The 57,893-nt window shown below is 41.4% G+C and overlaps 6 protein-coding genes across 7 annotated transcripts in view; 5 read left to right on the forward strand and 1 right to left on the reverse strand.

Annotated features, from left to right (window-relative positions):
* On the forward strand, positions 3,415 to 7,408 carry LOC8055273 (proteasome subunit alpha type-3). Its single transcript, XM_002456467.2, has 11 exons — positions 3,415 to 3,677; positions 3,937 to 4,088; positions 4,188 to 4,227; positions 4,324 to 4,407; positions 4,753 to 4,826; positions 4,898 to 4,984; positions 5,084 to 5,168; positions 5,369 to 5,415; positions 6,276 to 6,341; positions 6,898 to 6,988; positions 7,078 to 7,408. The coding sequence occupies exons 2-11, from the start codon at positions 3,985 to 3,987 to the stop codon at positions 7,147 to 7,149; spliced, it is 750 nt and encodes a 249-aa protein (XP_002456512.1). The 5' UTR covers positions 3,415 to 3,677; positions 3,937 to 3,984; the 3' UTR covers positions 7,150 to 7,408.
* LOC8055274 lies at positions 8,822 to 11,272 on the forward strand. Its single transcript, XM_021456321.1, has 5 exons — positions 8,822 to 9,030; positions 9,129 to 9,244; positions 9,550 to 9,843; positions 11,042 to 11,115; positions 11,186 to 11,272. The coding sequence occupies exons 1-4, from the start codon at positions 8,822 to 8,824 to the stop codon at positions 11,104 to 11,106; spliced, it is 684 nt and encodes a 227-aa protein (XP_021311996.1). The 3' UTR covers positions 11,107 to 11,115; positions 11,186 to 11,272.
* Positions 15,139 to 16,087, forward strand: LOC8055275. The gene has a single exon (XM_002456469.2). The coding sequence runs from the start codon at positions 15,341 to 15,343 to the stop codon at positions 15,734 to 15,736; it is 396 nt and encodes a 131-aa protein (XP_002456514.1). The 5' UTR covers positions 15,139 to 15,340; the 3' UTR covers positions 15,737 to 16,087.
* On the forward strand, positions 28,069 to 32,528 carry LOC8055276 (histone-lysine N-methyltransferase, H3 lysine-9 specific SUVH1). Its single transcript, XM_002456470.2, has 3 exons — positions 28,069 to 28,343; positions 29,353 to 31,654; positions 32,148 to 32,528. The coding sequence occupies exon 2, from the start codon at positions 29,377 to 29,379 to the stop codon at positions 31,603 to 31,605; it is 2,229 nt and encodes a 742-aa protein (XP_002456515.1). The 5' UTR covers positions 28,069 to 28,343; positions 29,353 to 29,376; the 3' UTR covers positions 31,606 to 31,654; positions 32,148 to 32,528.
* On the reverse strand, positions 32,967 to 37,947 carry LOC8055277 (probable arabinosyltransferase ARAD1). 2 transcript variants are annotated; one of them, XM_002458616.2, is made up of 8 exons: positions 37,414 to 37,947; positions 36,295 to 36,468; positions 35,799 to 35,956; positions 35,572 to 35,719; positions 34,988 to 35,242; positions 33,684 to 33,794; positions 33,526 to 33,594; positions 32,967 to 33,308 (listed from the first exon to the last, which is right to left on the reverse strand). In XM_002458616.2, exons 1-8 carry the CDS (start codon positions 37,876 to 37,878, stop codon positions 33,189 to 33,191), a joined length of 1,500 nt encoding a protein of 499 aa, XP_002458661.1. In that variant the 5' UTR covers positions 37,879 to 37,947; the 3' UTR covers positions 32,967 to 33,188. The 2 variants fall into 2 exon arrangements, with proteins under 2 accessions (XP_002458661.1, XP_021312407.1); XM_021456732.1 differs by lacking the exon at positions 36,295 to 36,468.
* LOC8082420 (transcription factor GAMYB) overlaps positions 54,783 to 57,893 on the forward strand; it is a 3,854-nt gene continuing 743 nt past the window's right edge. Inside the window, exons 1-3 of the mRNA XM_021457731.1 lie at positions 54,783 to 55,108; positions 55,614 to 56,003; positions 56,861 to 57,881. Of these exons, the coding sequence (XP_021313406.1) occupies positions 55,620 to 56,003; positions 56,861 to 57,881 (1,405 nt within the window). The 5' untranslated portion in view covers positions 54,783 to 55,108; positions 55,614 to 55,619. The remainder of the gene's footprint in view (positions 55,109 to 55,613; positions 56,004 to 56,860; positions 57,882 to 57,893) is intronic.

A 57,893-nucleotide genomic window follows, 5' to 3' on the forward strand; every position in this document is an offset into this window, starting at 1 on the left:
CGTCCCGGCCACCCCGGGGGTTCCTCCTTAGCCTAGTCGAGTCGGAGGTCTTCGGCCTGGCCGCGTTCTCGCCATCCTCGGACCCGGGAAGGTCGGAGGTTTCCCCCTTTCCTTGCTTGTGGGCCTCCGCCGGTGTCTCAGTCCCTGCACACACTTAGCACGACCAGACGAGTCGTCAACATCAGTATTTTCCAGTGAAGGATATCCTTCGACGCTTCAGGCGTCGGAGGTTCCTTGGGTGAAGGATAACCTTCGACGCTAGCAGGGGGAAGGATGCAGCTGTTCCCCAACAATTTCATTTGAGTAAAAATCAAATAATTTTTAGCGCCTCCAATTACCTCACGGCTTCAGCTTTAATTCTAGTTATCCCATCATCAATAATAGTATAATACTAGCTATTTTGTCATCTATCTCCACTCCCTCTTTTTCTAATTTTGCCAACAACCTGATATAGATGACATGGTTATTTTTTATAATTAATATAGAATGACATGGATTTAGTGGGAAATGTGAAAGGTCCTTGTTTGGTTTTGGTAATTGAGTGACAACTTAGGTGGACTAATAGTGTTTATATGAGATACACAGGAGATTAGTCCACAGGTGATGATGTGATGATGGAGGAGCTCATTGCATATGAGACATGACATGGAGTCATGTGACCAAGGTGGAGAAGATCAAGATGAGGCTTGGCTTGATGGACCGGTTGCAAGAGTGAAGGGCAAGTCGGAGGCTTTGAAGCGAGGGACCGCGTGTGACGGTGAAGCTTGAGCAAGACTTGGCGCCGATGGACCGAGGCAACGGTGAAGAGCAAGTGAGGTCAAGATCAATGAACCAATACGGTCGCGTGATGATATGAAGTGGATCATATCATTTGGTGATTGGTTGGTGCATGTGTTGCATCAATATTGGAGGAGATGGAATGGAAAGCGCAAGGCAAAGGTATAACCTAGGGCTTTTCCATTTCACCGGTCATAGGTGTGTAGAGAAGTTTATGACCGGATTTAGGATAGATGGCCGTACTATCAAGAGGGGCAAACTTGTTTGCATATCGGTCATCTAGTGCCACTTGAGCGATCTAACTTTGCATACGTGTTAGGATCGAGTGGCGTGGCAAGTTGAGAGGCTAACTCCTTTGGTGAAAATGTTTGTGAAAATGCTAACACACTTGCACATGATGGTGTACACTTGGTGGTGTTGGCACATTTGCAAAGGAGAAGGTGTTGAAGTTGATTTTGTTCAACTTGGAGAAGAGAGAGAAGTCTTTCGGTGTTCTCCGGACATTAGGATGGCATTTAGATTGAATACTGCTTTGATCCATTTTGATTTGGATTGAGTATTCATTTTTATTGGATAGTACTCTAAGTAAGCTTTCCAAAATGTCCAAGATCATCGAATTTGGAGTTCGGAGCTAGAAGTTAGCAACCTAACAAGTTGAACTGCAGGCACAGGACGCACTGTTCCAGCGTCCGGTGGCACAGGACGCTGAGCGTCCGGTGGCACAGGACGCACTGTTCCAGCGTCCGGTGGCACAGGACGCTGAGAGTCCGGTGCTGCTGCAAGTTTGCGTTGCTCTCTGCGTGTGAGTCCGGTGAGCACCGGACCGTCCGGTGTGAAGCAGCAGAGCGTCCGGTGCTACTGTTCCAGACGCGCGTGCGTGTGCTAGCCGTTGGCGGCAACGGTCAAGTTCAAACGGCTAGTGACACGTGGCTGTTTTGGAGCACAGGACGCACTGTTCCAGCGTCCGGTGGCTCCTGCAGTGAGTCCGGTGCCCCCAGTTTTTGCCCAGTGAAGGGGCAACGGCTAGTTTAGCCCTTGGGGCTATAAATAGAAGTGGTGGCCGGCCTTGGCCGGTGCTGAGCACCCTTGGGACTTAGTGTCCATGCTTGGGGAGTGCTAGGAAAGCCTCTAACTCACTTGTGCTTGCAAGAGTGCGAATCAATAGCGAGTGAGCGATTCTAGTGCGTTGCATTGAGAGATTGCATCGAGTGGCACTAGGTGTTCGTGTTGCAAGCCGGTGGTGCTTGTTACTCTTGGAGGTTGCCACCTCCTAGACGGCTTGGTGGCTTGTGACTCCGTCGAAGCACGCAAGGAGATTGTGCGGTGCTCCGGAGAAGAGATTGTGAGGGGTACGGTGCTCACCCCGCGGGGATCGCGAAGAGCAACTCTAGTGGATTGCTTGTGGCTTGGAGGATCCCCATCTTGAGAGTGGATGTGCGGCACCCGCTGAGGGTTTGGCTTTGGAATGCCAATTAGCTCGTGATCCATCAAGTGGGTGTATCGCCACAACGAGGACGTAGCTTGGTGGCAACCAAGTGAACCTCGGTAAAAATCACCGTGTCAACATTGTCTACTCTTCTCGGTGGTTTGCATTCGCTATACACAAGCTTGTATTTACATTCTTTATATACTTGTGCTTGTGTAGTTGCTTTTGTAATTAGTTAAGCTTGTGTAGCTTGCTAGTTACCTTCTTGCTTGTGTAGCTAGAAGTAGTTCCCTTGCGTGGCTAATTCGGTTTGTGTAACCTTGTTAGTCACATTGCTTAGTTTGTGTAGCTAAGTAAGTTGCGCTCTCTAATTTGGCATTAGTTGCCTTGTTATTGAGCTTGCTAGTGAGCTTAGGCTTTGTGCGCTTTGCCTCACTAGTTTGTGTAGGAGCTCCCCCGGTTTGCAAAGTACTAGTGGCATAGGTTTGTGTGACCTTGCTCCTAGAATTGGTTAGGTGAGCTCTTGCTAAGGTAGCACCTTGCTTGCTTGTTTAGGATCTTTTCAAGGTGCTAGAGAACTTAGATAGAGGGGTGTAGTCTTGGCTAGACCGATAGTTTTAATTCCGCATTTGTTTCGGTTAGCCGGCGCGATAAGTTTTAGAAAGGACTATTCACCTCCCCTCTCGACCCTTCAAAATGATGTGGACATCTTGCACGAAGAGATAAAATATTTAGTGGGTCATTTAGCGGAGAATGATGTGGACACCTTGCATGAAGAGAGAATTCATCTAGTAGGGTTTAGCTTTATAAGAGTTATAGATTCCAAGAATCTTAAAGAGTTTGACCAAAATTATATGATAAGATAATAACATTTGTTATACCAATTAAGTATCATTAGATTCTTTATTAATTATATTTTTATAGTATATCTATTTGATGTCATAAATTTTTATATTTTTCTCTATAACTTTAATCAAACTTAAGATGTTTTGACTCTCTAAAATTCTTAGAACGGATGAAGTACCTTTGTATCAGTAGGATACTTTATTATGGAAAGTTAGAGTGAGTCGGCTCGGATATAGCAATGGGCCTGGCGAAGGGCGCCTCCCTTCTTAGTTGCATTTGTAGGCCGGGAGGCCTCTTTAGCTTAGGGGCCCAGGTCGACCTTTCTTTTTCACTAGCCCAACAGAGAACCTTTCACGGCCCTGCTAGAGTAGTTTAACAATCGAAATAGAAACAGAAACAGAGTGTAGAGTTCATCTTCTTCTCCAAGCTGATTTCTGCTTGTTAGCTGGTATAGATCTACATAGGTACTCACGTCAACGGAAAATCTCGCGTTCACCTCCTCTCCAGTCGCTCCGCCTCCCGCAGTCCCGCCTACCTCTGTCCCTCTCCCTCTCTTGTTTCTTTCCTGTCGGCGGCGGCCGGGGGTGCTGCGCCGCTCTCACCTTCGCCGGCGACGAGCATCCACAAGGTACGCCATCTTCCGTTACCTCTCCCCCTCCCACTGTGCCAAACCGAGCACCCCAAACCCTAATTTGGGCTATTTTAATCCGGATCTGCCCGATTACATGCATATGTGTTATAACCCTACCTTCGATCTTAGCCGTGTCCTACACTCGATCCGCCCCTGGTGGGTTTATGTCCTGTGGTGTTGTGTAATGGTGTATTTATTTATTTACTGATGAATTTTGTGTGGATTATTTCACTGAGGTTTGGTATTTCGTTTGCAGTAGCGATCTCTTTACTAGCGGCGTAGAGGTAACGAAGAAGCCCTGACAATGAGCAGCATCGGCACAGGTTATGATTTGTCTGTCACCACCTTCTCTCCGGATGGCCGCGTCTTCCAGGTCGAGTATGCCACGAAGGCTGTCGATAACAGCGGGTTAGGTTTCACTGCCTCCGACTTCCAATTTTGTTTTGCTTCACTTGTTCTTTTTTTAAGAATCTTATTGATGAAGCCATGGTATTTGTTAATTAATAGGACTATTGTTGGGATCAAGTGCAAAGATGGCATTGTCCTGGTAAGATAGGATTGGGCATTCTCATTTTTCCCCTTCAGTTCAGTTGTAAAGTTGTTTGTTGCTGACTGGATTGCAATTTGGTGGGTGGTCCTTTAGGGTGTTGAGAAGCTAGTAACCTCAAAGATGATTCTGGAGGGGTCAAACCGGAGGATCCATTCAGTGCACCACCACTCGGGCTTGGTAATGCCTTTACAAGTAACTCAAGATTGATAATGGTTTTGATGTAAAATCATGCTGTTGATGAAAAAATATAGGACCCTATTGGAGTTCTGCTTTGGCCTTCTAATCTGTACTATTAAAGATTGAATGTAGGAGCAAGACAGAAAAGCATGCTCTATTATCTGTTTTCCTATATAATCAACCGTGGATGAAAAGTAGTAAAGACGTTTATCTATTGAGATTTTATTTTTCTTTTAAATTTTCTTGCAGTGACGCCTTTTCTTTTCTTGCAAAACTCCATGTTCCATTAACCACTTTTTATGAATTGTGTGTGTTTTCACAAATTACTGTTATGCTCAATTACAGGCTGTTGCTGGTTTGGCAGCAGATGGCAGGCAAATTGTTTCAAGGACCAAATCAGAAGCTGCCAGTTATGAAAAGTAAGCACCTAGTCTTTACACCCTGCGAGACCTTTTATATGATTATATGTTCTAAAACTTTAATGCACCAGGGTCTATGGAGAACCCATTCCTGTGAAGGAATTGGCAGACCGTGTGGCAAGTTATGTTCATCTTTGCACGCTGTACTGGTGGCTCAGGTAATATTTCAACAGTAGTGGTCCATAAATATTGGAGGCATGACTTTTATTCGTCAAACTTTATTGTTGGCTACCCTAACTTGGTTTCTGTTGTATCAGACCTTTTGGTTGCGGTGTTATTCTTGGAGGTTATGATAGGGATGGGCCACAGCTCTACATGATAGAGCCCTCAGGGGTTTCCTATGTAAGTTGTTACTGTATTACATAGTTGTATCAATGTGAGTGCGTAGGCTTATGACTTTAGCTTTTACATGAATTACCAGTTTACCACCAATCATGTGTTCATGTTCAGTATGGATGGCTTTGTTTTTAAGTTGCATTATGCATTAGGAGTCTTGTTAATTAGAAATACATAGTGTTTATTGACTTTACAAACTGTAACAGAAATACTTCGGTGCTGCATTGGGGAAGGGAAGGCAGGCTGCAAAGACGTAAGCTTATCATTTTTTATTTTGTTTGTAATGCTATCTTTGTTTCTTGTTCTGTTGCCAATGCATAAAACATAACCAAATAAACATTTATTGCCTTTTATTGTAAAAGTGGTTATAATTACAACCTATTCCCTCCAGTCACAAATAATTAGTATTGGGCTGTTGGTGCAGTCCTCAGAAGCCAAAACACACCTGTAACTAGTACTTTTTGTTACAAAACAATTGCAGAACATAGGAAAAGTATTACTTTTAGGAAACTACATTATAAGACAAATCTACTCATCATTTTCAAATACCCAAACTCAACATAAAAAGTAATATGCAGCCAAAGTTTTGACTGACTTAGGACATCTACAAATGTCATATATTTGTGACTTGGGGGAGTAGCTCGCTGACAAGGAAATCAAAAGAGAAACTAGTACCCTTATCAAACCTGAAGATTTTCAGGCCAATGTTAGCATGCTGATATAGAATAGTGACTATACCATTACATTGTGAAATGATCTTTGTGCATAAGCTACCTCAGTATGTTCATTGATTAGAGTTAACCATTAAACATATAGGCAGGATCCATTAATACAATTGCAGATTACATTTTACAAACTATCTCAGATTTTATGTATATCCTTTCCTTTATTTTCCAATGAAATATTGGCTTTTAAAATAATCTGATGGTAGTAATGATTGAATTTAGCTTTTTGTTTCATAATATTTTTAACAAGAATACTTATGCAACTGCTCTTAAATTTACCTCTGGAATTTTTTCTTGTTTCTGTTTGAAACTTCTTTCTGTCTTCCTACTATCGATGGATGGACCTGAGAATGATTCTGAACCCAACTCTTTGATTCTTATCTTGCAGTGAGATAGAAAAGTTGAAACTTTCAGAGCTTACCTGCCGAGAAGGCATTGTTGAAGTTGCAAAGATGTATGTCTAAGTCTATTTTCTCATAATAGAACAATTTTTCCACTTCATGGATTTTTTGTTTTCATTTTACGTATTCCCTGAATGCATGCTGTTGGCTATAGCTTTGCTGGCTTTCATTTTGCTGTGGATTAATTGGCTTCAGTTATTGTTCTACACTGTTCAATTTCATTCTGGAAATCTGCTGTTCATATTTATACAAAGCTTGGCAAAGGGTGTACCCAGTTATTATTGTTGAGTAATTAAGGTTTTCTGTGAGTACTTTTTTTTGTACTAAACATTTTTATATCAAAAGTTTGCTGGTAGGAGTGATATCCCTAGAAAGCTGCTTAGAAATATCATCATTGCACTGTAGCTTTGATAATCCTGCAAACAATTGTCATAGAAAATCCTAAAAACTACTCTTGTTAGTTGCTACAGTAGAAGCACATGCTAGTTTACATCTTATTTAAGATATTGCCAAGTTGCTTTTATATTTTCCTTCTTATATGACGCCAATGTACCTGAAAAGGCTACTGCTCTTCAAAATTTACGTTCTGACAAAATGTTCCCAATGCAGAATTTATGGAGTGCATGACGAAGCCAAGGACAAAGCTTTTGAGTTGGAGTTGAGCTGGATCTGTGATGAATCGAAGCGCCAGCATGAGAAGGTACTGTGGGATATTCACATGAAGAATGGTCTCTGTATGTTTCTCCATTTGAATTTAAAGCTAAATTTCTTTGCTCATCTGTCATACAGGTTCCAAATGACCTGTTGGAGCAGGCCAAAGCTGCTGCTCAGGCAGCTCTTGAGGAGATGGATGCTGACTAAGAAACAAGATGATATGCCCAAACTTAATTGTTTGGTGCTGTTGAAATCTTTGATCCCTTTGCGGGTGACAGTCTGGACATGGCCAATTTGTCTGATTTTATTTTGATGTCATGTAAAACTCGGGTCATGTAAGTTTGAATCTGGATTGATTGATATCATAGCTGTGGTGTTTTAACATTCTGGTTTAGTCATGGCACTTGCGTTCTTTAGGAAGCTTGTTCACTTGAACTTATCTATCGAATCTGTCAGTTATTTAGCAGTGTTTTTCTCATATAACAAATCAGCAAACAATGCTTTCAGTCATGATTTTTCAGCCAAGTGAATAGCAGAATAGGACCCACATGTAGACTGAACTGCGTCTTTGTTCGCACCAGGAGCACGGCAGCTACATCCGAGTTGTAGCTGTTTCTTGATGCGCTAGGTACTCTTCTGTGTTTGCCAAATGGTAAGCAGATTTGCAACTGTGCTATCTTTTTGATATGTGTGTGATCGCATAGTTCTCACCAGGGCTTAATATTGGAATTATCAAAAGTATACCCCTAAATGGGCATTAAAGTAAGGAATAATGTGTAGGTGCATGTTAAAAACAATCGCTCTTACAGAGGAGGCAATCTTCATCAGTTGATATTCACGCTAGGATAAGAAACACACAAAAATTTCTTTACCTAAAATTCACGTTATATTTTTTTTTTGCAATAAAATCAAAATATATCTCGTTGCTGTTTTAGTTGTTATAAGTCAAGCCTTTCTAATTTTGATCAAGTTCATAGAAAAATGCATGAGTATCAAGCTAATGTTGTTATAAACCCAACTTGACTTGAAATAGTACATTTATTTGGTATTATGAGAGAATAAGTTAGAACAAAATTTTAAAAACAAAAAAATATATATTACATATAGAATAAGAAGAATTGTATGCACTGAAAAATCATGATAAATTATTGCCGTAATAGATTAGTGTGGAATCGAGATAAATTATAAAATGGGTCAGAGCGAACATTTAAAAGTTAAGTAAAACCAAGAACAAATGATGTAATAAAAAACTAAGGAAAGAAGGCGATCTTCAGATTTAGGCCTTATTTAGTTCTGAATTTTTTTTGTTTTAGGTAGCACTTTTGTGATTTACAGATAAACTGTACAATTAATTTTTATTTTTATCTATATTTAGTGTTTTATGTATATGCCGCAAGATTCGATGTGATGGAGAATCTTGAATTTTTTTTTTAGTTTTTTGGATGAACTAAACAAGGCCTTAAGTCGAAATCGGCCCAGATTAGTTTCCGACTCGATTTCTTGGGCCGGGCGCTTGAGGCCAAGCTTGTCGATCTGGAATTCTGGTCGCAAGGGCATGTACAGCGCGTCTATATGAGTTGTCTGTATCATGTGATTTTTTCAAAAAACACCCCGCGACACTGTCTTGAATGAGGAGAGAGGAGAGTGGTTGTCGGCGAGACGACGAGTGAGGCTCGTGCTCCAGAGACTTTTATCTATATGCCATTACGAAAGATTGACCAAACCAGTAAGCCACTAAAAAGTTGATTCGCAACTTCGTCTTCGGCTATACCGTGTGTCATTCCGTCTCTATTCCGTTCGTTTTCTTTTGTTTTTCTTCCGTTTAAGAGGTCTGTCATGTAGGCCACAGGAAGCACAATGTCCTTGTTACCGTTAGACCATGAGTCTTGAGTCGGCCGCACCACGGCACCACCCAGGCGCAGCACTTCGTCGAGCAGCTGACGCGTGCGCTTACTCTCCTGCGGCTGCGGGCACCGGGCCACCAGGGCACCATGGCGTCCACCGCGCGTGCTCTTGTGGCGCTCCTCCACAGGGCCTCGTCCCTGTCCTCCTCCGCTTCCGCTCTCCGGGGAGCGTCGCTCCTCCGCGGTAACCCGCTCGTGCTCGCGCGCTCTCCTCTCCGCCGATCTGGTCCTATTGGACTGTTGAAATGTCTAGTGTTTTGATTGATCTTATGGTGCTGTCAGGGGATCGACTTATTGGCAGCACCGGCCTGTTCCGGAGGCATGCGGCGAGGCGGCGGATTTCGTCATTCCAGCCGCTCAGCATGGGACGACGCTCCTGCAAAATCGCTGGAAGGAAGGTGATGTGCTATTGCCATGATCTTCTGGACTACTGGCTGTGCATATTTTGGCTCGGGAAGCCTCTGATTGGAATAGAGTAAATGGATGCAGCAACAAATATCAGTGTGTTCCGAATTTTCGTTTGACTCTAAGGATCCGAGCTAGCTTTTGCTGCTAAGTAGTCTAGTTTTAATTTACTTTCCATTAGGATAATTGTGTAGGAAAAAAAAAACTAAAAACAGGAAGCAGCTTTCTTTTCTTGTTTAATGTAGTTAGCTTTAACGTCTCAATATGTATCCTCACGCCAGTTGTTTCTTTGATTCAGGATGCCCAGAATTTGAAGAAGATGAAGCGCAACAGCAAAATTGGAAAAGAAATTGTTGCAGCGTAGGTGTTGCTGGACGCTGTCGCCCGTGCCGACCTCGTCCTCTGAGCCTGAGTCGTTCCCGGCGTCGGAGAAGGACAGGGGGCCGAAGCCCTGGGCGAGCACCTCGGCGGCCGCCCGCTCCGCCTTGCGCCGCTGCGCCGTCACCGTCCGGAGCTGCTCCTCCAGCTCCACCACCTGCAGCGACGGGCTCGGTCATTAAGCCGCCGAGAATGCGAAGAGGAAGGAAGGAAGGTAGCCAGTGGCATTGTGGACAAAATTTTTTTGTTGTCGAGACCAAATAGTTCAGGGGTATTCAAGTCTATTGTCAGGCTATTTAACTGCTGCTAGGCTTAAAAATGGACGGAATGACACACGGGTATAACCGAAGATGAAGTTGGGTACAACGGTGCGAATCAACTTTTTAGTGGCTTTATGGTTTGGTCAATCTTTCATAATGGCATACAGGTAAGATTGACCATTACCAAAGATTGACCAAACCAGTACCGTGCTCCAAGGCTCCGTCGCCGGCCAAGAGACGCGTTGTACAGGCACATCGTCTTCGCTTCGTCGGTGCAGGATCCAGTTGTGGCCCGATTTCGTGCCTCCGCGCCAATCCCCTCCACCTCCGTCTTGTATTCGCCTCATCCCGTCGGACACTCGGACCCCGTCCTTCTCTTCCGCGTTGTCCTCGCCGGTGGCCGGACCTCCCTCCGCGGCAGCAGTTCGGTCGCGGCCACGGCCTGGCGGTAGCGGCGGCTTCCTCCACGGCTGCATCTGCCGCCAGAGAACCTCCACTTGATGATGATATGAAGGTTGCTTCCAATGGTAACAGCACGAGCAGGGTTAGTTTGTTTTTGTTTTTTGTTTTGTTTTTTTTTTTTGCGACCAAAGATGATGAAAGTTTTGTTTTTTTTTTGGACATTTCTGGAACAAACAAACAGCAAGCTCCACTTCCTATTGTGCTGAAACTATGTCATCTCCACTTCCTTCCATCCAGTAACTATTGTATGCTCTGAAACTGTGAACTACTTGTTTTTTCTGAGATTCATGTATGCTCTGAACATTGTCGTCCTTTGCCTTCTTCAGTTTTCAGTTTCAGTTGCATCTGTGTGTGTCATGGCAAAAAAAAAAAAAAGATTTCCTGCCTTTTCATGTGTGCTTTTGATGAACGAACTAATATATGTGCAAGATTGCATCACTGCTTTGGTATTCTAACATGTCCTAATAACGATTGGCTATAGCAGCAAGATTGTAAAAGCATGCTCTATTATCTGTTTTCCTAAACAATCAATTGCTGATGTAAACTAGCACAGATGTTGTATCTATTGAGATTTTTCTTAATTTTTGTTGGAATTGATGCTTTTCCTATTGTTGCTAAGGTACATATCCCATTAGTGGTGTTTATGTATTGTGTGTTGTAATGACAAATTGCTTTATTTTCGTTTGCAAGGCTATTGCAGGCTTAGCAGTAGATGGAAGGCAAATTGTTTCAAGGGCCAAATCAGAAGCTGCTAGTTATGAAAAGTAAGCACCTAGTCTTTTACACCCTGCAAGATCTTTTATATGATTATCATCTAAAACTTTAATGCACCAGGGTCTATGGAGAACCCATTCCTGTGAAGGAATTGGCAGATCGTGTGGCAAGTTATGTTCATCTTTGCACGCTGTACTGGTGGCTCAGGTAATATATATTCAACAGAGTGGTCCATAATTACTGGAGACATGACTTGTATTCATCAAACATTATTTTTGGCTACTGGACTACTGGAGTAAACCTTAACTTGGTCTCTGTTGTATCAGGCCTTTTGGTTGCGGTGTTATTCTTGGAGGCTATGATAGGGATGGGCCACAACTCTATATGATTGAGCCCTCAGGAGTCTCCTATGTAAGCTGTTATTGTATAGCTAGAGTTGTATCAATGCGAGTGCATATACTCATTGTTTTAGTTTTTACATGAGTTATATCCCTCTTCAGCAATGCATTCATGTTCAGTATGAATGATGCTTTCTTTATTGGCATTACATATTAGAAGCCTTGTGAAGTTGAAATACAATGTTTATTGACTTTCAAACTTGACCAGAAATACTTTGGTGCTGCATTGGGGAAGGGAAGACAGGCTGCAAAGACGTAAGCTTGCCAGTTCTTTTTGTTTATAATGCTCTCTTTGCTTGTTCTTCTGTTGCAAATCACTTTCCAATGTATATAAAACATAATCTGATAAACTTTTATTGCCTTTTATCGTAAAAACTCATTTTATTATAGCGTGTTCCCTCGAGTCATGAATAAGTGATGCTTTGGACACTGACAGTCTTCAAAACACAGCTTTAACTAGTATCTTTTTTTGTTATAAAATAGTTCTAAAACATAGGGAAAAAATACTTTTATGAAACTAAATTTCAAGATAAATCTTCTCGTTTCACATTCAATTACCGAAAACCAACACTAAATTATTATACAACCAAAATTTAGACTGATTGACTTAGGACAACCTCAAAATGTCACATATTTGTGACTGGAGAGAGTTGCTTACCGAGAAATAAAACAAGAGAAAGGAGTATCCTCCAACTATCATCTTAGCATTCAATAATATGAACTATTTGACAGATACAATGTTTTTTTACTCTTTTGTGCTGCTTTGTGAACAGAAGTTAAAAATCTAGTTGCCAACATTAGCATATTGATATAGAATATACTGTTACATCGCTCAATGGTCTCCTGCATATGCTTCCTTTTTATGTTCATTGATTAGAGTTAACATTAAATCATAGGCAGGATTCATGTGTATAATTGGAGCTCAAATTTTATTTCACCTTAGCTTTTATATATATCTGATTAAAGTACAGTACTGGCTTTAGCCTTTGTGTTCCATAATCTTGTTAACAAGAATATTTTGTCAATAGCTATTATATTAAGTTTACCGTTGGGATTGTTCTTGTTTCTGTGCATACTTGTTTTATCTTATGGATGGACCTCAGAATGATTCTGAACTCTACTGTTTGCATGTACTCTTGCAGTGAGATAGAGAAGTTGAAGCTTTCTGAGCTTACATGCTGAGAAGGCATCGTTGAAGTTGCAAAGATGTATGTTGTCTCTTTTCCCATAATTGTACAATTTGTCACAACGAGTTTCAAAGTTTTACTTTTTTTCCTTAATGCCTGTTATTGTCAGCCACTCAGCCTTACTGACATTATTTTTCTTTTGATTTATTGGATTCATTCATTGTTCCATGTCATTCTAGAAAGCTATTGCTCATATTTGTGCATTATCTGGCAAAGGGTTTACCTAGTTATTATTGTTTAGTCATTATAAGAACGTCTGTCATTCTGTGAGTACATTCCTTTTATACTAAAATTTTTTCTATTGAAAGTTTGCTGGTAGGAGCGTTATTAGTAAAAAAACTGCTTAGTGCTTGGAAATATAATGATTGCACTGTATTACTGCAAATTATTGGCATAAACAATCTAAAACAACTCTTGTTGCAGCAGAGGTACATGATAGTTTACATCTTATCTCAAGTGATCCTAAGTTGTCGTTGTTTAAACTTTGATACCTAAACATATTGCCGATTTTCTTTTTATATTCCTGCTTATAATTAATAAAATGAACCTGAAAAGGCCGCTGTTCAAAATTTGCATTCTGACAAAACCTGGCCAATGCAGAATTTACGGAGTGCATGACGAAGCAAAGGACAAAGCTTTTGAGTTGGAGTTGAGCTGGATCTGTGATGAATCGAAGCGCCAGCATCAGAAGGTACTGTGGGATTCATATGAAGAATGGTCTCTGAATATTTGTGGACGTGAATTTTATTGTACCTTTTTTTTGCTCACTTGTCATACAGGTTCCAAATGAACTGTTGGAGCACGCCAAGGCCGCTGCTCAGGCAGCTTTTGAGGAGATGCATGCTGACTAAGAAACACCATTGATAGACCTGAACTTGTTTCATCTTTCGGTGATTTTGAAATCTTTGATCCCTTTGGGCTAATGGACTGGACGTGGCAAAAAATTGCCAGATTTTACTTTGAGTGCGATGTAAAATTTCATAGATGTACCTAATGAAACTTTCGGTTCACCGGTCCATGGAAATTTGAATCTAGACAGATATCAGGGCCGTGTTGTTTGCATTCTGGTGAAATAACGGTGCTTGAGTTCTCCACCTGGACGAATTGCTTGCCTCTGTACCAGTTACGCAAGACTGCAGTCCTGGACTGCGTTTCTGCTCGAACCAGGAGCTGGGGACAGGATTTCAGCTATTTTTGCTCACTATTTTCCGTATGGCTTGCAGTCTTGTGTAAACGTGTCCCTTTGCTTTATTTGTGTATAGCATAGCTGGCACCAGGGCATAGATTGGAATCAGCAAAATCAAATTTAGCCAACCCATCGAAGAAAGCGAAAGCGAACAAACCACGAATGATACAGGGTTAAGGAAGGTATATCGCATGCAGGCCACCAGGTGAATGGTAAAGTATCCCTTCGCTTTCACTTACTGAGGCGGCAATCTTTAACAGCCTTTTTCAGTTAACATTCTCTGGCATAATAATGTAACGAATCGAAATTATCGTTTGAGCATCTTCAAAAGCTCCTTGGAAGTTATTCGGTAGCCAATGATTGTACTGAGTGAACAATATCAATACATAATTCTATTTTTATCCTTTTCTAATACTTTCCAATAATTATATAGCTTCCTAAAAATTGAAAAGGGGCGAAGAGGACGTTCGGACAGATATCAAGCGCATATTTAGGAGTCCAGGGGATTTACTCGCTTATATCTTTAAGGAGTTTAGATATAGTACTTTCCATTAATTAGCTTCCTAAAAAAATGAACTAGAGTAACGTCAAATGTTTTCTGTAATTAACTTGCTATAAATCAATAGGTTTAGCAAGTTAGCAAAATAAGTAGCAACTTCAATTTATTTTACCTCCAATTGTTTCCTATGTCAGCATTCTATAAACGATTTTGTGTTGGAAACTTAGAATTATCTCCCACCAACCAAACTTTTTTTAAATATAAATTCCTCTGTCACTTACCATTTTCTCATCTAGAACCTTTTATTTTTTTTCTTAATTTACTCGTGCATCCAATTTACTCCATCTTCTGAGAAAAACTTTGAATAGGGAGTGAATATGGAGTTTGTTTTAACTCTAGAAACTTACAATTTAGAGAGGATAATTAACAAAATTTTATTTTAAAGAGACTTTTTCCCTTTCTGCTAAAAAAAATAAAAAATAGAGAATTTTCTAAACTCCTGGAGATGCTCATATGGTGTCATTTTGAGAAGCCCTGTCTTGAAGAAAGAAAGAAATAATGAGAGAAATCGCGCAAATTCTCTTCTTAATATTAGCGTTGTTTTTTTCTAAATAAACAAACAAAATCTATTACCAATATGGAGTAGTTTGGCGGATCCCTCGTTGCAGGTTGCGCGTGCCTTAATTAACTCAGCCGATCAGCCAAAAATCGGCAATTGCTATTCTGGGGCAAGGCGAAAAGAAACAAGAGCAGGCGGCCAACCCAACGCCAACGCGGTCCAGCCAAGTCCAACCCACCCCACCCCACCCCACCCACCAACCGAGTCGGTCGCCGACGCGTCGCCAACGGAAACTTCTCAAAGCGCCGACGGGTTCCACCGCGCCCGTAATTTCAAGGGAAGCCGTCCCCACCGCCGCAGCGGCCGCCTCCTCACGGACCCCGAAGGCCGCGGTGCCTCCCGCCCCGCCCCTCGCCGGCGACCATCGGCCGCCGGCGACGCCCGGCATGCCGCCCTCCCGCCTCGTCCACCTCATCCTCCTCGCCACGCTCTCGCTCCTCCTCGCGCAAACCCTAGCCACCTCTTCCCCCACGCCCGCCGCCGCGTCGGCGGCGGCGGAGGCGGAGTCCGGCGACCCCTGCGCGGCCGCCGTCGCGGACGGGGACGGAGACGTCCCGCTGTGCCCGGTGCGGTGCTTCCGCCCGGACCCGGTCTGCGGCGCCGACGGGGTCACGTACTGGTGCGGCTGCCCCGAGGCGACCTGCGCGGGGGCCCGCGTGGCGCGCCGCGGCTACTGCGAGGTCGGCGCCGGCTCCGCGCCCGTCTCGGGCCAGGCGCTGCTGCTCGTCCACATCGTCTGGCTCTTCGTGCTCGGCGCCGCCGTCCTCCTCGGCTTCCTCTGATGCGCACGCCATCTTCCCTCCCGCTCCCGCAGGTGTATTCCCCCTCCCCGTAACCATTGTCCCGATCTTCTGTTGGCTCTTGCCTTCTTGGTGTGCTGTTGAGGCTGAGGAATGGTGATGTGACGATTTCGTTGTAATTTTGAGAGGATTCGTCTAGAGATGTAACTCAGTTCTTTCTCAGATCTGTTGGGTTCAGCTTTGCTTTACATTTCGGAGCAGAGTTGTGATGATTGGTTGCCAAATGTTGTAGGTTGAGATCATGTAAACAGTTGTAAATTCTTTGCTAACAAATCGCATTGATCAGATTGTTGCTGTCCAGAAATTTGGGATTGATGATGGCAAATTGAATTTGAACTGTGATTGTCATCTCAGAGCTGCCTAAACTAAATGAGGCCTTGTTTAGTTTCGAAAAAAAAATTCGGATTTCGCTACTGTAGCATTTTCGTTTTTATTTGATAAATATTATCCAATCATGAACTAACTAGGATTAAAAGATTTGTTTCGTGATTTACAGACAAACTGTGTAATTAGTTTTTGTTTTTATCTATATTTAATGCTTCATGCATGTGTCGCAAGATTCGATGTGACGGGAATCTTAAAAACTTTTTGGATTTCGGGATGAACTAAACAAGGCCTGAATTTGAAATTAGCAGGTACCATTGCGTTGTTCTTGTGGCAATCCTTTTTTAAGGGAGGCTGTTTCAAATCAAAAAGAAAAAAAATGCTATAATGTTTTGTAGTCAGTGATTTGCACATGAACATAATTCTGCATATCCCGCGGTCTTGTAGGGCAGAAAAACCGTCATATGTTCGCTTGAGTTATATTTTTCCTTTTATCATAAATTAGCAAATAATATTTTTAGCCATAGCTTTTCAGCTAAGTGAACAGATTGATTTGTAAGGTGGTGGTGCCTAGAAATGGTACCTCAGATGAAGCTGAGGATAAATAAGACTTGGGTTAAACAGTGGAAATATAAATTATGAATAATTTTTAAATTATTGAGTTTGGTAATGTGAAAGTTATATGAATATATTTGTCTTTGAAAAATAATTTTATAAAAATATGTGTATATTATTTTTGATAAATATTTTGAAGATCATGTCACTATCTAAAATGACTTTATTTTTAAGTATGAAGGCAGTAATTTTTTGTGTGTGCATTTGTGTTCACTGTTCAGCATATGTTTGTAGTACTCCCTCCATCTCAAATTGTAAGTCATTCTAAAAATCTTGGAGAGTCAAACTTTTCTAAGTTTGACCAAATTTATATTATAAAATAATAATTATTATGGTACTAACTAAGTATCATTAGATCCTTTTAATTATATTTTCATAGTATACTCACTTTACGTTACAAATCTTATAAATCTTAGTATTTTTCTCTATAATTTTGGTCAAACGTGAAAATGTTTTGACTCTTCAAGATTGTTGGAATGACTTGCAATTTGGGATGGAGGGAGTATTATTCTTGCTTTTGACGGGGTTCTCGTGCCAGAATAATTTCTTCGCTCCTCGTACCCTATAAGCGGGCCAAGATGATCACCGTTCAACCCCTCCTGCACGCAGCCTTATCACCGTTCAACCCCTCTTAGACGTTGCTGTCAAAAAAAAAGAAAGAAAAAATAAGTCTACTTTTCCTCCTTCAACTTTCACGAAAGTTCGTTTTTTCTCCCTCAACTTTAAAATCAGGCAAACCACCTTTCTTAACTTTTCAAACAGTATATTTTAACTTTTTGGAACGGTTTTGAAGACGGTTTTACTACAGAAGATGAAGGATAGTTTTGCTAGGACAATAGTTTTGTCTTTCTTTTTAATTGTTTCGGCAGAATTTTTGAAAAATTATAGTAAATCACAAAAAACATAAAATAAAAAATCTAATGTTTTTGAACTTCACATAAGTAGATCTACTAAGTAAACATATAATATGGTATGCTTTAGTGCACAATTTTTGCTATAAAGATTTTATCTTTTACCTTTTTTATTTATTTGGCTGAATCTTTAAATAATTATAGTAAGCTATAGAAAATCATAAAATAGAAAATTTAATTTTGTTGGACTCCACCTTAGTATATATACACCATGAACATATAATATGGGTATGCTTTAGTTCGACAAAATAATTACAGAAGCTGCAACTATGAATTATTTTAATTAATTATAGAAAAATAAAAGATAAAATTTTCACATCTAAACAAAGGCCTAAATCGAGAGTCGAGAGGACAAACTACTGCTAGTACTAGTACATCTAGAGAAACAACACAGCCTCAGCCCTCAAGAGGGTAAGAAGCAGCAAAGCCTAGTTAGACCGACAAGGATGATGTTTCCCACTCGACTGCAATGGCTTGGCTGGCCAGAGATCCATGCATCACTCGTCATCCTGCAAACCAGCTTTGTATTAGCTTCAATATTACCATTTGCTTTGGACTGCATGAACTACTTGTGTCACTGCCCACCCTGTAGTAAAACAACTCCATACATGATTCTATTTGGGCCACTAAGCGAGAAGTATTCGAACCATATGTCAATTAGATTAGTATTTTTTATTTGTGAAATTTATAGTGCTTGACAAGAATAGAGCCATCCATTTGAATATAGATGACTATAGAATAAGAAGAACCAATGTTGCGAAACTTAAGTTGCTGACAGAAACCTAAAATATATAAGCCATAAATTATTTCTAAGATAAATTAAAAGGGTAGAATAGTACTTTTAATGCCCCTTATCTCTTTATTCCAGCTTTGTCTTCTTTCGTGTCTCCGCCCTCTCCAACGTGGGTGGTGTGGCTCGGCCTCAGGCGACCTGCCAAAGCACCTCCCCACCTAGTGCCCTCCAGCCACGTGTATGCTATCCTCGCCGTCTCTAGTCATGCCATTTGTTGGTCCCTCGACGACGCTGATGGTGGGGAGGATGGCATAGAGCTCGCTGCCGTCCACAGTCCATCAAAAAGTTCCCTTGGCTCGTGGACCTCCCACTCATCGGCATCGGCATGTCCACGGGCGAGTACTTTCTCTCCGCACTCAAGGCCAGGATTAAGTTCAGCAGTGCCACCGTCATGATCGCAGAGGGCTTGTGTGGGGCCATGGCTGAGATCCCCACTAGGTATCCACCGTCGTTGTTCGTGCACATGCCCAAGAGCACGAGGTGGCGCGGTTGGTCGTGGACAATATGGGCAAGCTTAGAGAGAAGCATGTTGGTGTTCGAGAGATCCAGCGGTGACTTCATCATGAGCTGTTGGGTTGCCTCAGGGAGTTATTATGCATAGTAAAAAGTATTTAACTTTTCTGACTTACCTTTTTTTAATCTACAAAGGCTGCAAATAATTTTTAAGAGAGGAATCAGTAGTTCCTCCTTTAGCAGCCTAGAAAACCCACGTTCCTATTCCTACGTTCCACGTTCCTGGAACATCTACGTGATGAAAACATGAACGTTCCTATTTTCACGTAATTTTCAATCTAGCAACGGTGACGGGAACATGACTATTATGTTTCTCCCAAGCACTGTAACAAAACACTTTTTATTTATGATAGTAAGATGCCGGTACAGAAGACATTAATTTAAAACCTAGCAGGCACATACTATTCAATTATTTCACGACTTCCTCTTGACTTGCATCTAGGAGCTCTCATTTCCCTTTCCCTTGGCTTGTGGGTGCGGTGGCGGCGGTGACGGAACAGTATAACCTGAAACCAAAGTCCATTTCATGTCATATTCACCCATTCTACTGCATATAGGAAGGTTGTGCATTAAAAAGGTTTATCCGCTTGTTAATTGACATGGGCACAACACAATGATATAAGACACTTTAAACTAAATACTCTACTTACTTCCGCATTTGCTTCCCGTTTGCAACGTCTTTCCCAACTGGCGTGCGAGTGTAACAAGCTTCTCGGCGCTTATTTTCTTCTCGTCATCTTGATCGAGGATATGACACACGCAAGGGATATCGGATTTTTGGATAGCCTCGATGCAGTCGACGGTCGGGAAGTGGTACGCTCCGTTATGTTTTATGGTTCGTCTACAGTGAATCATGACCAACAGTTTCTCGGTGTGACAATCAGGCTCACCGCACGCTTGATGCGCTAAAAAGATGGCGCCAATTGAAACAAGCATCAGAAGCTCAACGATCACCTTGGTAGCCATTCAGAGTACTCGCAGGACAAAAAAAATTGTGGGATGGTATATGAACCTTGATCGCAATGTGCACAACAAAACCTGCACGTCGTAATTTATACACGGCAAAAAGTTCCGATGGATATCGTTGCACTGAAGTTTGAATTAAAAAATAGTAAAAATAAATGTCGAGGAATCTTTGGCACCGTCCAGCCAGAGGTGTACTTATAATCGTATATATTTATTAGTCTGCCACTTAAGACTTCGCTGAATTGATAGTAATTTAATAAGGATAGAAAAAGAGTTAAGGTACCCCTGTCTCAAAATAAATTAAATTCTAAAGTTGTTCTAAATCAGATATTTAGGTTTCAGCAAACTTAGCAATATTATTTATGACACTAAATTAGTACCATTAGATACATCATGAAATATACTTCATTCTAAATTATTTTTTTGATGAAATAGGAGGGGTCACTCCATTCTAAATTATAAGTCATTTCTACTTTCTTGAGTTAAAACATCTCAAGTTTGATCAAAATTATAGAGAAAAATATAAAGATTTATGAGATCAAATAGGTATACTATAAAAATATAATTAATAAAGAATCTAATAATATTTATTTGGTATTATAAATGATATCATTTTAATATATAAATTTGGTCAAGATACTTTGACTCTTTAAAAAAAATAAAATGGCTTATAATTTAGGATGAAAGGAGTATTTTTGTGGTATATTTATTTGGTGCCATACATGGTGTATTACCTTTCTTAAGATAGTTCAATTTAGGTTATTCTAGAAATTTATTTATTTTTCTATAGTGGCTGTCATATCATAGTTATATTTATTAAATAACATGAGACCTCTGCAAAGATGATAACATTGGGACTAGCTTTCGAACTTAAGACTTACCAAACAAAATAATCGAGCTGATAGATGCAGATTTTAGATATGATAAATTTAGTTTTGATCTCATAGCCAACTCATCAATCTATATCTCTTATAAAGATAAACTTCAGTAACTATTTCTCTTATCATGCAAAGTGTTTATATCAGCATTCACTAGAACATCCTAGTAACATAGTGGCGGAGGGAGGGGGCTGAGGGGGGCCTGGCACCCCCCAACCTTCGCATAACTCCTTTAATACACCTCATAGCTTAGATGCTTAATTATCTAATTAGCTAGTTCATAATGATATATCTGTAATAAAGTTTCTATTCTTATTTCATATTAATCTCTACTAGTTTCTTATACAGATAAAATCTAGATCTTTCTAATATTTTCTTCATATCTTTTATTTTTATTATTGCCTATCAAACACTAGTTTGTCCTCTACCACACACTCTAATTATCTAGTTAATTAAAATCAGCGTTTTCCTTATTTAATCCTTCTGAATTGATCTCCAACAATAGCATTAGTCTTCCTATTATCTTTCTTATCTCCTATGTTTCTATCATTATTCGTCTAAAGTCTAAACGGTCATTTAGCTCAAGTACTCAACTTTTAAACACTAACAGTGGTATGGTGTTTTTATTTAACTTTCTATTTAAATGACCATTTTACCCGTTTAAGTGATCGTCTTGTCTGAGGCTAAACGATATGTAACTGATTGTTTGTCATTTGATGTTATGATCTACTACTAATTAATTTTGTCTCATTTAACTACTTGTTTTTATTGTAATTATTTTTCTAGCCAAAGAAATAGATTGATCAGGTGAAGGTTAGAGGCCTGAGACTAATTAAATTTCTCTTTATTTTTTTAGTTTTTCTGCTTTTTTGTATCGCAACGCAAACGTTTATTTTGATGCTATGTATACCTTTGTCATGTAATATTTTGACACACATGATTGTTCTTGCCTTCTTGGTTTGCATGGCCCCCCTATGTTCAACTCCTGGCTCCGCCCCTGCAGTAGCACATAGCAATCATCTATCTCGCCATGCAAAGTGTCCACATCAGCATCCACTAACACATCCAATTAACACATACCATTATGTCTCCATTCAAGCTATTCACATTAGCAAACCATGCCATTATCAACATATATTGCTGCATTACCAACATCATATACATACATCTCTTGATTCTTAGTGATTAACACTCAACCTACTTATATTATTTCTTCATGTCTGCGGCAACGCGCGGGGAATCCTCATAATCTCTAATAAAACTAATCCCCACTATAGATTATATCTCATCTCATCCTGGAGCGATCCACGTCATCACAAGGACCCCACCAAATCACTAATTTAAGCTCAAACATTAACTTACATTTGCAGATATGCACTTAGACCAATCTTAATGTGATTTCATCAGAGTTTCATGGGCATTAAATATATTTATGTGACACTGTATTAATGAAGTGAGAGATGATACAAGTTTCATAGGAGTAGAAAGAGTTTTATGGAGATCAAACTCTTCTACACTGTTTCTAAAATTAGATGTGTCGAAAACTGAGACATGAAACACCCGATTGAAACTAGCCTTAAAAATAAGAAGACTACACTTAAAAGACAAGAAACCTATTCAATTTTACTAAATTGATGGAAATCTATAAAGCCACAAGTAAGCATGGTCAGAACCATATGGTCCAATACTTCACTAGATGGAATCACGATCAAGATATCAGCCAAACGATCGACCCTTAGCAACCAGGTAGCGGGAGACAGGTACCGATTCGCTTTGAAGTTTCCACGACAACACGCATAATATTTTCTAGTGGTACTATCAAACTGAATTGCCACACCAACCGTCGATCCTCATAGCTCATATTTGATCCCTATCAAATCTTTACTATTTATTTAACATTTATTTTGGAGGAACGTCCTATATCCATTTAAAGTTGTGTACTCGACTAGGAAAATAGTTTGTGTATCAATTTGGCATGAATCGTCGTATATCTGTTTTAAAGTTGTGTACTCGACCAAGGGAAAAAGTTGGTATCAATTTGGCATGAACGCGTATATATCAGCATTAGAGCTTTTTACACAACAAATAAAAAAACTTTTGTATCGATTTTTTTGCGATGAACTTTTGTATCGATTTAGGATGTTCTAATTGACTAGCGAATACTCCCTCCATTCCAAAAAAAGATGCAATTCTCACTTTCTATAAAATCAAACGGTTTCAAGTTTTTTCAAATTTATACGAAAAACTACTAACATTTATGAGATATATTTTTATAGTAAACCTATTAGTAACATAAATGTAAAAACTAATTTCTATAAATTTGGCATGACACATCCTAGATCTAGAATTGCATTGTCTTTGGACAGAGGAAATATGTTGCAATTAGACATACATCGTCTCTTGCATGGTTACTTGCCGACTTACAGCTCAAAGATTTTCAATGCATCTCGAAATCGGACATCATAGTGTGCCGAGTGATTCTCTAAATCTATTAGCATGATTGGCTTGGTGATTTTATGTTATGTGTTTTAATTCTCTTAGAATCGGACTCACACAATGTCTGGGCATGTTTTTTTTTTTTGAAAAATCAATGTCTGGACATATTGCTATAATTCATATATGGGTATGGAAGAGAGTGATGACCACAAAAACTCTATATGTTTACATATTATATGATGTGACTACCTCTCCCTATTCTCCATGTTGCAATCTTAAGTGAAGATGACATTAGCGTATCGATGGACAAAGAATCACTTAAACTCTCGCTTAGCGGTTTGATTAGTTAGCATAGTATATGATGTGACTACCTCTTTCTATTTTCTCCATATTGCAATCTTATTAGGTGAAGATGGCATTAGCGTATCTATGGACAAATAATCACTTAAGCTCTCGCTTAGCAATTTGATTAGTTCGGTAAAACCAGTTGCATCGTTACTCAAGATCTAATCTTATTTTACCCTAGTTTGTTTTTTATCCATTTTTTCTTTTCTTGGTCCGGTTCCTGGATTCATTACCCTAGCTAGTTTGTTTTTTATCCATCGTTACTCATGTTGCGATTTTTTTTCTCATAAATGTCACAAACAATAAATGTAATAATATTGTGGGCCTTTGAACAGTTGACTTTTCTCTAAGAAATAAAAAATCCCACCACCAAGTTGTTGCACTTATGATTAAAAAATGAACTTATTGTTATTAAAGTTTGGATCAATTGATGATTTAGCTAATCAAACAGTTGGATAGTAATGAAACTTTGGCTATGATATATTTATGAGAAATTTTTTGGTATTTTACAGTGAGAGAGAAAAGTTCTATTAATGTTGTATTTTAGTTTGATATAAGCTTAATATGACATTATCATATTACTGTCAATATATATTACAGATGTCATCATTATTATAAAATAAATTATAGATCTAAAAATTTATAGATAGGATAAAACATAAATTACCATATTAATATTCTTGGTATCTAATTAGTATCATTGGAAAGATATTTGAGTCATGTTTTTTTAACACATTTACTTGAAGATACAAATACTGTACGTATTTTCTACAAATCAGATCAAACTCGTGGCACGAAAACCTAAAATGACACTTAATTTGGGACGGATGGAGTAGACATGTATCATTTTTATGGTTGTTTTTCATGAATGTTTGATAGTCTTTTTTGTTGCAATGCACAAAAGTATTTGCTGGTAGTATGCACCAAAGTCACAAATACAATAATAGCTTGGTGGTGGAATCCCTATAATATCTATAGCTAAAGTTATGAGTTTGAATATAAGTTATTCCATTATATTTTCTATTTTTTATCTTTATCAGCAAACGTGCTCCACATGTTGCAATCGAACCTAATACGTCTTAGAATCAGGCGTTATGCTATCATAGGACGTGAGTTACATCCTAGAGAAAATTCTTTGAGTATCTTCTAAAATTATACACATCCATTATATGACATTGAAAATTAAAACTTTCCTTCATTACTATTCATTTCATACTTTTTCATCTCTTACTATATGCCACTTGAAATTATAGCTTCTTTTGATTGCTATTCATTTAGGCTTTTTCATCCCTTATTATATGCCATCAATATCAATTTTATATTTTTTCCAACCATTAAATGTTGCGCGAACAAAAATCAGGAACACCGATATATATACCTAATGATTGTTGTTGAGGGCATTGACGACTGAATCATAAAAAAATGCTTCCACATATTTCTAATAAAGGTAAGAATAATGCATTTTCAGTTTTCATTTGTTTGTAATGTATTTGTAAATTGACATTAGTGGCACACGAGGCAAGGAAAAAAACTAATTCCAATGAAGAGAAGATGTAACTTTGTGTAACACCCTAAAAATTGTTTTGTGGAAAATAGAGCTAAAATAATTTAATTTTGAATTTTTGTGCTCATGAAACAATGGAAATAATAATCTTCATTAAAATAAAACTTATCATAGAATTTAGCAACTGGTTGTGCATTCATATTGGGGCATTATTTTCATTGTATTGTGTGGATTTAAACTGATTTTAAAATGATTTTCAAACTTGTTTTTGAAATGGCTTTGAAATAAAAGAAAACAAAAAAAAAAGGGAAACCTGCCCTCTCTCTATTCTGGCCGAAGGCCCATCCCATCCTCCCAACCCCGCGGCCCAGATCGTTCCCGGCCCAGCACGCCACCTCCCTCCCCCTCGCCTCGGCCCGCATGCGCAACCGAGCAGGAGCCGTGGCCCAGCCAGCCCGCATCCTCCCCTCTCCCTCTTCTTCGGCTGACCGCCGGGACCCGCCACCACACCCGCTGACCCCCGGCCCCCACACGTCGGACCCTTTCTTCTTCCTTGAGCGTGGCCGAACCGGACTCCATCCAGGAACCAAATCCCGCGAGTCTCGGGATTTCCTGCCCTTGTGCGCACCGAGCCGCAATAAGCCTCCACGCTCTCTTCCCGTGCTTCCCTTTTTTCCATCTATTAGAGTCGCGAGCCCTAGCCGCCTTAAACGTCGTGGATCGGATCTTCCCGAGTAGGAGTTCGCCGCCGCCGTGTTTTTCTTCAATCAAAGCTGCCTAGAGGCGTTTGATCCTTGGCCGAGCTTCGCAACACGTCGACGAAGGTGCTGAGCCCCTCCTCCTACCCTGTACCGCGTTCTTTCGACCTCACGCACTGACCGAACCTCGCAGGAGCGTGACCGGCCGCCATTCTAAGCACCGCGTTGCCCTCGGGTCTTCCTCGTCCTCGTCTTTGTGCTAGGTGAGTCCGCTTGAAGCTCCGCTTCGTCCCCATGCTCTTTATTTGTTAAACGGTGCACCGGAACACTTTCCCAACCAACTCCGGCGAGGAGCAAGGCCCTCCGGCCATGGCGCCACCGCCGGAGGCTCTGTAGCCGGCCAGCACCCCCTCTTCCCTCCTGGGATTGATCCAGAGCCGTTCGATCTAAAACCAACGCGCCAGATTAGAACTTACCCCTTCGGGGTGATTTTATTAAAGAGCCCCTGACGTTTTTATATATGAAACCCGCGGTCCAAAACGTACAGCATCAAATACGCTTTCTGAGTTGGAAGACGTAAAGTCTGCCGGCTTGTTTCCAAATTACGTTTTCAGTATTTACAGTTTTGCCACCAGATTTAAATTGCTTATAACATGCTCATCTTAAATCCGTTTTGGTCCATTCAAATTGCGTTAGGTTCGTAATTATGAGCTTTACATGTTAGTAACATTATTTTCTCAGTTTGAAATCTTTTAATTTCGTGATCCTACTTAATTAATTACTTTCCTATATAAAATCTTAGAAAATTCATAACTTCACCGTTTTAATTCCGATTTTCGTGATCTTTACGTCTATGAAATCGTAGCGATGCGTAGAATCATTTTATAAACTTTTCATACTGTTTTTATATGATTGGTGTACTGTTCTAATAGTAGACTTGTTTGCTTCGTGTATGTTTGTCTCCGATTGTTTGTGTGATCGATGATCGAGTTTAGACGGAGAGCAGTTTTCGGTGGTCAAGATCAGAGCCTTGGACAAGTGAGACCAGCAGAAACAAAAGGATAAGCAAGAGCATTTGGATTAAGGCAAGTATAGCATTTGGATTTTATTTCTGTGACCATGATCCTGTGACTAGATTAATGTTAAGTAATAGATGATAAAAATGACTCTTTAGCCACTTGATGATTTATCTGTAAGTGATAACCGGGACAACAGTGCAACCATGAGGGCTATAATGGCTCTGGCTTTAGTTAAGTATGAGTAACTTTTCTAGCTCGTTAGCGGTTACCCGTTGTGGCGCAGTTGGGGAATAGCAGACCGTGGATTCCTGCGGGTGAATCACACGGACTGACTAATGAAACCAAGCGGCCCTAACTTGTTAGACGAACCTTTGAAAGACTTCATAGTGATCCCTGCCGACCTCCCTTGGAAGGGGGTTAAGAGACTAGCTACCTCGGGCGAAAGGGTAAATCATGACTCATGGGTAAAGATGTGCAACCTCTGCAGAGGGTTAAAAACTAGTATACTAGCCGAGCTCACGGTCAGGAGCGGCCTTGGGGATTCTTACATCGACGATGATGATTCTTGTGTGTTAAATATGCCCATTATTTATTGTTTAATGCTCTACATTATTTCTGTCACATTGATCATGAGATTGTGGGAGCTATATAATCTAGTGGCTATACTTGTGGAGTTCGACATGGACTCACTCTTGCTATTTCCCCCAAACCTCAGGAGAAGTTTAGGCTTGTGATCAACCAGTCAGTTGGATCCTGTAGAGTGGAGTTAATACCCGAAGTTGGAGTTATCTATCCGCTGTTTGCTTTTAAAGGTTATCTCTTTTATACTAAGTACGTTATATATTTATGCATTGTCTTTTGATATTACCCCTTATTTGTAGCTATATATGAGAATTGACTTCTAAAACTCATATATAGTGTATATCTGGTTTTGTCCTTAAAATCGGGTATTACACTTTGGAAGGCATATGAGGGAATAGATAAGCTTTTGATGGCATAAGGAATTTTCTTCTATATACTGTGGGCTTTTAGGTTAACTTTGTCGTGCGCTCTAAATCTAAATATTTTTTAATATGTTAGTTTTTCTTAACTCAACATTTTCATGGTAACGTTTTTTCTTTGTAAATTATCCTTTTCTTCTGAGATAAAACAATTTTGTTGTCATTTCCTATCGGAGCCAAAATAAAAAAAATCAAAGTTCGAGTTTCACTTACAATTTGCGACAAAATTACTTGCAACAGTGTATGCGAGCGGCGGGGCTACGAACCTATGACATCCCCCGTCTGGAACACCGAACACGTCCACCGAAACACACCAGACGCACACAGTCCCCTTCTTCGTCACGACACAAACGCGAGCAGCTCGAGCATTGTCACCGAGGAGCGAGGGGACAAGACACAAGAGGAGAAAAACCCCTACGACCCACCGTCCCACCCCCAAGTGCCAAACCACAACGCCCCAGTTCCCTCCGTCCCTTCCCCTGCCGCCGAGAGCCGCCGCCCAGGAGATCACGCGGCTCGTCGGTCATGGAGTCCGTCTAGCCTCCGCTCGGCCGCGCCCGCTCCAAGCAGCCGCAGCGGTGATCAGGTGAGGGCCCCTTCCTTGTTCCTTGCACTGCCAGTACATCGGTGCGCGACTTCTCGAGACCGTCGCCCGCCGCTTGCGTTCCACGAATCATTCCGGTCGCTTGTCTTTGTTTCCCTTCTCGCACGCGTTTCGTTCGGCTCTCATCTCTCGCCCTCGACCCCGCCGGTGCCGGAAGCTAGGGGCCCAGTGCCCAAGACCAAGGGCGTTTGCTCTGCTCCACCCTCAACGCGGCAATTCCTGGCGAACCCGCCGTTGGGTAGGCTGCGCGCGCCCCTCTTTTCCATCTAGACCCTATTTAGGTCTGGAAGTTCCGAAATTTGCCGCGGAAAGCCCCTATATCGTAGTTTGCTGTACTGAGAAAATTTGATGGTCACAAACACACAATTTGCCATATTCCAGTCTGGAATCTCGGAGTTCATGCGTCAAAAGCAGACATTTTTGTTGAAACTTTCTTTTTAGTTGGATGAAGATGATTTCTTTTTTTGGTTGGTTGGTTGGTTTTGGGGACGAGGGTTTTATTTGGCTGTTGAATGTTCTACTTGTTTGGTCTTGGGGAGGAGGGTCATGCATGCTAGAGTGGGAGAGGAACCTACCTACCGACCAAGCTTCAAATGGGTTTGCCGGTTTGGTGAATCAGCCAGAGGTGACTCAGGTGAGGCGCCACTGGTTGAGAAATGGGAATTCAGCGGACACCTGAATGTAGAGCTAACCATCATTGATGATTCAGTATTGTTAGGAAATGAGAATGCAGTCAGTCATGTCCTGAGTTTTCTGTAATGGCTAGACAATAGGTGTTCTGTGACTAGACCAAATCAGCTAGTTATGCAGCTACGTGTTGTCCATAATCCTAAGTCTGATATATTCCTCTCTGTCACTTGGTGAAGTGTGCAAATATAATATAATATAAGTTAGTAAGTCACCTGTGAATAATAAACACGGTTTAATATTTTTCCCATTTTGTTAATCAGGTACTGATGACATGATCATTAACTGTGCTTTCTTCACACAGGAACTCAACTTATTGCAGGTTGAGATGAACCGTCCATCGAATTTCATGCCTACTCCTGAACAGGATGTTCTGGATGTCAAGCCCTTGAGGACATTGGCTCCAATGTTCCCTGCACCCCTCGGTGTCAATACATTTAACCAGTCAACCACGCCACCATTGGTATTCGTCACTCCTGCTGGACAATTTCAAGGGGGTTTTGATGCTTGGAGCAATTCTGCTGCTAAATCATTTTTCGCTTTCGGCGGTGAGGATGCTAGTGGAGGGAAGGCTCACAAATTTGGTGATCAGAATACTGGTGGTGGCAAGGCTCCCACTTTTGGTGATCAGGATGCTTTTGGTAGCCAGAATATCGCCACTGGTGTGCAGGATGCTGCTGGAGGCCAGACTGCAACAGATTGGACGTCAGATGTGAGTGCCAATCCTAATGGCCCAATTGACGCCACCCCCATTTCAGCTTACAGGTCAACACAGCCTAATGTTATATCACTGGATGATGATGATGATGACGACGACGACGACGATGAGCCTTATGCTGCTAAAAAGACATCAGCATCTGGACGCAAGATCAAGAGGCCATCCCATCTCAGCGGATACAGTGTGAGCGATGGTTTGGTAAGTGACAGCTCCAACAGCATGAAGGTTAAGCGCCCCAAATCCTCTCACAAGAAAGCTGTTGCTGACAGTGAGCATGCCTTGCTTCCTCCATCTGATGATCCTAGGGAAACTGTGGAGGCAGTTCTCATGACCTTCGAGGCATTGCGGCGTAGGCATCTCCAATTGGATGAGGCACAAGAGACTAACAAACGTGCAGACCTGAAGGCTAGTGCCATCATGATGTCCAAGAATATCAGGGCCAACTCTGGGAAGAGGATAGGGGCTGTTCCTGGAGTTGAAATAGGGGACATTTTCTACTTCAGGATGGAGCTATGTATTATCGGACTTCATGCTCCTAGCATGGCCGGAATTGACTATATGACTGCCAAGTTTGGTGATGAGGATGATTCTGTTGCAATATGTATTGTTGCTGCAGGTGTTTATGACAACAATGATGATGATACAGATGTACTGGTTTACAGCGGTTCAGGGGGTAATAGCAAGAACAGTGAGGAGAGGCATGACCAGAAGCTTGAGAGGGGTAACCTGGCTCTTGAAAGGAGCTTGTCCAGAAAGAATGTAATCCGTGTGGTTCGGGGCTATAAGGATCCAGGTTGCTTGTCTGGGAAGGTTTATATTTATGATGGCCTCTACAGGATTCACGAGTCATGGAAGGAGAAAACGAAGAGTGGAATATTTTGTTTCAAGTACAAGCTGCTGCGGGAGCCAGGACAACCTGATGGGGTTGCAATCTGGAAGATGTCCCAGAAATGGGTAGAGAATCCAATAACTAGAGGCAGTGTTTTACATTCTGATCTATCATCTGGTGCAGAAAATCTCCCGGTGTTTCTTGTTAATGACATTGACAGTGATAAAGGGCCACACCATTTCACCTATACCACTCGGGTCAAACACTTGAAACCACTCAGTTCTGTGAAACCTTTAGAGGCTTGCAGATGCCTTAGTGTTTGTCTGCCTGGTGATGCCAACTGCTGTTGTGCACAGCGTAATGGAGGCAGCTTACCTTACAGCTCATCAGGATTGCTTGTATGCCGCAAGAATATGGTTTATGAATGCGGTGAATCCTGTCGGTGTTCTTTCAATTGCCGTAACAGAGTGACTCAGAAAGGAGTTAGGATCCACTTTGAGGTCTTTAAAACTGGAAATCGAGGCTGGGGTCTTCGTTCATGGGACGCTATACGGGCTGGTTCATTTATATGCGAGTATGTTGGTGAGGTTATTGATGATGCTAAAATTGATTTGAGTGATATTGAAGATGATTATATATTTCAGACGTTGTGCCCTGGTGAGAGTACATTAAAATGGAATTTTGGACCTGAGTTGATAGGGGAGCAAAGCACAGATATTTCAGCTGATACTTTTGAAACTCTACCCATTAAGATAAGTGCTAAAAGAATGGGAAACATCTCACGTTTCATGAACCATAGTTGTGCTCCTAATGTCTTTTGGCAGCCAGTTCAGTTTGACAATGAAGATGATCATAGCCCACATATCATGTTCTTTGCTTTGAAGCATATTCCTCCCATGACAGAGTTGACTTATGACTATGGTGACATTGGAGCTGATTCTAGTGCACGGTCTCCTAGAGCAAAGAACTGCCTTTGTGGATCCTCAAATTGTCGGGGATTCTTTATCTGACTGTGGAAGATTCATATTCTGTCTATCAACGCTCAAATCTACCAGCTAGGTAAAAACTTCTAATTGGTCTTTTTTCGGTTCTGAGTACCTAGTTACTGCTGAAGTTCCTGGGCTTTCTTGTTTCATCTAAGGGGTTGAGTTTTCATAGGCAACCAGTTTGTGTTGGTACTATTCCTGTCTAGTTTGTTTGCTCTTGATGTTTCTTACTGTGAAACCATGCTGCTGGTTAATTTTGTTTATCTGTCGATGTATCTTCCATCCTACACATGTTCCATATCCATGCACTGTGTCTCATTTTGTTGGCCAGAACCATATCTGTTGTCTCAAGAATGGGATTGTTTAGTTAACAAATTCTCGGTGTTGTCAACTTCAAATTGTTGTGCTGTTTCAACCTAATGTTGCAATACAGGCATCAAATTTTCTGTCATCCAAAATTATCACTCCATAAACTATTTTATGACATTTTCCATAAATTATCACGCCTATATTCGTGGAACATGTAGTGGAACGATCGCTTACTAATGGGCTTACATTTTCCGCAGATCCTTTTTGGCGGCACCTGAAGGAAAAGTAGGACTGTTTGAACGGCTTGCGTCACTGTCTTTGTGGATTGAATTATTAATGTCGAGCTTTTAGATGCCCATTCAGCAATTAACGTGCTACTGTTCTTTCGTGGGGGAAGAATGTCGGTCTTGACAGATCAATTTTGTATAGTTTGTAGACTTGTAGAGCATTCAGTGCCTGCTAATCTTGTGCACTGTAAGTCTTTTGGCGCTTCAGGTGGTTTAACTGAAGTTACTGAACCCTTGTCGTCAACTATGAATTCAATTAGGATATTCAGATTACCGCTGGTATGCTGACATATGATGGTTTAATGGTTATCTGAACCTTCTCTTTTTTTAAAAAAAAAAGTTAGTTTCTTGGAATGAATTCTCTCGTTTATTGATTGCTTTCCGTTAGTGTCTTGGAATGTGTATACGAGGGCCTTTACGATGGTGTTTTGATTGTTTTCCCTGTTGTTCCGGCCTCCCATGATTTTGGAGCCAACAAAGAACTCAAACGGATTCACTTGTTGGTTGTCCGTAATTCCGTATGTTTGACGGTTTCATGATTAATTAGACCAGAAAAGGTTATGTAAAGCCCAACGTAGTTGATTTATACTTGGCGTAGACAATACTGTCGTTCGCTTGCTTGATGCTGTTTTAACTGTGTTCAGTAACTGTTCTAAAAAAATGAGTACGGTAATTAAGAAAATAATACTTTGTACAAACACAAAAAAAAAAAATCAGTTCGCCTAGGCAGCTCGCCCGTCAGGGTGCATCCTGGCCCCAGCCGCCTGAAGATGCCTGCCCCAGGCTGAGTAAAGGAAACAGAACCCTCGGGATGTATCTCTGCCATGTTAAGATTTCTCAGAATACAGTATCACAACTCTTTGCAGCTCAACTGATACATTGGGTACATGACTACGGTTGCATACTTGCATTCACAAATAACTTGGCAAATTTTGCCAAGCTCGAAGCTCGCCTCATTGGTAACAAAAAATGCCTATGCTACAAAAGTCTCAAGACAAATGAAAATATTGGTCAAAGCATCCTCGTGGTGTTCCCAACTCTGCATTCACATGTACATACGCTCCTTGACTCTCTGACCAAACGTTGAGAACGCCGAATCTGCAACTTGATATTTACCACCTTACCAGCAATCTGCATTTTAGTTTGAAATGTCAAAATGATTACAATAAAACATGTGCTCTACAAGATTTATGAGCAATACAAATGCAGCTGCAAATGAAACAATTAACCTAACATCCTTAAAACTTAGGAGAAACGTCATCAAGCTAAACATATGATGTAGCAAGATAACCCATTTCATAATACACATTTACGGATGCTACTGCTAGAATAATGTCAACGAAATTACCATCCTCCATGTAAGGTCTTCTGGTCCAAGAGGCTGAGCAGGACTTGAATACAGAAAATGTCTTGAATACTGTGAATGAATCAGGAGTAAATTATTAGTCATCAATAATGAACCTTCCCAGTCTATATGTACAGTTAAGAGTTGGATAAAGAGATCACCTTCACAAGATTAGACTGAATTTCTCTTATTCTTTTGGCATCGATTCCTCTTAGGTACTTCACGAGCCAGCCAGGTTGCACAGCATCACTCGATGAAACAAACAATGCTATCTGCACGATAAGCTCATCATTCGCATTGCAGATTCACACTAGAGCGCAAAGGTGTTTTGAACAACAGCAGCTTAAATGGACAGGAGAAACAGTCCGATGCAATGAAATATCTGCTATAGCCAGTCAGCCACAGCGTCAACAGAAATCTTGACACTGTGATATTACTGTTCCAGCATACTGCAATCATAATCTGCTGCATCTGCATGCATCCACATAGCATACAGTAGTTTGGATTACAGTGTTTGTGATAGGCATGCTCTCTTTAGTGTACTCTTGATCAGTATGATCAATACACCTCCCCATTGTTGATATTGACCATTATAACCAAGGCACCTTCTTCATTACATCACAATGCAAGTGCATATCAAGGAAACACTCGTGAGGTATACGTTTTTTCAGAGTGACTAGAATGTTAGAGAAGCTTCTAGCCTCAAGGGCTTATTGGAGCCCAAACCAAGGGGTACTTTTTGGATCTCTGCTAGCCTTTACTAGCAGCTTGCTCAGTACTGCTTGCTGTGACTGCAGCAGCTGCTGCTGCAGGCCATCGGTACAGTGACTATGGCCTGCAGCTGCTGCTTCTGCAGCCGCAGCAAGCAGTATCGAGCGCACCCTAGGTTAGGGATTTGGAAAGAACCTAAAAGGATAACCTTCTAAGGCATGCTCACTTGTACCAATAAGGAAATATTTGCTCTTGGTGGAGAGCCAAATAAGTTCACTCTCAGCATTAAGACTCTAGCAGCAGTAAAATTACTGCAATTTCCCATCATCCCACTTTTTAGCTGCTCCAATAACTAGCTAATAAAGCATGCAATTAAATCATGATAGTTTGTCCAGTTGAGCTATATCTTAGCTCACTAAGGAACTGATCATACGTCCGTAAATGTCCAAGGAAAGAGATCACTAACTGTACTTTTAAATCATCTGTAGCCATGGAGAACAGAATACCAGAACTGTCATTTTATCAATAAATATGCAACTATCAGTTCTACACTTCTATTGTTAAGGGTACTGATGTACAGTATTTGTTTATATTATGGGGACTCAACTAACAAGAGGTCCCTCATTTTCTGTCCAGCTAATCAAATTTTGGGCTTGTGCCCATCTTGAAATACCTTACCACTATGAGAAGAAATTGGTTAATGTATATTGCATTAGTTAATGATATTAAAAGATGCCTGGATTGCCATCTTTACCTCCCTATAGTCAAGTATTCCTTCAAATGGAAGCTCCAGCTCATCACTTATTATAACTGGAATACAACCACTAACGATTGCATCAAACAGGCGAGCAGAAGATGGGGTATCCCCAGCCGGACTCAAGCAAAAGAGAGACTTGCGCATGCCATCCTGAGCTGCTGCTTTTCCCTGAGCTCCAGCCGAACCTTCTTCTATAACTATGTCTTCTGCACTTTTTAGTTCCTCCACAAGTTTACTGCGGATCTTTCCTCCCTATAATAAGAGATAAAAAAGGTCAACAAAATAGATACACACATAGTCCCTCTGTTCCAAAATGTAGGTCATTTTCGTTTTGTCCTAAGTCAAACTTCTAACTTTGACCAAATTTATATAAAAAAAAATATATTAACACCTACAATACCAGAAAATGCACTATCAAGACATACTGCATATGGCAGATTTAATGAAACTAATTTCATGTTGTAGACGATAGAGCTTTTTTTTATAAACTTGGTCAAAGTTAGAGAGATTTGTAAAAGTGGAAGTTTGCATGCATATATACAAAACAATAAAAACCTAGGGAGTGCTACCAAGAGACTTACAGCATTTCTCTTCAGTCTTCCTCGAAAGAACAGCAATATACTTCTTTTGAATTGAGTTTCTAATACACATTTATGATCACAAAGATCAACGTTTGGAACGTATGGAAGGATGACATCCTTTTCTAGATATACCTGTCCAGGTTTATACCTGAAATAAGACAGTAAACTGATGCATCCAAGTAGTTTTCCAAGGTAAAGTGGAAACGGGCAAATAATAAATATCATACCAGTTCCCAGTGGAGTCCATATCAGGTAGAAGCCATATTGCCTTCTTCACAAATCTCCGGACTGACTTAAATGACCATGGATGATGAACAGGAATGACATGATCTCTGCCTTCTGAACGTTGCCAAGCAGGCTGATCTGTCACCCACTTTAAAGCTTCCTGGCATCAAGGAGTAATGATGATAAGGTCCTCTTGGAATAAATAGAGGCGAATGAACAATAAACTAATATCCAGACACAGAGATAAAAATTTTAAATAATTTTCCTACTGTCAATAGAACCAAACTCAGGCAATGTTATCTGTCATTGTAATTTCAGATATAATTGGGGAAACAAATCCAATACTCTTCAACAACTGAATGCCAGATACCAAAAGGAAGGATCAGATTTTAATTTCATCAACAAATTCGCCTACAGTCATAAACACTAGTCTGTCCATGAGGGTGTCCTCAAGCAAACAATTTTCTGAAAAATAAACCTTAAGAGATGCTCCCAGACCCTATAAAGCGCTTTGCATTCTTGTTTCTCCAGCAGGAAGTAACTGATTGTCGTGAAGAATGGCACATAGAAAATGTCAGCTTCTTCTTGCCGCTGAACCCTAACAACACTCTTCAAAAGTCTTTGTGATTCAGGTGCAATGAGATCCGCCCACAGCCAGTAGTCAATAGAATGCTGCAAATGTGAATGTAGAAACAATTTGATTGTGTGGACAGATGAATATGTGATATTTAATTACACGACTACACACATGATCATTAGCTGTAACACAATATGCCTTGAACTGTAGCATGTAAGAGATGTACCCCCTCCATTCCAAATTATAAGACGTTTTAGCTTTTCTAGGTACATTGCTTTTACTATGTATCTAGCCACAGTGTATATCTAAGTGCAAAGCAAAAGCTCTTAGCTATGTATCTAAAATGCCAAAACGTCTTATAGTTTAGAATGGAGGTAGTATCATTTTTTTAATCCAATTTGTAGAATCAAATGCTGATCTAATACTATATCCGTAGCTAGAATTCTGAAATCAAAGTGCACTGCTTTTAGTATGAATTTTGCCTCGCCACCCAAAACAATGGCAAGGGTCATTTATGGTCCTAAAAAGGAATTTTGAAACTGGTTTAATAATAAAATGTACTCCATGGTACTCTAATCTAAATCGCATTCACCTGACAGGAGAAACTTTAGATAACGAAAAATCATGAGCATATTGCATACAGTCCCACTGGTCAAAATGCCCTATTGCTGAAAGCAAGTAGGCCAGTAGCTGACCCATGCTACAGCAGATTGGAGTCTACCAGCTCTAGACCTCTAGTGGAGATCTAATATACAAGTTCACATCCCATTTCAGCAGCATCTCCAAGCCTTCGAAGTTCCAAAGCATCAGAGAGCAGATACATCATAAAGGAGACAAGGATAGTAGCATAGTACAATTACCCCACTTCCAACCAGCAAACAATCCGCGTGATGTGCTGAACTTTTTCAGCATTATGGGTAAAGCCCAAGCACACTAAACAACCAATTCGCGAAGTACGAGTCTCAATGTCTCATAGCATCGCAGCTAAAGAAAAGTAGAAGACGGAACAAAATTGCAAATCGATCTCACCGCACGCCCACCTGCTCGATGAGGCGGTGCACGGGGCTCCCATTGGACGTGAGGTTGTCGGTGTCCCTGTAGGAGTCCCTGAACAGCCTGAGCAGATCGTAAGTGAACTTGCCCGGCATCTCGTAGACGTAGACCCTGAGCGGCCCCGCGGCCGGCGCGGGCCATGCGGGGTACTCGTCCCCGTAGAGACGGGCCTCCTCCTGGACCCGGATCGCGGCGTCAAGTTCGCCGGGAGCGGCGGCGGAGGCAGCGGGATGCGGGTCGGAGAGGAAGCGGTCGAGGGAGGCGAGGAAGGACGTGGTGGCGCTAGGGCTCGCGAGGATGGCTGGGGTGGGTCGGTGCGAGGAGGGGGAGAGGAGGAGGAAGTAGAAAGCGGTGAAGAGTATGAGGGAGGCGGCGACGGCGGCGAGGAGTCGGCGGGAGGAGGCGGAGGCGGGGCGCGAGTGCGCTGGGGAGGGGAACTGCTTCCCCGCCATGGCGGTGACTGGTGAGCAGGCGCAGTGTGACTCGCTGGAGGAGACCCACCGGCAGCGGAGGAGGTCGCTGGTCGGCAGTTTGCGACTAGCTGCGCTTGTCAAGAAGGAAGCCCTGTATGGGCTGCGGCTAGGTGTGATTTGGCCCTAGTGGCGATCGGACAGTGGGCTGATAACCAATACAGCCCATTTACAGTTTCTACGGCTCTGAAACTGAAAGGCACCCTCCATTTCTTTTTGTGTGTCATGCTCCTATCATATTTCTTATAATAGCGATGTTGGGGATTTGAATTCATTAGAAAACTTAGCCCCAGAACTTTGAAGTCATATTTATAATTTCTGAACAGTTTGCCTGCAGGAAAGCAAAAGGTGAAGATGACATTATGACTTTGCTCGAGAGAATTTGACTTCACTACAAGGAAATAGAAGACTGGAACAAGTTAAAAGCGAAGACAAGATTTCGACTTCGCTCAGCAAGCGAAGTCAGGAGAAGCTAAAACGAGAACTTGCAAAGTCTCGAGATGATGGCTTCACAATCATGATAACAGCAAGTTGAAGAACGAAGCTTAGAATAATTAAAAGTACAACTCCGCCTATGTAGTTTAAGGGGGTTGTATTGATTCGAAGAAAGGGGTAAAATAGTCATTATGTATAATTTACGAAGGTCCCATCTGACATGTAATACAACTTTACACTTATGTGTACTTGGGACTTGTTTAGTTTCCTAAAAATTTTGCAAAATTTTTCAGATTCTCCGTCACATCGAATCTTTAGACATATGCATGGAGTATTAAATATAAATATAAATAAAAACTAATTGCACAGTTTGGTCGAAATTGACGAAACGAATCTTTTGAGTTTAGTTAGTCTATAATTGGACAATATTTGTCAAATACAAACGAAAGTGGTACTATTCCTATTTTGCAAAAATTTTTGGAAGTAAACAAGGCCTTGGTGTTAGTGTGATTGTTTCACCCAACAAGAGAAAGATATAGAAAAAAAAAAGGTTTCTGTGACATACCCTGTCCGACGGTGCCCTCAAGGCTGCTTTTAGATAGATTTTGATACTATTGTTTTGGGTCCTATACATACTATCATTTCTGCTACTGTAGTATATTTTGTTGACTGTCACCGCATATACCTGATGGAAATCGTGTACCGCCCACTTGGCAATTGGCGTGATGACGAAGATGAGGTCGCCATCAGATAAATAAATTATTGATGCATGGCGTAAGAAAGAAAACGGAGCTCATTCATCAGAGCAAAGCAGCATGCACGAAGTGATGTACGCACCAATGCAAGGGTGTGTGCATGCAGCATGTTGTATGAGTGTACGCGTACGTGCGTGCTTTTTTATGCTTGTGCGCACGTATATGGATACCAAACTAAACACGCAGCTCATCACTTCCAATCGATGTCATCGTTTTCGTCCGCCGAAAAGAAGGCCAATGCCCAATAAGAGAAGTGTGCCAGCAATGCATGAGCATCTCTAACAGTTTGTTTGTTTGTCATTTGTTATAGTTTACCAACTCCCAAAACGATATGGCAAGTGGAAAAAAATATCATATCCAAGTGTTTGTCATATATAATTGACTTGGCAAAAACCAAAATTATGAACCCAACCATATTTGCCGCGACTTTTCTTCCGCGCCGTATCTGGTCGCGCGCGTTTCTTCTTCGTGGCATTTTCTCGTCGCCGACTATAGTGTACTCCTTTCGGTTCATTTTATCTCATACAAAATAGAATGATACGATCTTCTAGATTACACTTTAACCATACATTTATTTATTTTATTTTATATTATTTATGCTTATAAACTTATAATTATTGGATAGTATAATTTCTTAAAATCTAATCATATAAAATTTTTATTATAATAGTTAAAATTATAAGCCTAATTATTGGACAAAATTTATACGCCTCTAGTAATATAAAGAGATCAACCATAGAAAGTATAATTATTACTACTTCTAGTCCATTTTATCTGGCACACACGCATATCAAGATTCAAACACATATGAGCTATTTTATCTACTAGGAGTATATATAAATTACGAATGGTATCATCTCCAACAATTTTATGCCAAACTCTCTATTATCAACTAAAAACGCACGTGTTGCTTAAAAAAACTAAAAACGCATATGTTTAATTTTATATTTAGCGCAGTCAATTAATTTGTGACAACGCTCATATTTAAATTCAACAGAAAATAGTGTATATATTCCTCGCAATAACCACGTACAGAAATCCTGCGTTCAAGAGAATCCTCGATATATATATCATTTGGGCCTTGTTTAGTTCCCAAAAAATTTTACAGAATTTTTCAGATTCTCCGTCACATCAAATCTTTAGACGCATGCATGAAGTATTAAATATAGACGAAAATAAAAACTAATTACACAGTTTGGTCGGAATTGATAAGACAAATCTTTTAAGTTAGTACATGATTAGATAATATTTGTCAAATACAAATGAAAGTGGTACTATTCCTATTTTACAAAATTTTTTGGAACTAAACAAGGCCTTTGTTCAAGCATTTAGAAGCCGGAGGAGGCTATGAGAAGAAAGGGAGCACGTGTCTGCACTTGACAGATACCCGTCTACCGCATCAAATCAAACAAGATCATGGTTCCTTTCCTTTTGCTAGGCCTTGTTTACTTCCCTGAAAATTTTGCAAAATTTTTCACATTCCCCGTCACATCGAATCTTTAGACGTATGCATAGAGTATTAAATATAGACGAAAATAAAAACTAATTGCACAGTTTGGTCGAAATTGACGAGACGAATCTTTTGAGCCTAGTTAGTCCATGATTGGACAATATTTGTCAAATACAAACGAAAATGCTACAGTGTTCATTTCCCAAAAATTTTCGGAACTAAACAAGGCCGATGCTATAGTTAAACTAGCAAGCTGGTCACGACGGACGCGTGATCCTATAGTCTGTACGTTCCGGGCTATCTGCTGCTATATCATGATGGTGGTGGTGTGGTGCATGATAATGAGTTGCGTGCTGCGGCTTTTGTTCCCTTCTTTTGCAATTCAGAGGAGAGGGATATGCAATAAACGTTGAGAGATGAGGTATGCATATATGCATGAGAGAGTCTAGAGTATACTCATCATTTAAGAACTAAATTTGGCAACAAATAAAGGACTTATTTAGTTCACAAAAAGTTTTGCTAAAAATTTTAGATTTTTCGTCACATCGAATTTTGCGTCACATGCATGAATGTTTAAATGTAGACGAAAATAAAAACTAATTACATAGTTTACCTATAATTTGTGAGACGAATCTTTTGAACCTAGTTAGTCCATGATTGGACAATATTTATTAAATACAAACGAAAGTGCTATAGTACCCGAAATCTCAAAATTTTGCCAACTAAACAAGGCTAAAGTAGGGGAGTGACCGACATAAGGAAAGATAGCTCTTTGCCAGACGACCGGCGGAATCACACAAGTTTTACCTTCGAAATAAGTATTGTTCTATCTATCTCTACAACTAAAAATTATAAAGAGGACCCATCTACTATACATATGGTGAAGCCACAACTCTCATCTCTTTTACTGTGCCATGATAGGCTATCTCATCAACCCAGGCTCCACTCACCCATGCATGTAAAATTGTTTTAGCGAATTAAAAAAAGTCATAACTCTTAAATCGAAGATATAAATTAAATTCCGATTGCACCATTAAATTTCTTATAACAAATCCTTCAAAACAAGATCACATATGGATATATGTAGATAAATTTTTATTAATAAATATTTATCTCTACAACTAAAAATTATGGAGAGAACTCATCCACAACTCTCATCGCTTTGGTGGTCTTTTTTACTACACGATGACACGCTATCCCATCAACCTAGGCCCCACTCACCTATGCATGCAAAATTGTTTTAACGAATTAAAAAAAGTTATAACTCCTAACCCAGAGATATAAATTAAATTATGATTGCCCCACTAAATTTCTTATAACCAATCCTTCAAAACAAGATCACACATGGATATATTTAGATAAAATTTTATTAATGAATATTTATCTTATTAAAATAAAATAAAAATTCTTTTATTAAGTAGAGACAATATTCTAGGTTCAACAAACAATGTTCTGTCTTTGTAAAAAAATATTATCGATTTAGAAGAATAGTATTTTGGTTTTATGTTTATGAAACTGATATTACAATATACATAAAAATACATAAATACATGACATAGATAAAAATAATAATAAAAGCATAAGAAAAAATAAAAACACAAAATGGAGAAAAATTTCAAATAATGTCAAAGGGTTACTTTTCAAATATCGTAAATATAATTATAGAACATTAACATCACTAAATACATCACAAAACATCATTAAATATATTATAAAACATCACATCGATTATAGATTACAGGTATACTAAGGGGGTGTTTGGCACTGCTCCACGAACTTTGCTCCACAAACTCCATCATGGAGCAGCTCCACAAAAAACTGGAGTTTGTGGAGTACCTCTTTAGGTGCTCTCACAACTCCACCCTTTTTTCTTGAACTGAGTGCGTGGAGCTGAAACCGTTTGGCTAAAAAACGTGGAGCGGAGCTGAAAAACGTGGAGCAGAGCAGTCTCAAACACCCTCTAAGTGAACACCATAAGAAACATCGTAGAACATCACATATATACTACGTAAACATGACATAACGCAACATAGAACACTAAATATATACTACATTAATATCACATATATATAAAAAATAAAAATAAAAAAATAAAATTACTAAGAAGAAAAATATAAAAACAAACATGATTAACAAATGATAAATAAAATAAATGAATAATTTAAATAAGGATAAAAGGAAGATTAAAATGAAATAAAATATAAAATAAGAATGAAGAAACACAAAAAACCTAAAAAGAAAAAAAATAAAATAAATAGAAGCAAGGAAGAATAATAAAAATAAAACCAAAAGAAAAATAAAATAAAAGGTAATAAGGAAAAGACAGAAAATAAAATAAAATTAAAAAACGAAAACTGAAAAGAAATGAAAAAGAAAGAATATAGAAAGAAAAAATGAAATAAGAATGAAGAAACATAGAGTATGTAGATTTTAAAATCCGTAACAACGTACAGGCATTAACCTAGTTGTAAATTATAGTTCACTTTGCCTTTATTTAGCTTTTAAATCCAACTTGTTTTTAACTTTGACCATGTTAATAAAAAAATGTATACCAACATTTAAATGAGCTTAAGGGACGATCAAGCTCGGCATTTAGAGATGTTGTGCCTGCGGCCAAGGACGAGGAAGACAGTGTAGGAGGACAAAAGGAGCTAAGGTGGCAAAGAGCCCGGTAGGAGGCCGGCGGGAGGGTGTGGCTTGTGGTGAGCATATAGTGTCCTTGAAGTTGAGCTAAAAGTCCGTGAAGTACCTAGTGGAGCTTCGCTCTGCCTCCATCGATCGACACAGCCGGCAAAGGAATAAGGCAGAGGCCAGCAAAGGAAGAGAGACAGTGAGATGTACGTGGATGTGGAAGAGATGAATTTTTTTGAAAAAAAAACTTAAAAGTTATGTGAGTGATTGACAAGTTCGGCTTTTGTCGTAACTAAGATAAGAACCCTAATTTAAAAGCTGCGTGCTGGTAGAGTTAGAGCATCTCCAAGAGCTGTTCTAAAAGCATTAGCTAAATTCTACTATTTAGCTATTATGTAAAATAAAAAAGTCTTAAATAAATATGCTACTCCAACAGCTTAGCTAATTTTTTGCTTTTCTATATTTAAACTTGCCACGTGGACACACAGGTGATCAAATCTCAATGACTCAACGTCCCTTCGTGGCTGTTGTTGTTCGTGCACCCACCAGGCTGCCCGATCGGACGAACCAGAGGCTTCTTGACCAAATCGACGTATGAGAAGGGAGCTCGCGCATGCAGAACATGCAACCACCACCGGGAAATCGGAATATGGCGAGCGAGCAGGCTTGCTTTTTATGGCCACCGGAAAAGACGGGATGGCTAGCTTGCCAATTTAGAAACTGTGATACAGTAGCTGTTGGAGCTTCATTTTTACTGCTTAAACTCTAAAATAGACTCCAAAACAAATTTAGCACATCTCTTGGAGATGCTCTTATAAGTTCAGAAAAAAAAAACAGGACGTGAAAATAAAAAGGCCTCTAAATGAAGTAAAATCCTAATTTTGGAGCAATTTATTGCTGAAGCTGCTCTTACAATCCGTGTGCGGCAGCACCAGCACAGTCCAGCACATTGCGTGACTTCCGGGGAATTCGATCGCCAAACGGATCCACTTGACCATCTGCATGCGTGCGTAGGCAGTGGCGCCTACGTACGTACGCGCGTACATGCACGCACGTATGGCCCGCCGGAATGCCGGCGCCGGCCGCGCCGCCGTATGTTTGCGCGCGCCGTTGCGCGACGTCGTCTGCAACCAATCCCTTGTGTGTGCCGGCCGGCCGCACCCACCAAATCACACCACGTACGTCCGATCCGTCGTCGTTGTCTCAGGCTGCATGCAGGCTGACAGTAGTGCACCGGCGCCGCGCGGCGCGATGAGCTCATCGGTCGGTCGGTCATCGACGCGCGCAAGCAAACGCGATCGGCCGTCACGGCACGGCCGTCGCGCGCGCCTTCTCCAAGGCTCCAAGAGTACGTCCTGGCCGGACACTTGTTCCGATCCTCATCAGGCACGCGGCTATAGCTAGTCCTAGTCGACGGCTCGCGTTGCTTCACGTACGCATCAGAAATTCACAACGACCGGCCGACCGCGCGCGTGGGCAGACGCAGGAGAGAGCACGGTGAGCTGTGTTCGGCTGACGGCTGTAAAGGGAAGAGATCGAATTAATGGTGCGTGGCTGCGTGCAGGTGTTCGTCGATCGGTCGCATGCATGCAGCTCGGGAGCGTGAAAATCACCGAGGAGGCCTCGAATAAATCTGTAACCCTGCACGTACGTTCATTTGACATGATGCGTGCGCAGTCAGACGATGGTGCAGATTTCTGTTGATCCGGTCAATGCTGAAGGAACAACAAGTACGTACAGATCGACTTGCTCAAAAAAAAAAAGTACGTACGAAGTATATACCACTACTTTGGACCTTTTGAAAACGAAACGCGTACACATATAGAGTGCGTCGTTATACCCATCACATGCATATATATGCAGATCGATCGATGGTGCAGGTTTCTCTCGATCGGTCAACGCAGAAGGCACAAGTAACACATACGTATGTTGTATGTACTGGCAGACTACTGACTAGCACGGGAGTCTCCGGCGACCTTGAAAACGCGTATGTTTACGTCCTCGTTCGTTACACCCCCAAAAATAGCAAATACCAGTACTGAACGAACTAGTATAGAGCAACCAAACAGCCCCTGACCGATCCAGCGAGTTAGGTTGCGCGCAAATGCCTTTCAAGCTCGAACGGCAGGAACGCACAACCCCGACCCCTGCATCTGCATGTGGCAGCCTTATCGTGCTTGCACTGCGCCTGCGCGGCACACCGCACAGCCAGGAATCTGCGAGTACACCGTGCACGGTACACGTACAGGGGGTGCTAGATGTAGCACAGTAGCAGCAGGAAAAAAGAATGATACCACCGCGCGTCAGGCTCACAGGAGAGAAGGGCCGTTAAGTGGCTGATGCGCGTGGATCCTGTGATCTTCTTCGTTGAAAATCATGAAATGCATCTTAAAGCAGGATTGGAGTACGTCTGGTTCACGGCTACCCGCCAGAACAAATGAAAAAAGGAATCACAGGAGGATGAAACTGCTAAAATAATAAGGCCACAAGAAGGCAAAAATACACACAAGGCCAGCACCGCCGATGTCACGCGTACCCGCGGCCAAACAGACCCTCAACTCAACTGGGTCAACGATCCATCCACCAGCACCAGCGAGTCGGCCATTGTGCGGCCTGCAGAGACGATGCACGCAGCACGCGTCGTGGATGCAAAAACTTTGCTTTTTTCTGCAGAGCAGTTTCTTTCTTCTTTTTCTTCTTCTCCTTCCATTTCAAATTACAAAAAGTTTTAGTGTTCAAATTACACATGTTTGTTATTCATTTAGATATACATTATGTTAAGATACATTGTTACTTAAAAGTATACATAAATGTATAAATGTCTAATGATTCGGAAAACGGAGGAAGTTATAGTACGGAGGAAGTACTAGTAACGGAAAACGAGAGTGAATGCAGCGGGCACCGTCCGATGCAACCGAAGTCAGGGACGGAGCACTGCTACCAGGGCCTCGTTTAGTTCTGAAAACTGAAAAGTTTTCGGAACTGTAACATTTTCGTTTGTTTGTGGTAAATATTGTCCAATCATAGACTAACTAGAGTCAAAAAATTCATCTCGTGATTTACATAGTTTTTGTTTTCGTCTATATTTAATGCATCATGCATGTGCCGTAAAATTCGATGTGACCGAGAATTTTAAAAACTTTTTGGATTTCGGAGTAAACAAGACCCAGGCTAACCGGCGTGATTTTTTTGTCCCCAGTACCGCCGTACGCACGCGCGCCAGGCGACTGCCGACTGGAGCTAAACGGCGCGTGCAGAGGCGTGTCCAAGTCAGGAATCTGGATTTACGTACACGGACTGTGTATTGGTCCGTGCGTGCTGCATCGGACCACTTCAGCACGTACTCCTACGGTGGCAGATCGTGATCGTCCACGGCCGGAGGAAAAAATGGTGTGATCTCTCAGCCCGGATGCCAGCACGCGTCCTAAAGGACCTGAGATGAGCTGGAGCTTCTCCCAAGGATGGCAGGCATTATTTGGAGCGCGACGAAAGGCAGCCACCGCGCTTGCCGCAAGCGGGAGCCGGGCGGGAGGACGACGCGACGACGGGCCGGGTGCCGGCGGGGGCTGTGGTGCCCCGTCACAGCGTCACTGCTGTGATTCTGTGTGTGAAGAAGATGCCTCCATCTCCATCGATGATGGACAGGACAGCACAGAGCAGGGACACGGAGAGGGCGGGGGCGTGGCGTGGGTGGTACAGCGAGGGCCACCCGCGTTGCCCAGGGCAACATGGGCGGGCGGGGTGGGACCACCCGCTCCCGGCAGAGGCCTGTGGGCCCCGCGATCGCCTCCCACGAGGCCTGCATGTTCGCCCCCGGTTGCTTGCTCGCCTCGCCCTCCCTGTCCCTGCTCCTGCCTGCCTACCTGACCCAGCCGAGAGTAGTGAACTGGGTTTGGAGCGGCGCGGGGCCCACGCCATCCGGGCACAGACCCCACGCGCGTGGCCCAGCGCGGGCCCCGGTTTTGTGGTAGGCGCCACGCAGGGCTGCCGGGAAAAGGGCAGGGGACGGACGACACGCTCGTGGGGCCCTAGCCTTGTCCATCCGCGGAGGCGGAACGCGGAACGCCCCTCGCTTTCCACTACTCCTCGCCGTAGCCGTGCCGTGCCGGTGCGGGTGCGGGTGCGGCGGCCGAAGCGCGCGCAAGCAGAAGCTGAGCTGAGCAGAGCAGCTCTGATTGGCACCCGCCGCCGCTGGAGATCGGATCGGACTGGGCGGTTCAGACCTGGGAGAGTGGGAGTCCTTGACGACTGGCCACGCAGACGCAGAAATAAAGGAGCAGACGATGGCACCATCCAGACTCGACTCGTCGTGCCGCCTTCTCTCTCGTCTCCTTTTTTGTGTTGGGGGCGTGTACCGTAACGTAAGCGAGGTCGGGACACGGGACCCGAGGTCAATCCTGCACGGCTGGCTAAGGGCTTGTTTAGTTTTGAGATTTTTTTTTGGTTTTCGATATTATAGCATTTTCGTTTTTATTCAATAATTATTGTTCGATCATAGACTAATTAAACTCAAAAGATTCATCTCGTGATTTATAGGAAAACTGTACAATTAGTTTTTATTTTCGTCTATATTTACTGTTTTATGTATGTGTCACAAGATTTGTTGTGACGAGAAATTTTAAAAAGTTTTTGATGTTTAGGTGCACTAAACAATGCCTAAGCCGCGCGCGCGGGCCGGGCCTTTTTTTTTTCTTCCGTTTCCTGTGTTGCCGTGTTTGCGTGCGCGTCTGGTTTGGGAAACGGAGCGGATCCGTTCTGCGCTCCACGCACGGCTCTTTCGATACATGCAGTCTCTGGTTTCAGTTTCAGGGCTAATCTGTCTGTCGTGCATGGTCATGATGCAGTCTTGTTTCAGTTTCACCTGACTGATGTGGATCATTATTTGCTGCTTGATGGCACACAGAAACTTAATAGCGGGTCATATGGTGGTGACCGCTGACTGACGATCGACCGGGCAAATACATAATCCGTTACCCAAAATACAACCATTCCAGAAAAAAAAATTGTACAAATTAAAAAGCAAGGGGAAAAAAAGTTCGCCATACTGCCTTATGTTTTCGACGGATATACTGTATTTGGTGGAGGTACTACGTGGGGTAGTATAATTAGTATGCCAAGTACTAACACGGTACAGTCACAGTAAAGCGCTGCAGTACTTGTAGATTGCGCGAAGATCTGTGGCCTACGGGGGGGGGGGCTCTGAATCGCTCACGTCCTGGCCGCAAAAGTGGCTCTCGCGTATACTAGGGCTCATCAACCCCATGCCGGTCGTGCTACTAGAAATTATATGCTCTTGTACGTCGTCGCCAAGTCATCAGTGACCAACCATTGTAGCAGAATTAATACGGATCGACGAGTAGTACACTCTTTGAAGTGAGCACAGGCTACTACGCACAGCAGTGTCTCTACGTACCCTTCTCTGCTGATTGCTGAAGCAGTAGTAAAAAGTGTATAACTACCGCCCGACACTGCGACACAACACTGCCATTGCCTGCTGTGCTGCGGGTACTACGTACAGTACGTGCTACTCCTACTGCTCTGCAGGTCTGGTATAGTACGTAGTACGGAGTACTCCTACTCTGCCTTTTGATGTACGGAACCGGTAATTTTCTTTGCCAGGGTCCCAGGGGATGAGGGATCTAATGCTGCAGCTTTTACGACCACCATCGCACGCATGCACATACTTACGTGAAATACTACCTTTATTTTACCACTTTGTAGCGAGAGTGTTTGACTGGGAATAAATTCCCAACTCCATGTGAAAAAAGCAAATTAGTGTTCATAGAAGTACATAGACGATGAAAGTAAGCCACACGTTGGTGCAGCTACAATGCTAGTACTGCACTACGTCTCAAAGTGTTCGAATGAAACAATATTTTACCGTTTGTATCAAAAAACAAAATTCTACCTACGTGATGTACCTTTGCCATTTCCATTGAACGGAATTCTTTTGACCGGAACACCTTTTTTTACAGCATATGCAGGTCCCCAACTCCCCATGCATGTAATAAACTAGTACTAATCTAGCATAATTTTTACTTTCATTCACATATTATCGTCCTCTCATATGTTAAACATTTTGGATTTATTTTAAAAATAGTCGTTGCATCGGATGCCAGTTTCACGGTTGAACTGTTCAATTAGCTTTCCCAAAAGTCTGCTATATATGTAGAAGAAGCCTTAGTAGATTGAAAAAATGACTGGTAAAGTAAAGGAGATATTTAATTTACTATCGGAATGGGTACTTTTTGCAGCAGGGTTTACAAATACAGTTCTATTTTCCGCTAAAAACAAATGTGTTTGTATTTGACTCTATTTTCAAATATATACCATTTCAAGCAAAGTAGTTCATTGTCTAACTAATTAGAATATTCTAAATATCGTGAATTTAAAAAACCGAAGGCATCGATTTTATGATTCTGACAAAATCAACAAACATGTTAGTAGTACACAAAAATAGATTATGTTCGGGTACTAGTAACATGCTAAGTGTGTTGTGTGCGCACACGCAAGTGCTCCTTTAGTTAGTTTAACGCCTTGTATAAATTGAATAAAGTTTTTTTTCCCACCGGTGGTGGATCCAGGACAAGCCAAATAGGACCGTTATCTACTCTCTTTTCCCGTTATAGGGCTAATGGCTAGTTCTATTTTCCGCTAAAAACATATGTGTTCGTGCTTGACTCTAGTTTCAAATATATGCCATTTCTAGTAAAGTAGTTCAATTGTTAACTAAGTAGAATATGCTAAAATATGATAAATTTAGAAATCGAAGACAACGGTTTATTAATCCACCCAAATCAACAAACATGTTAGTATACCAAAATGAACTACGTCCGCTGCTAATAGTAACATGCTAAGTGTGCTGTGCGGGCACACGCAAGAGCGCCTTTAATTTAACACCTTGCATAAATTGAATACAAACTCTTATTCCCGCCGGTGGCAAATCCAGATCAAGCCAAATAGGATGGTTATTTACTTCTCTTTTCCGTTATAGGGCTATCGACTAGTACTTTTTTTTGCTAAAAACATATGCATTCGTACTCGATTCTAGTTTCAAATATATGCCATTTTCGGTAAAGTAGTTTGTTTGTTAAATAAGTAGAATTTTCTAAAAAAGACATGAATTTAGAAACCGGAGAAAATGATTTTATTATTCCAACAAAATCAACAAACAAGTTAGTATACAAAAAAATGAAATGTGTCCACTACTACTAGTAACACGCTAATAAGCCTGTTGTGTGCGCACATGGAAGTACGCCTTTAGTTTAAGAGTTTTTTACCTGTATGCCATTATGAAAGATCGACCAAACCAGGAAGCCACTAAAAAGTTGTTTCGCACTGTTATACCCAACTTCATCTTCGGCTATACCCGTGTGCCATTCCGTCCATTTTGAAGTCTAACGGCAGTTAAGTGGTCTGGCAATAGACTTGAATGCCCCTGGGCTACTTGGTCTCGACAACAAAAATTTTTTGTCCCCAGTGCCACTGACTGCCAATTTTGGATACCGCTATGAACGAGCCAATCAAAATACCGTGTGCCACTAACGGCCTATTTTGGATACTACCATGGTAAATGCAGGATATGGTGTATGGTTAAAATACCGTGTGTCAAATTTTCGTGTATATTTAATGCTCCATAAATACGTCTAAAGATTCGATTTGATGGAAAATTTGAAAAATTTTGTAATTTTTTTTGAACTAAATAAGACCTTAATCTGGGTGCCCTAAAAGTTAGGTGAGCCTCTGCGGTTTCCAAAATTTTTTTGGAAAATTGACACTGTAGTATTTTTGCTTGTATTTGACAAATATTGTCCAATCATAGGCTAACTAGGCTCAAAAGATTCGTCTTGTCAATTCCGACCAAACTGTGTAATTATTTTTTATTTTCGTCTATATTTAATATTCTATGTATATGTCTAAAAATTTGATGTGATGAAAAATCTGAAAAATTTTGCAAAATTTGTTGGGAACTAAACAAAGCCCTGATCTCTGGCACTGAAATTGGCAAGACATCCCGTCCGATGCATGGGAAAGCAGCGGCACGCCGGCACCTGCTGTCTAATCATGAATTTTTTTGTTTGTTTTTTTCGTATTGCTACGCCAAACCAGCAAAACAAAAGGTCACAGATCTGATGTTACCTAAACTAAAAAAGTTTTAGCCGTTAAACTGTATGATTAGTTTTTATTTTCATCTATATTTAATGCTTCATGCATGTGCCGCAAGATTCGATGTGACAGAGAATCTTGATTTTTTTTTGGTTTTCAGGGTGAACTAAACAAGACCATAAAATAAAAAAATGAATAATGCACGAAAAAAAGAAAGAGAAAAAATAAAAAATAAAAATAAAAATCATTAGCATAATGAAAAATCACACGAAACAAAAAAAGAATAAAATTAAAAAATCAAGATTAGAAATAAAATGTTAAAACGGAAAGAAAAGAAAAGAAAAAAATAAATAAAATAAACATAAAATGGAAATTAATATAATAATAATAATCACTTAAAACAAAAAAGAAATGTAAATAAAAATAAAAATATAAACGAAGAGGAAAATAAAGAAATGAGAACAATAACAAAAATGGAAAACAAAAGAAAGCCGATCCCGCGACATGAAACACGAAAAGAAAAAAAATAGATACAAAAAAGAAAAGAAAAGAAAAGTTAAATAAAGAATGGATAAGAAAAAAAAAAGAAAAGTAACGTACTCACCTGAATGTCGTCGACTCCCTCGCCTCGGAGGAACAGCGCCCGCGGAAAGCAGCACGAGCACGGCCTCCGCGTGGGGGTTATGGACTCAGGGGTAAGAAGGACATTTTTCTACGTGGGACCCACGTGTCTGATCTTTTGAACGTCACAAAACAAACGGAACTGAGACGGAATGGCACACGGGTATAGTCGAAGATGAAGTTGGTCACAGCGGTACGAAACAACTTTTTAGTGGCCTGCTGGTTTGGTCAATCTTTCATAATGGCATACAGGTAAAAAGCTCTTAGTTTAACGTCTTGCATAAATTGAATACAAACTCCTTTTCCCGCGCAGTGTGGCGGATCCAGAACGAGCCAAATAGGACCATTAATTACTTCTCTTCCCGCTAATTGGGTAATAGGGCTAGCGGCTAGTGCTATTTCCCGCTAAAAACTATATGTGTGTTCGTTTTCAACTCTAGATTCAAATATACGCCTTTTTGGTAAAGTAGTTCATTTCTTAACTAATTAGAATCTTGTAATATGTTATGAATTTAGAAACCGAAGGCAGCGGTTTTATTATGCCAACAAAATCAACAAACATGTTAGTATACCAAAATGATTTATGTCCACTGCTACTAGTAACATGCTAAGTGTGTTGTGCGCGCGCTCATGGGAATGTGCACCTTTAGTTTAACATCTTGCATAAAATTGAATACAAAACGAGCCAAATAGGACCGTTATTTACATTTCTTTTCCTGCAATAGGGTAATAGGGCTGGCGGCTAGTTCTATTCCCCACCAAAAACATATGCATTCGTGTATATATAAAAAGAACTTGTCTTTATTTTGAAACATATGCCATTCTTTGATAATGAAACTAGTATTTCATTGTTAAAATAATTATATATTTTGTTAAATGTCATTAACTTAAAAATCGGAGGCAGCGGTTGTATTACCCCAACAAAATCCACAAAATACGTTAGTATACAAAAGTTGGCTCACCTCGCTTTCCAAAGTGTAATAATAATATAATGGTGTGTTACTATATAATCTAGGAACAACGAAAATAATTAATGGGCAGCCTCGGTCTAAGGCTCTCTAAGCATGGGCCTATCCTGGTCAATGTCTATTTTATGCCGTAGCGCTACTAATCGCACCTAGACCAAGGGTCTTTTGTTGCAGAAGGGAGAGTACGTACGATGAGACAAAATTTTAATTGACCGGGGGCATGTGCAGTTTCCCGTCCGGGCCTGACACGCAGGGATGAGCCCCCGATCTCCTCACCACGTGCGCCCCCCGAATTAGCATCGGCGCCTCCATCACCCACCCAGAGTTAGCTAGTACCAGACACCGAGCCGGCCGGCTGTTCCCTTCGTCGTCCACCCATGTGTACATGTGTATCGTGTACCGTACGCAGAGAGCCGGCGGATTGGGTTGGGTTGGATCGGAGCTGCGCAGGCGGGATGAGCAGCGACGGTGCTTTTGCCCCAGAAGCAACCCATGCATGTACGAGAAGTGCTACGCGAAACAAAATACGGCAGGGGGGAAGTCGTCGCGCGCATTGCTTGCCAGCGCTGCGCCTTCTCTCTCTCTCTCTCTCTCTCTCTCTCTCTCTCTCTCTCTCCTTTTGCAGCTTTCGTCGCGGATTTGGCAATCGATCAAGGGCGGCGCTTCTCGTGGCCGGAGTCCGACTCGATCGCACGCTGCCTGTAGCGAGCATGCGTGCATGCAATAGTTGACTTGTCGTCCGCAAGAACTGCCGCGAGATTTGGCCGCCGGCGGTAACTAAGGCCTTATTTTTTTTTAGATTTTCAATCATATCAAATCTTGCGATACAAAAATTAAATATAGATAAAAAATAACTAATTATACAATGTATCTGTAATTTGCTAGACGAATCTTTTGAACCTAGGTAGTTTATGATTAGACAATATTTGTTAAATATAAACGAAAGTGCTATATTATCCATTTTTTTTAAAAAAAATTGGAACTACACAAGACCTAAGCTAATATATGAACCTAGGATGGAGCTTGCTTTTGTTTATCCCATTTGATTTGATTTGATTGATTGTGAGAGATCATGTTCTACCTATACATACGTGCTCTAGTCTAGTAGTTTCAAAGGAAAAGGGAAAGGGAAGGGCCACACACTACGGGGAAGAAAAGCAATGGTAGAATGGACTTGAGGGTATAAGCAGTAAGCGAGAAAGGTACCGTCACTACTATGAAAGGAAAAAATTCTCTAGATTTGGCATAAAGGGCCTCCCTTTGCTTTGAGCAAATTGGAGTTTATTTTTGTTGGGCGTTTAATTGGAAATTGGAGGTATCTTCACACTCATTCACAAGGTATATTCATCATTTCATCTAGGTTCTGCTGCATGCGCACATAAAAAAGGGGATTCCATAAATGCCACTCCACCATTTCTTTTAGCAAGTGGGTAGTAAATCCTACTCAAATTCATCTAGGGCTTCACTCGTCCCAAAATTTTTCCAAAGGAAGACATGTAGAGATATACCAGTTCCCAAGTTGTAGCTGGTACAACAAGTTGGTCTGTATTAATAATAGCAAGGAATTCCAGAGTTCACAGGAAATTGGGAGGAGTATCATGGAAACTTTCCACGAAAAGTTTGTAGCTCCGAAATGTAGGATAATGCTATGGGGAGCCTATCTAAGACCTATATATACGGGTCTCTTTGAATTTTCTTTTGGTCATTCAGCCTCTGATTCTGAGAAGCACGAGACATGAACAAAAAGAAAGAAAATAAAAATGAATAAATAAACGAGACAAGAAAAAGAATTTAAAGAAAATAGGGGGCCTACTAGTAGTAGAGAGATAGAGAGAGAAAAATAGGTGCCCCATGCGCCCACGCCCAATAGCATGGCTTCTCTGGCGCTGTACCTTTCAGCTTTATAATCTGCCCCCAAGCAAATCCCACAGCCAGGCTCGCCCACACTCTCTCTCCAGTCCTCCTCTTCCTCTCTCTTCCTCCTCCTCAAAACTCTCTCTCCCTGACCTGAAAATTCTCCACATACTCTGGTGCTAAGTGGTGGCGGCATCTCGCTTAGGCGAGATCCCCCTCCTCCCCCGGTTTCCACCCCTCTGCTCTGCTCCACCCGAGTCGACTCCTTCCCTTGCAATCCGCTGCTGGTCAGCTCACAGCAGCAGAGGAGGAGGAGGAGGAGTCCATTGGAGGAGCTCAGCTAGGCTCCACGCTGGGCTCGATCGGCACCGGCTGCTGCGAGATTCCGCGAGGTAGACCCTGTCCTAGTGTCCTTGCTGAATTCCGATTTGTTTTCGGCGTCCAGGTGGTGATCTGAGGGGGCGGGGAGGTGCTGAATTTTGGCCTCCTTGTCCTTCTCCGTCCCAATTCTGGCCTGGACCTCCGAGAATTGCCGTTCTTGGGAGGCGGGGAGTGCTGTTCACGGCATGTGGTGCTTTGATCTGTGAATTGTGGGAGACGGAACCGCCTTTCTCCCTCTTGCCTTTACCCGAAATCTCGTGTAAACTGTGGGTGATAGACTGATAGTGATACCACCCTGCTTGGTTGGAGTTCTTTTAAGCTGAAGTGCTCCACACTCGAGTTTAGCCGTTAATTAAGTCCTTGTTTCCTTTTTTTCTCTCTGCGGATTTTGGGAATTTGGTGATTTCCATCTACTAATAATGCTCCTTTCAAGCTTATCTGAATATAATCTCCAAGTGGTAATCTAATCTAAGATACTACTTCCACTCTGTTCTGCGTGCATACCCTGATTGACAGCGCGCGATGTACCGGGTGAAAAGCGAGGGCGAGGGCGACTGCGAGATGATGCTGCAGGACCAGATGGACTCGCCGGTGGCCGACGACGTGAGCAGCGGAGGCGGGTCGCCTCATCCTCACAGGGGCGCCGGGCCGCCCCTGAAGAAAGGGCCATGGACGTCCGCGGAGGACGCCATCCTGGTGGACTACGTCAAGAAGCACGGCGAAGGGAACTGGAACGCGGTGCAGAAGAACACCGGGCTGTTCCGCTGCGGCAAGAGCTGCCGCCTCCGCTGGGCGAACCACCTCAGGCCCAACCTCAAGAAGGGGGCCTTCACCCCGGAGGAGGAGCGCCTCATCATCCAGCTCCACGCCAAGATGGGGAACAAGTGGGCAAGGATGGCTGCTCATGTAAGTGCCTAGCCGAAATACTTGATTCCCTGTGCTGCACTTCTTCTGCACATCCGTATTTCGTATTTCAGTCTGCACATGTCGAATACTTGATTCCCTGCTCTGGGGTCTGATCAGGTGAAGTTTCCAGGGAGAATTGATGTGTTCGTTGGGTCTTTATTACGTACGTGCAGTCTTTAATTCAGGATGTGTATTTCTGTAGTTATTTAGCGAATTATTCTGTTTTGTGTCACGTACTGGAACTGTAATGATCTGTCCATGTTGCAGTAACTTGTATGGTTTTCTACTTTAATTCAATAAATACCAATCTTGTGGTTCAAAATTTAGGTTTGCTGACTTTCTTTAGCAACCTGCTAAAATCCTCCTGGTATCAAAGATTCTAGTCCACAATTGCTAATGTTCTAGTATCACTCCTGATCTGTGATACCAAGCAATGATCACTTTCAAATATTTTTTAGCTTTGGCTTTCAACTCCATATGACTTGTCATTGTTACTCTTTTATGGATAAAGACATTACTGGTAGTCATATTCAAAGGTATAGCCGTATAGGCATGTTAGCCTTGTACCAGATTTTTCTTTAAATTTCAATAATCATTTTTGTTTGCAATCTCTAGATCTTATAAAGCTAATATTTTTTGCCATTGTATATGTGCTCGCTACAATTTGGCATGATATAAATTCTATTCTATTCAAGGTTACGGCCAGCAATTGGAAAATATGCTACTATATTTTGAAATGTTTAATATGCCTTACATGTGTGCATATGTTCATAGTTAGTTCCTATTTTTACCCTTAATAACAATTTGTGCATATATTTTTCTATACTGTCCTCATTAACCTTGAATGCTCTTCTCAGTTGCCAGGGCGTACTGACAATGAAATTAAAAATTACTGGAACACTCGAATAAAGAGATGTCAACGAGCTAGCCTTCCTATCTATCCTGCAAGTGTATGCAATCAATCTTCAAATGAAGATCAGCAAGTGTCTGGTGATTATAATGGTGGCGAGAACATATCCAATGATCTTCTATCCGGGAACAGCCTTTATCTACCAGATTTTACCAGTGACAATTTCATTGCTAATCCAGAGGCTTTATCATATGCACCACAGCTGTCAGCTGTTTCAATAAGCAATTTACTCGGCCAAAGCTTTGCATCAAAAAACTGTAGCTTCATGGATCAGGTAGACCAAGCAGGGATGCTGAAACAATCTAGCTGTGTGCTTCCTGCATTGAGCGATGCCATTGACGGTGTGCTTTCTTCAGTTGATCAATTTTCAAATGACTCTGAGAAGCTCAAGCAAGCTTTAGGTTTTGATTATCTTAATGAAGCCAATGCTAGCAGCAAGAGTATTGCACCTTTCGGGGTTGCACTTACTGGCAGCCATGCCTTTCTAAATGGCAACTTCTCTGCTTCTAGGCCCACAAATGGTCCTTTGAAGATGGAGCTCCCTTCACTCCAAGATACTGAATCTGATCCAAATAGCTGGCTCAAGTATACTGTGGCTCCTGCAATGCAGCCTACTGAGTTAGTAGATCCTTACCTGCAGTCTCCATCAGCGACCCCTTCAGTGAAATCTGAGTGTGCATCGCCGAGGAACAGTGGTCTTTTGGAAGAGCTGCTTCATGAAGCTCAGGCACTAAGATCTGGGAAGAACCAACAACCATCGGTCCGAAGTTCAAGTTCTTCTGCTGGCACACCTTGTGAGACTACTACGGTGGTTAGCCCAGAGTTTGATATGGGCCAGGAATATTGGGAAGAACAGCCTGGTTCTTTCCTCAGTGAATATGCTCATTTTAGTGGAAATTCTTTGACCGAATCCACTCCTGTTAGTGCTGCGTCACCTGATTTCTTTCAGTTCTCCAAAATTTCTCCTGGTGAGACTGCTG

Source organism: Sorghum bicolor, chromosome 3 (genome assembly GCF_000003195.3).
Source record: "Sorghum bicolor cultivar BTx623 chromosome 3, Sorghum_bicolor_NCBIv3, whole genome shotgun sequence".
NCBI classification, from domain to species: domain Eukaryota; kingdom Viridiplantae; phylum Streptophyta; class Magnoliopsida; order Poales; family Poaceae; genus Sorghum; species Sorghum bicolor.

Coding starts and splice junctions, on each gene's coding strand:
- LOC8055273 (XM_002456467.2), top strand. CDS start 3,985: ATGAGCAGCATCGGCACAGGTTATGATTTGTCTGTCACCACCTTCTCT. Junction 4,408..4,752: donor TGCACCACCACTCGGGCTTG/GTAATGCCTTTA, acceptor GCTCAATTACAG/GCTGTTGCTGGTTTGGCAGC. Junction 4,985..5,083: donor ACGCTGTACTGGTGGCTCAG/GTAATATTTCAA, acceptor CTGTTGTATCAG/ACCTTTTGGTTGCGGTGTTA.
- LOC8055274 (XM_021456321.1), top strand. CDS start 8,822: ATGAGTCTTGAGTCGGCCGCACCACGGCACCACCCAGGCGCAGCACTT. Junction 9,031..9,128: donor GGGAGCGTCGCTCCTCCGCG/GTAACCCGCTCG, acceptor TGGTGCTGTCAG/GGGATCGACTTATTGGCAGC. Junction 9,844..11,041: donor GCGAAGAGGAAGGAAGGAAG/GTAGCCAGTGGC, acceptor TTCGTTTGCAAG/GCTATTGCAGGCTTAGCAGT.
- LOC8055275 (XM_002456469.2), top strand. CDS start 15,341: ATGCCGCCCTCCCGCCTCGTCCACCTCATCCTCCTCGCCACGCTCTCG.
- LOC8055276 (XM_002456470.2), top strand. CDS start 29,377: ATGAACCGTCCATCGAATTTCATGCCTACTCCTGAACAGGATGTTCTG.
- LOC8055277 (XM_002458616.2), bottom strand. CDS start 37,878: ATGGCGGGGAAGCAGTTCCCCTCCCCAGCGCACTCGCGCCCCGCCTCC. Junction 35,957..36,294: donor AATGCAAAGCGCTTTATAGG/GTCTGGGAGCAT, acceptor CCTTGATGCCAG/GAAGCTTTAAAGTGGGTGAC. Junction 33,309..33,525: donor AAGACCTTACATGGAGGATG/GTAATTTCGTTG, acceptor ACTAAAATGCAG/ATTGCTGGTAAGGTGGTAAA.